The 71863-nt window shown below is 43.7% G+C and overlaps 2 protein-coding genes and 4 pseudogenes across 4 annotated transcripts in view; 4 read left to right on the forward strand and 2 right to left on the reverse strand.

Annotated features, from left to right (window-relative positions):
- The window catches only part of CIR1 (corepressor interacting with RBPJ, CIR1), a 46751-nt gene extending 46457 nt beyond the window's left edge, over positions 1-294 (forward strand). The window contains exon 10 of the mRNA XM_032292916.1: positions 1-294. This exon is cut by the window's left edge and continues 703 nt beyond it. The gene's annotated coding sequence lies outside the window, so the exon portion shown is untranslated.
- Positions 295-9564: 9270 nt separating this feature from the next.
- Positions 9565-23413, reverse strand: SP9 (Sp9 transcription factor). Of its 2 annotated transcripts, XM_032292919.1 has the most exons (3): positions 20751-23413; positions 19365-20400; positions 9565-12189 (listed from the first exon to the last, which is right to left on the reverse strand). In XM_032292919.1, the coding sequence occupies exon 3, from the start codon at positions 12154-12156 to the stop codon at positions 10765-10767; it is 1392 nt and encodes a 463-aa protein (XP_032148810.1). In that variant the 5' UTR covers positions 12157-12189; positions 19365-20400; positions 20751-23413; the 3' UTR covers positions 9565-10764. The 2 variants fall into 2 exon arrangements, with proteins under 2 accessions (XP_032148810.1, XP_032148809.1); XM_032292918.1 differs by lacking the exons at positions 19365-20400; positions 20751-23413 and adding an exon at positions 13161-13328.
- Positions 23414-42890: 19477 nt separating this feature from the next.
- LOC116561144 lies at positions 42891-44348 on the forward strand (annotated as a pseudogene). The gene has a single exon (XR_004273308.1). The product of XR_004273308.1 is annotated as a myeloid leukemia factor 2 pseudogene (transcript).
- A 9274-nt stretch (positions 44349-53622) lies between these two features.
- On the forward strand, positions 53623-54348 carry LOC116561145 (annotated as a pseudogene).
- A 2411-nt stretch (positions 54349-56759) lies between these two features.
- Positions 56760-58655, forward strand: LOC116561238 (annotated as a pseudogene).
- Positions 58656-70796: 12141 nt separating this feature from the next.
- The window catches only part of LOC116561143, a 1235-nt pseudogene continuing 168 nt past the window's right edge, over positions 70797-71863 (reverse strand).

The following is a 71863-nucleotide window of genomic DNA, read 5'->3' on the forward strand; positions in this document are numbered from 1 at the left end:
CACATTTTTATTGAATACCTTTAGCAAGGGCTAAATTATGTACTATTGTCTTTCTAATAAAAAAAACCTCAATTTTAATTTTTCATCTCTGTAAACTGTCAATTCAAGTACAAAACTACATGAGTACCATAAGAACAAATTTTGCAAATATTTGTAAGTAAGCTATTTTGGGACTGTAGAAATATTTTCTGTTGGTAACTGTTTCTTGTGCCATATACCAGATAAAAACTGCATCTAACTCTGTGACATTTTCTTTGTTCTGAAACATCATTAAAAGAATGACAGTACATTGAATGGGTATAATTTAATTTTTTTCAATTCACATGTGTTATTCTAGGATTTGAATTTGCTTGAAGCAAAGTGTAAAAATCATTCAAATTCACTAGTATGAATTACACAACGGATTAATCTTTAAAACTTTTAAGCCGCCTTTTGGTGTTTTTTCTATAGAATAAACTATTTACATTTGGATATTAGTTTTCTATGCTGGCATACAGATTACCTGAAACTTAAAACAGTCCAACTGAGCCAGGCGCGGTGGCTCACACCTGTAATCCCAGCCTGGCTAAAATGGTGAAACACCAACTCTACTAAAAATACAAAAAAATTAGCTGGGTGTGGTGGCATCTGCCGGCAGTCTCAGCTACTTGGGAGGCTGAGGGAGGAGAATCACTTGAACCCAGGAGGTGGAGGCGGAAGCTGCGGTGAGCCAAGGTCGCGCCACTGCACTCCAGTGTGAGCAACTGAGCAAGACTCCATATCAGAAAAAGAAAAGTCCAACTGTATTAATAGTTCTAGAGGTCTAGAGACATGGGTCTCACTGGGCTAAAGTCAAGGTGTTAGTAGAATTGTTTCTTCTGGAAGCTTAAGGGGAAAGTATGTTTGCTAGCCTGTTACAGCTTCTAGATGCTGCCTGCATTTCTTGGCATCTGACCCCCTTGCTCCATTTTCAAAGCTAACAAGAGTCAAGTCCCTCTCACATCTAATCATTCTGACACTTGACATTCGGCATCCTTCTTCCAATTTTAAGGACCCTTGTGATTACATCAGGCCCCCTGAATATCATGCAATAATGTCCCAATTTTAAGATCAATGTTAATTCTATCTGCAATTTTAATTCCCCTTTTCTGTGTAATGTAACATTCACAGGTTCCAGGGGTCAGGACATGTACATCTATGAGGGACTGTTCTGCTTTCCACAAATGGCCCTTCTATTACTGGCATACAACTATTAAAGATTTTACTTCATACCTGGTTGATTCTGCCAGTGAGGGGTGATGGGGGGAGATTTTACTTCAAATGAAACAATGCAAATGATTTTTATATATTTCACCAGTATAGGTATATAAGGCATATTTAAATTTAGCTGCAAGTTTTCCCTTGTGTTTCAAAGGATATGGTAAGGGAAAACTACAGAAAGAACTGGTGTAAGTCATAAGTAACATGCAGCTCCAAAAAAACATAGTTCACATCTTGGACACAAGTATTTTTGTTATCAGTGTTCTTTCTTTTTTTTCTTTTTTTTTTTTTTTTTTAAAACATCTGCTATTTAATACAAAACAAATATTAGATGGTTTTAATCACTGGCAGTCACAATTTCATAAATTCTGTAAGAGAGCAAATAACTCCTATTTGAAAGAAGTAAACCACTCCACATAGTCTGATGTATACGTCTTTGCCTTGTCCATGCACACACACAAAACAAATGTCCTCTAATAGAAAGTGAAGGGGTAAGCAACCCTTTATTAGATTTTTAAGGTGGAGAGGGGAGGAACTTGAATCCCTTCCACAGTATTGTTGACTAACTTACAGTGCACCTCAAAGATCCCTTTCACTTAAAAAGCATGCATTTGAAATTGATAGACTGCTAATTTACACCTTGAGTTCATCAGTGTTGCAGTGATTATTTTCTACCTTATGCCTTTTTAGACTTTATAATTTTTTTATAATGTCAAAACCTATGCAATACTTACTGCCTTAAAGGGTTTCCGAGGCAATAGTGTTCATGAAGAGAAATGCTGAAATGCATCCTGTAATTTAAAATGAATTAAATGTTATTTCTTATTTCATTTGACTCACAAAACGTGGTGCACTTTTTTTTTTTTTTTTTTTTTTTTTTTTTCCTTAAACCACAGATGAGCTCTTGCTACGTTGCTCAGGCTGGTCTTGAACTCCTGAGCTCAAGCAATTCACCTGCCTCAGCCTCCCAAATTGCTGGGATCATAGGCATGAGCCACCATGCTTGGCCAATGTAGTCCACTGTTAACTTTATAAAGTGGCTGGGAGAATTTTTTTAGTCTCTGATTTAATTATCCTTATTGTTAGGATTGAGAAACTATACAGTACTGCCAAAAGCCCCAATATTTTTACCCATCTAATTCTGAGGAAAAAAATAATTCCATGTAGTTATGGAAGATGTTGATTTTGTTTGGCGTTCAGCCTTGGTTACCCAAGGCTGCTCAACACCCCTAATGAACTAGCATTCTAACTTTGTAAACTTAGAGGCATTTTTCACACAAAATCATACCATGATAAACAGGTTTAAAGAGGCTTATCAGCTAATGTGTTCCACCTACCCTAATGATGGAGAAAATAATTGGAAGTTATTTTTTAAATAAAAATATTAGGCAATTCTAGTTTTGCTTTTGAAATGTAAGCTAAAAACCAAGGAGATGAACCTTCTAAGATGAACCTCATAATAAAAAGGACGTCTAGTATGTGTAGAGATTCCTCTAAGTACCTAAAGCTCAAGAAGAATCCTCCAGATTTAATGAATCTATGATTTACGAACCCAAACAGAAGTCCTCACCGGGGACATTTTTTAGAAAACCAGTCTGGTGAAATTTGTCATTCTTACACTTCATAGAGAAGTTCCTTTAAAGAAATCTTGGTACACCTACACATTTCTTACTTATCCATGAACCTGGAACTGCACGGGGCATAGGACACATTTTGCGGGCATTTCTCCCCCTGGGAAGTCTCCTAACATTTAACATAACACTAGCAAATTAATTCCTGTAGGAGGTGCTGTCGATTTATAAATAACCAGGAAAGATCAAGTTGCTAGGTTGGAACTTGTTTATCTGAACGTCTCCGTAGTAAATTAGTCCTAATTCATTTTAATAAAAGCCAAAATGGGCAGAGGTTTCTGCAGCGTAATGGCAGGTCTACTTACCTTACATTGTAAAATGGAGATCTTGTTTTGAACCAGAGAGCTGTAGTCGTAAGAAAGCTTTTCATCTGAAAGGCTTGGAGAGACCTTTCTTGCTGTTCTTCCATGATACTGCTTGCTGGTGGTGAATCAAATCATTCCACACTGCTGGAAGCAGGCGTTTCCCAGTTTTAATCACTGAACATTTCGTATGCTTTGGCATTGAAGCTCAAAGAGTTCAAAATCCACCTGAGCCATTTCACTCTTCTCCTTACCTAATGACGACTGGGCCAAGAGGCAGGTGGAGGCTGCTCCGGAGGACCGCAGCTCCACACCCCGGACTAAGACCAGGAAGAAAGCAGCGTTTTTAAGGCCTGAAGCAGCTGAAAGATATTTTTAAAATATTCAGCAGCTGAAGGATATTTAAAAATCTTATTTAGCTTTTCTGAAAAAGAAAACCTCTACTATACTTATCATTTCTTGAAAAGAGATAAAAACATGCAATACCTGGAGGCCTTGGGGGCATTCTCTGATCAAAAAGGAGAAAGGCCTTTAAAAAGTTGTGAGAACAAGTTAGACCGGGGAAAGTCTAAGGCTTGGGAAAGCGGGGGCCCCTGAGAGCTCTCCTACCTGATTGAGGCTCCTAAAACCCGGTTCCTGCTGACGGGAAAAGAGGTAACTCCTCAGCACTTTCCCCCTTTCTCCTCCCTTCACGCCACACTTCACATCACCCCCAGAATGCCCAGAATGTGACAGTAATGATGAAGATGCGCGGGATGAACGCGGAGAGCTGTCTGCAGTGGAAAGAAACGCACCCTCCGGCTCGACCTGCCCCGGAGCCGCGTTTCCCCAGGCCCTCCGGCTTGAAGGGCTTCGCGAGGGGGTGGACAGAAGTGGAGGTCCGAGGGCTCCGGGGCTCACAGAGCGGGGCTTCCTTCCTCTTACAGCAGGAGGACGTCGCCCTAAACCTAAAGGAAGCCGGAAGGGGGTGGAGTAGGGTGACGGGATGAATTCTGGCTGGAGTCGCCCCTTCCCATCCGAGGCGACGCCCCCCTTGCGTGCTCTGGTGCTTTCCTTCTGGATGCGCGTCTGGTAACCTTGCGAACACACCCCAAACCCAAATGGGGAGGCCGAAGATGAGGGGGCGCACACCCTTCCTAGCAGAGGCGCCTCCCCGCCCGCCAGGAGGCCGCCTGACACCCGACCCACAAGGTGCGGCGGGGAAGGGTAGGGGCCAGCCCTCTGCGCGGCTCCCCCGGCCCCCATTGGCCCAAGCCACCCCCATGAAGCAATTCCCAGGCCTTTCCGCCGGGGGCTCGCCCACCGAGGGCTCGCCCACCGAGGGCCTTGCCAGTCACCGCCTAAGCTTGCCGGGCCTCTGGCGCGGTTCCCCCGCGCGGGTCGGGAGGCGGATTCGCCTCCAGCAGTTAGCAATGAGAGCGAATTGTTCTAGCAGCTCCGGCTCCACAGGTGAAGAGGGCGCTTTATGAAGCTCCTGGGACAAACAGGAAGATAACTTTTGTCAGCAATCCGCAAGCAGAGTACGGACTGGGGGAGACACCCTCCCACTTTGCATTTCCTTTATAAATAAACAAATTACCCAGGAATGGTTATTTGCCTGAAAAAAAAAATGCAAAATCCCCGATATGGATTTCTAAAGGAAGACAGTGTAGGGGTCTTGGAAAATCTAGAACTTTTAGGGGCTGTGGTTTTCCGGGTCCTCGACAGCGGTCCCTGGAGGGACGTGTCCCCAGAGACATTCTGAAACCTTTTCCTTAACTGGAGTTGCAAACACACAGTCTATATTTATATCAACAATATATGGAGGAGGCATGTCTGTATGTATTTACCTCATACATATTTCTATACACTCCAGCGTCTGGGAAGGGTGGGGGGTAAATAACACTGAACGGTTAAAATTATGGAGAAGGGATAATAACTGATTACTAATTTGAAAATAAACAAACAGGTGACTTTTTCAGATCAAATTCCTCCTTGTATCGTTACAATAAATATCTCTGAAGGAAGCTCTCTATTTATGTTGTCATTGATTAATTCTTCACTACCTCATTTGATTTCGATTTAGAACGATTTGATTCTAATTTAATTAGCATGTAATTTGGATGTACATAATTACTGTAATTATGACATTCAGGTAAGGCAGCTTTAGGCTGAAAGGCAATTTCAAATTTTCTAGCAACCTACTTTGTACTGGGAAATGGACAAGGACTTTGCGCCCTGCTATCCAAGTAGTAATTAGCACATCTTTGAAACAGGCAGTGCGGCGGGGTTTGTATTAAAACAGCAAATACAAACCCAGCCGAGTTACCCGCCGCAAAGGTGGCTGCGAGTCCCCAGAAACGCACTGCGTCTCCCCCGCGCGAGTTCAGGGATCCCGGCGCCCAGGCGCCTTGGCTGGGCTCTCCCTGCTGCGGGCTACGGCGCCTCCGCCGCCTCTGGCGCAGGGTTTGAAGGTGTCGCTTTTTAAATTAAAATACAATAAATACGCGCTGGGGGGTGGAGGACACAAAAAAGGAGAAGGAAGTCACTCCAAGCAGTCTGAGGACCGGCTGGGGTGTGGGAGGTAGTGGACTGCGAAGAGGGGGGAAAGGAGTGGCGGGGGGAGGGCAATGCACTCAGATGAGAGAAAATTGGCCAACACCCCCAACGGTTACCCGATCTCATATTTGGGTTTCAAAGGGAAATGGTGAGGACAAAAGGGGTTGGTTTGCTCTGGGATGGTGTGCCCACCCTTCGGGGAGGCCTGGGGAGGAGGGCTTGGGGGCTTCTCGCCGCCCTTGGAGGCCCTGTTAGCCTGGCCGGGCTCCTGCCTGCCTAGCCGCCCCCGCACCCCCCTCGGGCTGGGGTGGCGGCGGGAGGACGAAGGCGAGGCAGAAGGCTACTCCGGCCCGCCTCGGGTTCCGGCTGCGAAAGCCACGGGTCCCTTGCCTTCCCTGATTGTACAAGGGTGGTGGAGTGGGATGGTTTGGGGGCCTGTTGGCGGGGGCCTGTTGGCATCGGCCTGGTTCCAGCCGGTCCTGGATGGTCCACGCGGGCCTTGCGGGACTGGAGCCGCGGATGCAGGGTCATGGGGGTCTGAGTCTACAGCTGGGTCCCCACATCCTGGGGTCCACGTTGCCGCCGACAGCGCTCAGGGTTCTCAACTCTAAGTTGGAAGCCCCTGAAGTTGCCTCGAAAAGGATGTTAAATGCGACAATTCTAAGACCAGGGCCAAGCGGTCGTTATTTTGTTTTGTTCCGATTGTCAGCACGTTCCAGAAATGACCCTCTTGCCCAGAAGCCACTGCTAAGCAGCGTTCCCCACCCTCAAGAACAGGGCTCGTTCCCCGCCGGAACGCAAACCCTGGCGTTTCTTCGCAGGATCCGCTGGGTTGCTGCTGCTGGAGGCAAAAAGCTGGTCTCCCCGCGCTGACAGCCGCGAGCCGGGCAGGCGGCTGCCTTTCCGCCTGGGAGCTCTAGATGGCGCCAGCGAGCCGCACTCGCCAAGCTCCTCTTATGGGAATCAAGAGCTACTGTCAAACATAAAAGCAAATCAGAGTTTTCAGTTTTTTTAATGTGTTAAGAATGTTATTCCTTAAGAAAATTTGTAGCTAAATTATTCTCACTTAAAATAAACACTTAGTATACCAATTACACAAATGGGCGGGATTTATGTGAGATTTACTTCATCTGCATTTTTGTAGTGGAAGAGAGCCTTGGTGAATACAGATAATAGATGCAAATAAGATTAGAGTTAAAATAAATAAAGTTTCCATCTGAATAAAAAGAAATTCAATTTTACACGACTTGTAACGATTTGACGAAGGTCCAGACGCGCCATTCAGGTGCACAGTCTAATCTCGTCAAAATAATGTTGTTTCCCCCTCGAAGAAAGAAAATCTCTCTTTTCTTTTTCTTTTTCCTCATCAGGTAGAATCCAATTCAGTCCACGGGGAGAAAACTGGCGTCAGAAAAGGAAACGCCAGAGGATGGTGCGGATCGTGGCTGGGTGGGCGCTGGGCCGAGGAAAATTTGGTTTTCGTTTCTCTGATGCGCTGGAAGCTACGGGACAGGAAACACCGGGGAAACCCGGGAACTCGAAATCGCACTGCTCTCACTCTGGCCTGGGCGGGACTCTGCACCCCCAGGCCGCGGCCCCCACCCCACCGACCTCCAGGCCGCTGCCCACCTCTGCCCTTGGGTCCCTGGCCGCCACCTCCGGCTCCTCCTGGCCCCTGAGCCGGGGAGGCCCAGGCCGCCGGGGCCCCGAGGTGGCCCTGGGGAGGCGGGATCCCACCGCAGTTGGGAACCGAACTTGTGTTCTAGTTCGGGGGCTCTCTCCTCCCACGCGCGCTGTCTCCAATTTGGTTATCCCCGGCCGGCCGGTCGCCACCCTTTCAGGTCAAGGTTCCCCGCGCCCCCAGGGGCGCCTAGGGCTGGGGGGAGGGCGGGCAGGAGGCCTGGGCCCTGTTTTCGCCGGTTGGCTTCAGCCGGGCCACCGGGGCCCCACTCCCTCCGAGCTCAGGTTCTGCGCACTGCTGTCTCCCGGCTGGACGCTCTGGCCGGGGCTACCGCCCGCCACTCCCAGGAGCCTGGGTGATGGACGTCCGCTGACCCGCAGGGCAGAGGCAGAGCGCACAGGCCTTGATCACTGGCCTGCGGAGGGAGCCGCGCGGCCAGCGGGACCTGCACGGCCGGGCCCTTTGATCTGCCTTTATTATCAACAAGAAACAAAGCTGCCTGAGCCCGACGCCCCGGCGCCCGCGTTCCTCGGGAGACCCACCACACCCTCTACTCCGCGCCGCCAGCCCGCGGCCCCCAAACGCGCCAGGCACCCTCTGGGCTCCAGCGCCCCGGCCCGAAGCCCCTCCAGAAAACGCGCCGCTGCCAGCCGGTTCTCCAGAAGACCATCCCCCAACCAGAGGCGCGTGGGGAGTGGGGGGCTCCTGGTTATGAACAGCATGAGCCAGTAGAGAAAATGGCTAAAGTGAAAAACTCGAGGAAGACAAGCGGGGCAGCCTGGCTGCACCGTGCGCAAGGAGGAGGAAGAGACCCTCGAATGTCATGCTGCAAACTCCCTGCTGGGGACCTTCGTTCTGTTTTATCGCTACTTTGCGACTTGGTGTTTCAGAACAGCTTCCGAGAAAACACTTTGCTGATTGTTAATAACAAGAATTTATTTTTTCTTTCCTAAAAATCAAAACTTTCGTTCAAATTCCCAAGGCGGACAGTCATTAAAAATGGAAAAAAAATAATGTTGGTGCTGACTTCGCTCGTATTTCCTCTTGTGTGGGAAGTCTTTTAGAAATATTTTTATTCTGTAAATATGTACTTTATTTTCTAAATTAACATTTTTTTTGAATTGCGAAATTATCTCATTTACCAATTTTCTTTTTGTCTCTCCCTCTTTTAAACTGGGGCTGTTAAGTTGGTGGTCAGAAGACAAAGAGAGTGAAAATAATTTTCATTTCAATAATTGCCTTCTGGTCAATTTAACTGTGCCTTATTTTGAAAGAGACTGTCTAAATGAGATTCCTGTCCCAAATGTGTTCCCAGGCCTGATCCCAGCCTTTAATTATTCCTGAGTTTTTTTCTTCAGAATAAGACGCCGCACTGAGTAATCACAAAGAAGTCAGAGAGCATCCTTGAACCTTTTCAGAAGCAGCGCCACTGATATTCAAATAACCTGCGAGGGCCATTTGACGGCGCGGGGACCTAGGCATTTCCAATTCACTATTTGCATAGATCAGCCGTCTTTGAAAAGGAAAGGAGCAGTTGTCTTCCATAACATTAAAAAGCCTAGTTATCAAATCAAGTGCTTAGTTTGGGGGCTTTTAAAACGTTTACATTTTATCTCAGGTTGCCCTTTACCGTTTGACATGCAAATTTGGTGCAGTTAATTTAGACAATTAAAAAGATCTTCAAGGGAGCTTTGTCACAGAGAATATTTGGAGTTTTCCCCGCGGACCAGCTGAGATAAAGTTGGCCAGAACAAATGATGTCTAGGAGATTAATTAGATATTTGATAAGACATGAATCCCTAATAAGGGAATACAAGGCACAGGGGGCTGCTGTGTGCTCTAAGTCAAAATTAATAACATTTAACAAGATTTTCATTTAGGCATGAAATGTCTTTTCCGGGGTATTGACTCTAGCGATTTATTCCCTTGAGTTGCTTCCCAACATACAGGGCCTTGGGAACTAAAAGACTTCTTCTTAAAAAGCGTTTTCCTTTCACAGATTGTTTTTAAATCACTTTTTAAAAACAAGCAAAACCACCAGTTTTCTCTGACCCCTCCCAGAGATTTAGGCACCTCCCCAGTTAAAGCTGCCAAGGACCTTTGCATTTAGGCGATCCAGAATTTTAAAATGTCACCTTTTGAGAGCCTTCACATCAAGTAATAGAACTACACGTCCTTATAACCCAATTTAATTTACACTGTTGATATACAAATAAATAATTTTGACTTCTCAAAAACGTATATGAAGTATGGCTTTTGCAACCACATAAACTTTACATTACCTACAACTAACATTAAGGAAATTTTTTCCCAACCAAAAAACAAAAACAAAAACCAAAAAAAATCGACCCACGAAAAGGTTATTGAGGGGGAAACAGGATTTTAAAAAAAGGAACTGTATTGTGCAGAGTCCTTTAATAATACCAAAATGAAAATATGATGTCAAGATTTTCTTCATACAGATAAACGCATTTAATTTCTTTAGATGACCTTAACTTACGTATTTGTGAGTGAAATGATAACTCAACATTTTAAATATCTTTTACATATATACTGACTTTCACAAAGTGCATCAGAAAATTAAAAAAAAAACTCCCTGAATTTCAGGGATTCACCAAAAAAAAAAAAAAAACTATTCGAATGAACATTTACAAGAAAATAAAAGAGAACACAATCTTTGAACCCTATTTATACAGATGTTATGAAATACAGAGAAACTGTCGCTAGACTTCCAGTTTAATTTCTCACCTTAAGCCTTTTGATGCTTCCTTTTTTAGGAAAAAAAAAGTCTCGTAAGTAGATATCAAGCAGAACTTGGAGCATTTTATATATAATATAATCCACACAAAGGGTTTTTTTTTTTTTTATCGGTCCCGTTTGTTTTCAAATGTTCTGACAGTCCTTTGCTGGGTGGTGGCTTGTTTTTGAGAAAAGGAAAGAGAAGGGTGTTGGAGAGACATGGATAGTGGGGAAAGAGGGAGCCTTTCTGTGTATTGCTGCTGTTCGCTCGAGAAGTTTGGGCGAGTGGTGTGTGTGCGCGCGCGAGTGTGCGTGCTTGTGGTTGAGGGTCTCCGGTGTATGTATATGTCTGGGTGTACAGTTTTTAAAGTGTTTGTGTCGGAGGATGGTTCGCTTTTGTTTCCGGACCACGCGTTCGATTCTCATCTGGGCGCGAAGGCGGAGGAGAGCTCCTGGTACGGCGGGCGAACCGCAGCCCCAGAGCCCCGCGCAGCTCCACCTCGCGCCCACCCCGGGCCCCGGGGGCATCACTGGAGCCCCATGCCCTCCCGTCCCCCGCTCGCTCGCCCTCCGAACCTCTCGTTCGTTCTCGGTGTCTCTACTCGCTCGCGTGCTCACGCCTCTCGCCCGGCCTCTAAGAGTCGTTGGGGCCAGACGCTGCTTCCTTGCCTCCCGCGGAGGCCGCCGCCGCCGCCGCCGCCGCTGCCGCTGCCGCCGCTCGGGCTGCACTGACGCCGGAGTCATGCAGGATGAGGTCGGGGGATTCGGAACGGGGCGTCTCCAGGTTGCTGGCGTCCGTGTCACTGTCGCTGCCCTTTTTGCCCCCGCCGCCCCCGTTGTGCGTCTTAATGTGTTTGCTCAGGTGGTCGCTGCGCATGAAGCGCTTGTTGCACACCGGACAAGCGAAGCGCTTCTCGCCCGTGTGAGTCCGCAGGTGCCGCTGTAGCTCGTCCGAGCGCGTGAAGCGCTTGCCGCAGAAGAGCCAGTTGCACACGAAGGGCCGCTCGCCCGTGTGCCAGCGCAGGTGCGCCTTCAGGTGCGACGTCTTCCCGTACACCTTGCCGCAGCCCGGGATATGGCAGCTGTGCAGCCCCTTGCGCCGCAGGCTCGCCCCGGCCGGGCCCAGCCGCTCTGCCTCCTGGCAGTTGGGGCAGTCGCAGGTGGCGCGGCCTGAGTAGCGGCGGGCAGAGCGTGCGGAGCTCCCCCCGGCGGCGGCGGCCGCGGCGCCCGAGATCATGGCGCTGGCAGCGGCGGCTGCCACGGCGGCGCTGGAGTCCGAATAGGAGGGCAGCACCGGCTTGAAGCCGTCCTGGGCCAGCAGGTGCTGGCTGGTGGAGAGCAGGTGCGAGGCGGCGGCGGCGGAGGAGCCGAGGCCGGTGGAGCTGAAGGCCGAGTGCGTGAGCGAGCTGAAGTCGGGGTTGTAGGTGCCCAGCTGCGAATGCAGCGAGGCCTGGGGGGCGCCCGAGTGCAGCGAGCTCTGGAGCCCCCCAGCGGGGTTCTGCACTTCCAGCCACGAGCCTGGGCTGCCGTGCACGTCCCACCACGACGACGCCGCGCCGTTGGTCACCTCGCCGGCCGCCAGCGTCGAGTGGAAGCCCGACTTGTACCACGACTCGTACGGGTGCGCCATGCCCACGCGAGGGTACAGGCCGTCGGCCGCCGTCGTGTGCACCTTGGAGATGAAGGCCGACTGGCCACCCGCCTCCTGCGGGGACACCCCGGCCGCCGCAGCCGCGGCCGCCGCCGAGTTAGAGAAGAGGCCGCCGTAGTCGCTGCTGAAGGCGGACGACGTGGGCGACGTGGAGGCCAGGCAGAAGGCGCTGTTGGCTGCGCCCGAACCGCCCGCCAGGCCGCCGGAGCCACGGCCCCCGGTGGCCACGGCGAAACCCGAGAGGCTGGAGCCGAGGTTGCAGCTGGACGAGGAGCGCTTCCAGGGGTGAAAGCCGCCTTTGGCGAAGGCGCTCGACTCCGGCAGCGTTGTCAGCGGGCTCGTGTTGCCGATCTTGTTGCAGGTCGCCGCCAGCATGGCCAACGGGGTCGTTCCAAAGCGCGGCTCTTCCTAGAGTGGGTGGGATGGGGGAGGGAGCAAGGAGGAGGAGGGCAGGAGGAAGTGGGGAAGAAACAAAGTGCACCCGTGAGCAACCTAGTCCCCTGCGGCGGCTCCCGGGGGAGCCGTGGCTCCCCGGCTCGCGCCTCCTCCCCACTCGCTCGCAGAGAAGTCGCCGTGGCCCGCGCGGGGCAGGGGCGATCACAGGGACGAAGGTCCGGGCGCCGGAAAGTTGCTCTTCGCTGAGCCTATAAATCAAAGATGCCTCCGGTTCCCCGCCTCAGTCGCTGCAACCCTGCCTACAGCCGGACTTTGGTTGTCGCCGTAAACCGGCTCCTCTCCCAGAAGACCCCAAGTCGCCCTTCGGGGTGAAGCACGAAGGTAAACAGAGAAAACAAACACCAGGTGAGGGCGGAGGCGGCCGAAAGAGCTGCCAGGGACGGGCGAAACTTGCAGCACTCCAGGGTGGCTACGACTTGACTTGTTTAATAGAAAACGTTTGCTTTTAAAGTTTACGCACACACACAAACACAGCGATTATGAAAACAACAATCCGAGGATAAGCGGCCAGCAACGTATTTCAAAGTCATGGGTGAATTGGGGAGCCGCGGAAATGTAAATGTTTATTAGCCTGACTAGATGGACTGCAAAACGATTAAGACTGTTTTCTGGAAACACCTCTGTCGCGTAATAAGCAAGGCCGGGGGTGGGGTATAAATCACCAGGGGAAGAAAAGAACCCTCTAGCTTTTCTTTGAAACAAAATAAAAAAGGACTTGCTTAAGAAGGCCTTTTCTTGCAAAGGCATCTGCTGGGTTCCAAAAACTTGGGAAAAAATCAGTCCCAGAATTGTGGAAAGTGCTAATAGAAGCTGAAGCTGCAGTCCAGCAGCAACAGTTTCTCGGGAGCCGCAGACCCCAGAAGCCATAACGAAAAATTACTCCGGTTAAAACAAGCAAATGCGTTGCCGCGCTTGCGACTTACCCCGAGTATAGACGTGGCCATAGCAGGTCTCTGGCTGCGCAGCGAGGCTGGGAGCGGGGCTGAGCCTGGCGGCTGCTCGGAAAAATTGGTTGGGTCCCGCGCGGCTCCCGCGTCCCCGCGCTCGCGCCGAGCGGACTCCGGGCTCCCGCCGGCTAAACTCAGCCTAAGTGCGAGGAGCACCCGCTTTGAAGTGCCGCTGGCTGTGCCTCTCGCCCAATGAGGGCGCAGGCAGAGCAGACGGGAGCTGCCCCGCAGCCAATCAGACGCGCCGAGGGGCCCGAGCCCGGGCTCCCGGCGCGTGCCAGTCAAGTCCGCAAGCTAGGACTGCGGGTGGGGGTGGGCAGGGGGGCATGCTGGGGGGGGGGGGGGGGGCTGGGGACTGAAGAAATTACAGTGCAATTAAAAATTTACACACACGCACCAAGACAGGTTTAAGTACCAATGAAACCCAACCACAGGCACCCCCCCCAACACACACACACAAGCCACCCCGAGATTTTGCAAGTTAGAGTTGACAGTCCTACTCGACTCCCCACTTGTAGGAAAGGAGGCAGGAGGGGAGGAGACATCGAGGCAGAGGCCGCACCAGCAAGGCTCAAGTGGTAACAGAAATGTCAGCGCTCACTTTGTGTGTCCAGGCTCTTGCCTACAGAGCACAACTTCAGCTTTTATCTATCAATCTTGCTTGTGATTTTTATTTTCGTGTGTCTTCTACCCAATTCTTTATTCTACTGGATTCAGTGTTACTCTCACAGTTACACTGGGGAGGGGCGCGAAGAGAGAGCTCCTCCGAGAGAAGCGAAATAGGCCTCTATATACAGGTTTACACCCACAGATTTGTTGGGAAGTCCTGGAGCTTGCTGCATCCCGCCATTTCCCCCCAGCGGTGTAAGTGTCTTCCTAATTGTCGCTCTGGCCTCTGACCCGGGGGGTAATACAAGTGCCACTCACTCTAGAGGCTTCTGGTGGTAATTGAGGGCACCCTTTGTACGGTTTCGCCAGCGTGCTTAGATACCAGGTTAACCCAGTTGTCAAATATGACTAAACAGTGGGATGTGCTGATTATCTGCCGGGTTTTGCTGGGGGCTGGTGTGGGGGTGGGAGGCATCAGCCCATACAACACGCTGCACGAAGCCGCTTATTTTCACATTGTAACAACTTTGGAAACAGAGACCGGCGCGAGCGGCGTCCGCCCCCACCTCCACCTCCGCTGAAGCTGCAGCTTGCTCGGCTGTTTGTTTAACCCGGTGAAGATTTGCATGTCGCGTTTCATCCTAGAGTGGAGTTTTCTTGTCCCAGCTCCAATCCACTCCCACTCCAGACCGCCAGGGCCTAGAAGCTCGTCTGCAGGGCAAGTGCGCCGCGTTAAGAGGTGGGCTCCCCCTTAGTGTCCTGCTTTCACGGACGTGCCTGAGAAACCTTTCCAGGACTGTCACCCGGGAGGGTGGAGGACCAGGCCACACATGGACGCCTCCACATTTTGCAGGCTGGAAGCATCCTGAAGTCCTCCTTGGACCTTGTCAGTGTGAAAAGAGGTGTCCTCAAACAGAGCAAGGTGAAGCTTCGAGTCCCCCAGCAACCGCTGAACTGCTTGTTTTTCTCTTTCTTGGCCCCGCTTTCTCTTTCTTCTCCAGGGTAGCCAGAAGCTGTTTTTGAACCAGAAATACCAGCGCGCCCTCGGACAGACCTGGGCACTGGTTTTAATGTAGCACATTCCCCACTAAACCCACACCCTGCTTCTTAGGGAAAAAAAAAAAAAAAAAAAAAAAACAACTTCAACTATCAACCCCAAATGCTCGGGTGCAAACGACAAGTTGCCTTGGAGCGGGTGCAAGTGACAAGGACGTGGAACTGTGCCTCCGTGTTTTCTCTCGTCTTTTGCAAGATCTCTTGACCCAACCGTACGACCAGCGTGGCGTTGCTCTCGGCCCTGTGATGGAGCCTGGGTGCATCTTGGCGCGCTCCGTGGGTGGGGACTATGTGGGTCGCTTTCTTGGATTCCTGTTAAAATACTTTTGCTCGGAATGGTTTGTCTTTTTTTATTTTTTATTTCTCTTTTTTAAGGTGGCGAAAGCACAGAGGAAGAGAAGGGACAGAAGAGAACGAGAAGGCTCTTGCGGCTGTCAATGAAGTGCTGTGCCCTGGGAGACTGAGGTGGAAATAAGGGTGGGGAGGTGTGAAAAGTCTCTGGGGGACGCGGGGTGGAGGGTGGAGGAGAAATCGGGCCGCCTGGAAGAGCTGGAAAGCCCAGCAGGGGGACCCGGGAGCCGTTCCCAACAGGTGACTTCTGCCCTGGAAGAAGACACTGGCCCTCGGCTTCCCATAGAGTCTCCGCGTGGATTTACTAATAGAGGGATTGTTAAGTGGCAGCGAGGCGTTTCCGACTCACCCTGTGCAGCCTGGGGAGGAGAAGCGCCGAGGTTTCCCCTGTCCACCTCCTCCCCCACCCCCAACACACCCTCTCCTTAAGGAAACCTGACAAAGTAATAAATAAGACAATCCGAAAAGCCACTTAGCACTAGTGACATTTTCAAGCCAACCATTTAAAACAGTTCTTGCAAGCACCTCGGGCTCCCGGCGCCCTGCTCGCCTTCCTCTTCTCCTCCTCCCCTTGGCTTCTCTCCCCTCCCCCTCCCGCCGTTTCCCCGTAGTTCCAGCTGTCAGACTCTAGACGTGGGCACTCGCATATTCCTTTAGATAACACGCGTCTGCATCACAATAAAAGTTAGGGAAATCTTCCAAACGAATGCAGGCAAACACCCGGGCCACTTCAACTCTAAATTGGGGCCCCAAGGAAATCTTTCGGAGGAAGTCCAGATTTTTTTCATCTGACAGATTTTTTTTTTTTTTATCCTCTAAAAAATCTAGTTTTTAAACAAAGATCAATGTGTTATGCTAAAGTGTTGAGCTGACTGTTAAAACATTTGGGGAAATAATGACAATGTAACAAAGGCCTGGTTTGGAGTGAATCATCACCCTTTTAAAAGTTAAAGCAATTTTCAGGAGAATAGCTTTCAGCAAACGCTTTACATTATTCAAAACGGCCAAATAATGCTCTATTATAGCGCCTGAATGCTGCCAGTCAGCCCCTAAGTGCAATTTGTGCAAAGGCCCCGGTGCCTTATCTCCACTTCTTTATAAAGAGGTGAATATAAAACAATTTCTTCCAAACCCAGACAGAGAGCACGAAAATTGCTTCCCTTTCTGCAATCAGGGCAATTTAACTGGAGTGCAATTAGCACTATTAAATGTCGATTCTGCATAAACAAATCTGACTGAGCAGCGAAAGTGGGGTGAGAACCTCATATACACTGAAACTGATTTTTTAAAATTATGTATCCGGGTCCTTTACAATTGATCTGTGACGTTTTCATCTTGGAATATATTTACATCATAAATACACTATGGTTAAATCAACATAATTTTTTTGCAAAAAATTTCAATACGAATCCTAATAAGGAAGAATAGGGTAATTAAAGGGAAGAGTTCACTTCCTTTGAACAAATATTGTTTCTCCCATCTTGCCTCTCCCGAAAGCTTTGATCTGAGCAACTGCTCAAGTTGCTGTGTTTAGAAGGCAAAGCCAGGGAAACAATTCAGTCATTAGCTCTGATCGTAAGGATTGGACCTCCTAAGCCACATATAAATGCGTCTCCCTCATGTGCAGGAAGCAGAGTGGCAACTGGGAGGACCAGTTATTTTCTGAATAACTCGATATACTAGCTGGTTAAATATTAGGTGGCTACCCAGTCTCCCTGGCACTTTAACCTGGCAGAATTTAGCAGCAGATATTCGCCACTGGGATGGGGTGAGGTGGGGTAGGGGGAGGTGAGGTGGAGTTGGAGGACTCCAGAATACCACTGAAGGGGAGGCGTTGGGGGAGGAGGAACGGAAAATGTTCGCCTTGGCCAGACTGGCTACAGCCAGTCAAAGTCTGGACCACCAGGACCAGGAGGCCTGCGGGGTGGGGGGTGATGGGAGCCCAGCCTATAAAAATCTGACCTGTCCTCTCAACTGCCTTTATTTATTTCCTAAGCCACAGCGCTCCTTTTTAAATCATTTGTGCAATTAATTATGCTTTTCATTTGCATGATCTTCACTAGAGCAGTGATTATCAGGTCAGCACCGTGTGGCAGTTGGGGAGATACATTAATAACTTGAGTTAAAAAAAAAAAAAAAGAAAAAGCTGCCCTTGTGTACCCACGTTGCCTGCCATGAGCAAGGAAGAAGGAAGCCCAGGAAGGTCCATAGTGCCTGTTGAGTCGGGTGAATCCTTCCCACAGTTGGAGTCTTGTCAGTGGGTGAAAATGAAATACAGCCTTTGATTAGAAGGAAATCTTTTATAGTTAACAAATATTTATATTTTTTTAAAGCACCAGTTGTTGAGATCAAATGGATGGAGAAAATTAATTGAAAATTAAGAAACTCTCCCACAGTTTCTGTTGAGCTTTCATTTCGTATTTGCTTTATAATGTCCTAATTCCAGCCCAGCCCTTGCAAATGAAATAGCCAGGAAGAATCAATAGGCCAATGGGACTTTCATCTTTTTTTCTGTATCTCAGAGGCGTCACTGCCATTTAGCAGTGGTAGAAGATGCAAATCTTTCTTGCCTCTGTAGGGTCTGCTGAAGAAATTGAAAACCCCTAGTCTATTAAGAACAGTCCAAACGTTTGTTACATAACTAATTTTCTGCTGCTAGATGTATCTGGGCCATATATTTTAAGCTTGCCCCGATCTGTTTATCTGAGCCAAAAATGCATTAACAATTAAGGGAAAGGCTGGTGTGTCAAAGGAAGGAAGGTGACTGTAGACTGTGTGATGATTTTAATGACTGCAATTATTGGAAGATTATTCAACAAGCATCATAGATTTGTTTACTGCATCACTTGGAAACTATGGGGGGCCTATTCAGCTTGGGGTTTTACTTTCCTCCCTCCCTCACCAACTACCACAGAAGGGTCTTAGACCTAAGCAAATGCAGCATTCTGTAGTGCCTTTCTTTTTTTTAAGAGCATCTCTACCAAAATGATGCACATGTATTGTCTCAGCCAACTCTAATGGAACTTTGGAGATGTTAAAGCAATCTTTTCACATAGACTCTAATATCAAGAAAAGCCAGAGGCCAGAGGATTCTGATCATTAGTCAGCTTCTCCTAGCCAGGGTACCAGTTTCCTCAGTTTTAGCCTTTCATAGGCAGGTTTGAGGAGGCTTCCAACTCTTTCCTTCTCCCTCCAGGGCTTGGAAAAGGCATTTTTTAAAAAGATGTTAAACAGGAGAGTAGGCATACCTCCAGGACTCTCTTGGATAGTCTGGCTTTTCCTTCCTTGCTGTTAGCACACCCCTCCCCCATAGTTATTTCCTATCACAACTCCTGGTGTTGCTCTGTTAAAAATAAGTAAAAAAAAGTATGGCTAAAAGCATATCAGTTTGTAACTAAGGAAGTTTTTACTGTAAATACAAACACAGGGGATGCAAGTAAGGAAAGTTTCTTCTCTGATGTTAACAGAATGATCCTCAGTCCACAATAGTCTATAAATCGCCACATGGGCTTTGCTCATTCATCAGTGACTGATTTAGAAGGGAGATTGGGGAAAAAATGAACAGCAAATAGCCCCACTAACACCCCCTTTCTTCCCTCCCCTGTGGAACTGAGACTGGAGTAACCGCGCCATCTAGACTTTCTTCCTGGGATCTGTAATCGCCCAACCTCAAGCCTTAAGGTGGACTTGGCTGGAACCTTCCCTGTTCAAATGTGAGCCTGCAGGATTCTGCAAGTGGCAATTAAGAGCCTACTACAAGCCATTAGATTGATCAATGTACCTTAAACAATGTGAATGATTTGTATCACTGATTTATACCGGAAGAAAAAGAAAGCGGGGGACGATTTCATCTTTACATCCACAGGCTGTTCCGGAGAACAGGGCCCAGCCTCTGGTTCATCACAGCTTAGAACCACCCAAGCGATTTATCTAGAAAACTTTTCAAGCAAAGACAAGGTCCTCTCAGCTTGTCCGGTGGGTGGCGAGGTGCACGTTCTCTGCCCCTCTCTCTGCTTTCTAAGGAAGAGCTTAGAAAGACCAAGGCTCCGAGGGGCAGCCGAAGGTCACAGAGGCGCCACTCTCCTAGCCAAGGACACCACCCCGAGCGGGCCCAGCTGCCTCCTTCCCTAGAGTCTGTCCACAGAGAGGGGGAGGACGACTTACATATTTGTTTAACGGAGTGTTGGAGAGCTGCGTGGCCTCCTAATTACGTCAGGAACACAGAAGTTTCCAGCGAGACTTCAGGAGGAGCGGCGACCCGACTCCGGGCGCGAGATGACGCGGGGGGTAGGGAGGGAGGGGACTCCACAGAACAGAACTCCATGCTAGGGCTGGCGGTTCCAGCTAATCTATCTGGCGAAGACAAAATTACAACAGAGCTGGAGCGATCAAAGCTGCCCCCCGCCCCCACCCCCGCCCGCCCGCCTTCACAGCCCAAAGTCTGTTTGTAGTTGTCTTCTCGGCTGCAGACATTCGTCCATCTTCTCACAACAAGGAAATTCCTGCCAGTTTTTCCAGAGCCTACAAGGAGAGGACAGACGCACTTCACCCGTCCCAGAGGAGGAAGATTCCCTTTGTTTAACCACCTTCTTCCACAGTCGGCCTTCAGCTCTGAAATGGGGGAGGGGGACAGGGGATGGAAAGACTCTGGGCGTGGAGGGGCGGTTATAACAGAACCCCGGGTCCAACTCTGCCCTGCTGGTCCCTCCTTTTCCTCCTCCCTCTTCTCTTTCCAAGCTTCTTCCTCCCTCCCTCCCTCTCTTCCTGCCGCCCTCCTTCCGATCTTCTAGATCCTCTTCCCACCCAAGTCCTCTCCCGAGCTCGCAAGCCCAGAGCCTGGGCAGGCTGTGTTTATTTCCCGGCCTTCGTAGTTTGGCGGGAAAGGGCTTCGTCCCGGCTTGTTCGTGAGTGTCTGGGACAAATCCTTTTGTTTGCGTCTAAATGTGGAATGGGAAGCCTTCCAGGTTGATAATGGGGCGCAGAGAGAAGAGGGAAAGAGCAGAGAAGCAACCTGCGTGTGTCTTTTGTAGCCAGTATGCGATGGCAGCCAAGGGCTTGGAACCCCTTCCAAATGGATCATGATTTCACACACACACCCGGGTGTGCTCATCTGTCTTTTATTATCCATGTTCCACTCCTGGGTTCTTTTCTAAGTTAGTTCCTTTCAGTTCTCTCCTTCCTAGAACCTCTTTTCAGAACCCTACAGTTCAGTGAGAAGGGGAGAAAAAAAAGATAGGTTCTAAGACTCCTCTCGAGGACCAAGGCACCCCCGTGACATATCCGGAAACAGGCCAGCTCTGGGCCCACGCGTTCATGCTTTCTTGATTTCCGCCACCGTAGAGCGCAACCCTGACAGTGGGACTTCCCTGTTACACCCACGCCCTTCCAGAGTCCGGACCGATACCCTCCGCCCTGACCCGCTTCCTGGAACGTTGACTGGAGGGTATACGTAGGGGTAGAGGAAGCTCTGCGCACTTTAGACACGTGCGCCTCCCCCTCGCCCCGCTGCCACATGCAGAATGTACACTTATGACAAACAGACACACTTACCCAGGCACATGCCAGCGGCGTCCATCCTCCTTCCCAGGCAGGCATCATCAGCAAGCGAGACGGCCTTGAGGCAGGTGCCATCGCTGCAGGGAGGTTGGTTCCGAGCTCCAGATGTCTCCCTGGGAGTCGGGACATTCAGGTCCCCCAAAGCCAGATTCCAGCCTCCCGGGCCGGGTGGCTGAAGACCTTAACGAGGCTAGGCATCCCCCTCCGCCTCCCGCTGTGCTCCCGCGCCGCTTCCTGCTCTGCACGACCTCCGCCGCCGCAACTGCCGGAGCGCCCCTCTCCGAGAAGCCCTCTGCCCGCCGCACGCAGCCCATAGGCTCCGCTACATCTGGGATGCATTGCCCCTTAATTGTCAACCCTATTATTGTGATCAAGTGAACGTTACTAATCTCTACATTTATTATTTAGGTAAATAGAGGCTGCATTTAATCAATATGCAGGGCCCCAGCTCTCGCAGCGCCAAGTAACTTAAGTCAACGGTGAAGATTTCAGTGTGTGCGTAATTACAGAGCTCGCGGAATCTTCGCTCCAGCTCAATTCCACGTCTCTTCGCCGACCCGCGGGAGAGGGAGGAGGGAATGCGAGGAATCTCCACCCTCCAATGGGTCGAGGGCCGGCTCCTTCAGGGCAAGCAAATGACTTCGTGGCGTTGACACCGCGCGCCAGGCCCGCGCCCTCAACTGAGCGCGCTGCGAACGCGGGGGCCTGAGGCGGAGCTGGGAATTGCCCCCGACTGACTTCCGAGCGGCAGAATCTGACGCTCTGCACCCCCACTCTACCGCTTCTGGACCCCTCCCCTCCCAAATCTGCCTCAGGGAGGTGGGTGGTTCCCCATTTGGCATTCCCCGGCAGGCGGGAAAGCGGGGGCGGGGCCCTGGAGGTGGGTTGCCCCGAGTTCCCAACGCCCCGGCCCCAGCACGCAGGCTCCCTCTTCTCCACCCCAGCTGAGGGGAGCAACAGAGTTCCTTGCCCGCGGGGAGCTCCCTAGAATGCCACACTTGGGCGTGCAGAGCGCGGGTTATTTTGCGCTTCTTTTTAAATAGCTATAGTTCCCTAATTTAAGGGGACCTTCGCCAGGCAAGAACCTCAGGGATTCACAGCAGGGGGTGGGCGGGTCTGGGGAGGTGGTCGGTTCGCTCCGGCTAGTCAGTTCCTGAATGTAGCTTGGCACTGGGAGTGGTCACAGAGTGAGGGCCTCTCGGTCTCGGCGGGGAAAGGGTTAGCTGAGAATCTTCCGGGCGGCGGCAGAAAGAACCGGACCCCCCCACACAAACCCTGGAGTGGGGCCCAAGAAGCTGATCCTCAAGTTTGAGATGCCAACACTTCTCTTTCGGCAACTCCGTGGTCGCAAGTTTCTCTTTCTCCTGGTGCCTCTTTCTCCGCTCCATTCCTGCACAAGTCCGCCATAAACAATCAATAACTTCATTTGTAACCAGATACCCGCCTTGCATGGAATTGTCCGGCTTTACATAAGCAGGATTCCAAGGTCAACTCATCATTTGCAAGTTTAAAGTGCCATTGCAACCTCCCAACTAAATTACAGCTGAAGTTTGAAAAAAGGATCCACGGTATTTGATGGCAGCTGGCTGTTTTTAATTTTCGGAATTGAATAGTTTTCGTATAAGGTACCTCTCCCTGCTTTCTTCTTCCCTTAAGTTGAATAGCATTTGGAACAAGAGGGAAATGAAACACAAATGTCAGCGCAATCCCGAAAACCTTTGTGTTTCTATTACTACATTCAGAGCCTCCCCTCTGCCGGGCCCAAGCTACTCCCAAGCCTGTAACCCTCCTCATCAGCTAGGCAGACCTCTTTACCACTCCGCGCAAACCAGTGCGGCCTCTGCCTTTACAGGACAGATGAATATGGTGTCAGACTCTTTTAACTGGGAATGTCAACTTAAACTTTTCTGGGTGGCAGTTGTTTTTAAGCTAGGATAAGGAAAAGAAAGGCAAGAGAGCTGATAGCCAGAGTTCCTGGGTAAGCACCAGCCCTTTGGAGGTCTCAGGAGCTGGGTGTGAATTGAGACCCACTCCTAACAGTGCTGTGACCTTCGGCGGGCCTTGAAACTTGTGTTTCCTCCTCTCTAAAATGAAGCTAATAATTTCAACTTTGAAGGATTGTTATGAAGGTTAAATAAAACTATATAGGGAAATTCCTAACAATGTGCTCAATACTTATTAATAGTTGAGCTAAAAAAGTTCTTGCCTTCCATTTTCCACTGAAATAGCATTCCCAGCTAAAACTTACTGTGAAACTAAACACAAAGCCAACAGCCGCTATCAAACAGAATTTTAGTGTGTGTGTGGGAAGCACAGGGACTAGTACAGGAGCAAGGTTGGATGAGGATGCAGGCAATGACAGCTTGCAGCTGTCTGATTTGGAAGGAGTAAGGTTAGCTGCTCCAGTCAGCAACACATTTCATGGTCTGGCTTTCAGAGTTCTGCAGGAGAGGAAGAGGAGGCCTTGTCTCTAAAAGTAGTAATAGCTAGTATTTATTGATCATTTATTATATACAAGGCATTCTGCCAAGTGCTTTACACACAGCATCTCATTTAATCCACACAATAATCTTACCAGGTATTGCTGATACCTTTTAAAAACTTTTATTGTAGAAAGTATCTGCTGGGCACCGTGGCTCAAGCCTATAATCCCAGCACTTTGGGAGGCCAAGGCAGAGCATATCCCTTGAGCCCAGGATTCGAGACCAGCCTGGCAACATGGAAAAACCCTGTCTCTACAAAAAATACAAAAATTAGCTGAGCATGGTTGTGTGTGTCTATGGTCCCAGCTACTAAGGAGGCTGACATGGGAGGATCAATTGAGCCTGAGAGGTCAAAGCTGCAGTGAACCATGATTGCACCACTTCACTCCAGACTGGGTGACAGAGCAAGATCCTGTCTGAAAATTGAAAAAAAAAAAAAAAAAATCAAATACTTATTTAGAAGTAGAGGTAATATTTTAATGAGCCCCTCTATTTCCATCACCCAGTACCAACATTTGTCAGCTTACGGCCAAACCTGTTTCATCTCTATCCCATCCATTTCCCTCTTCCTTATTTTGAGGCAAATCTCAGATATTATATTATTTTATTTGTAAATATTACGGTATGTATCAAAATGTCAAAAAATAACACCAAAAATCCTCCAAAACAATGTTATTCTGTAATTATACCTAAACACATTTGAAATAATTCTTTAATATTATTAGATATCTAATCAACATTCAAGTCTCTCCAATTGTCTCATAAATGATTTTTAAAATTTTTTTCAAATCAGATTTAAACATACACATATAACATTTAGTTAATATGCCTCCCAGTGTCTTTTAATCTATAGGTTCCTCTCTCTCTTTTCCTTTCCTTGCAATTTATTTGTTGAGGTAAGTCAGTCATTTGTTTTGATATCCCCCTCCCCTACCCCCACCCTGTTTTTTTTTTAAGAGACAGGGTCTGACTATGTTTTCCAAGCCAGGCTCCAGTTGCTATTCATGGGTGGGATCATAACTTACTATAGGCTCAAACTCCTGGCCCCAAGGGATCCTCCTACCTCAGCCTCCCCAGTAGTGGGAACTACAGATGCACACCACAGCCCTTGGCTGATATTCTTTTCATATTTAAAGTATTTATTTATTTAGAAACATGGTCTCACTCTGTGGCTCAGGCTGGAGAACAGTGGTGCAGTCACGGCTCACCGCAGCCTTGACCTTCTGGACTCAGTGGATCCTCCCATCTCAGCCTCCCAGGTGGCTGGTACTACAGGCACATGCCACCATGCCCAGCAATTTATTTATTTGTTTGCTTTTAGTAGAGACAGGGTTTCACCATGTTGTTCAGCTGGTCTTAAACTCCTGGGCTCAAGCAATCCTCCCACCTCAGCATCTCATAATGTTGAGTTTACAGGCGTAAGCCACTTTGCCTGGCCTTAATCTCTTTATAAATAAAGAAACTCAGAGAGGTGAAAAAAATTTAGTAGGGGATAGAAAAGGAATTTAGTCCAAGATATGACCAATTCCAGATCCAAGCACTTAATGGCTTTATTATATTCACTTTAAATCAAGTGATGAAAACCAAGACAGAAAAAATACAATCACTCATAAAAGATTTCAGAACATGCATGACTCCCCCAAGTAACCAGTTCCTTTACCAAGTACTCATGGAAAACTGTTCACTTAAAACCCAGGCAAGGCTTGAAATGCGGGAAGAGAAATTGAAAACAGAATAACCCACTGTCCACCTTATGTTTTGAATCTGACTAAATAAATCCTGCATATAAATGTATCCATAACTTAAAAGAATTTTTACTTCCAACAAATATTTAGCAAGGCAAAAACATTTCTTAAACAAATCTATCAGTTTTTTTTCTCCCTTTTCCTTCTTTTCTGCCTGTTCTTCCTTTCCCTCTGTTCTCCATAGCTAAGATAAGGAGGAAACATCTCTTTCAAGCAGTTATTTTAAAATACCAGTCAAATTAACAATTTGGTAGTTTGATATGTGATATCTGGGCTTTTGTTATGGTAGTTTTGAAACCACAGTTTCCCTAGCAACTGAATACATTTTTTCTTTAAGAAAATTTTTAGCTGTCTGAAGGAGAAAAAAAAAAAGAAAGAAAAAGAAAACTTCTTGCCAGAATTTTCCCATAATAGCTTCCATTAACTGCAGTGACTTCTATTGGAGAGGCCAGCACTGCTGTCTCCTGCTGTCACCAGTCATTCACTGATCTAGCAGATGTTTTGTTTGATAAGGCCAATTTGAGCTTTATAAAACATTTATTTTTTTCACCTCCAAGGAGCAAATACCAGTAAGGATAGATTTCAACATTGATCACTGGATACCATACCAGGGCCTCAACCTGCCAGTGGAGCTTGTAGGTGAGAAGAAAAACTTAGTAAGAGGCCAGGCACAGTGGCTCATGCCTGTAATCCCAGCACTTTGGGAGACCAAGGTGGGCAGATCACCTGAGGTCAGGAGTTCGAAACCAACCTGGCTAACATGGTGAAACCCCATCTCTACTAAAAATACAAAAATTAGCCAGGCATGGTGGCACATGCCTGTAATCCCAGCTACTGGAGAGCCTGAGGTGGGAGAATTGCTTGAACCCGGGAGGCAGAAGTTGCACTGAGCTGAGATTGCACCACTGCACTCCAGCCTGGGCAACAGAGCAAGGCTCCATCTCAAATAACAAACAAACAAACAATAAACAAACAAAACTTAGCAAGAGGAAAGAGTGAACAGAAGAGCCAATAGTCTATTTTAGAATCTTTCTGGTAATACCTGGTAACTGTGCAGTTGCCAAAGAGGGCAATGATGCTAGTTAATGAGAAAAAGGAAGAAAAAAAGGAGTGATGGACATTGCATTGAGTTTTGTAGGTTTTATAAACCACGGGTTGGCAGTTTTGAGATGGAGTCTTGCTCTGTTGCCCAGGCTGGAGTGTAATGGTGCAATGTTGGCTCATTGCAACCTCTGCCTCCCAGGTTCAAGAGATTATCCAGTCTCAGCCTCCTGAGTAGCTGGGATTACATGCATGTGCCACCACGCCTGGCTAATTTTTATATTTTTAGTAAAGACAGGGTTTCACCATGTTGGTCAGGATAGTCTTGAACTCCTGACCTTGTGATCCACCCACCTCAGCCTCCCTAAGTACTGGGATTACAGGTGTGAGCCACTGTGCCGGGCCCATGGGTTGGCATTTTAAGGAGGTGAAGTAGACAAGACTCAGCAAGGAAAAAAAGATGTACATTAGGACTTCTTGAAGCACCTAGACTCAGTGTTGGCGCAAATATTCACTTGCTTCTGAACGAAATCCCTTTCACAGTCATGCTTGTAATATAGACAGCTCTATGTTCCTTTTCTTAAAAACACACACAAACTGATTTTACAAAAATATCCATATCCTTTCTCTTGAATAGGTTTTAAGACCTGGGGCTGTGGTGTGGGTAAATCAAGAAATGGCAAAAGAAGCACAGGGTAGTTCTGCCTTTGTTAGTAAGATACTGCTTTTTGTAGGCCTCCTGGGGCTCATTTATTTAGTCATTGTGCAGAGGACCGAAAGAAGCCAAAATCCAAAACAGGAGGCTATCCTTTGCAATATAACGGCTCAACAAAGTTTGAAAGAATGAAGATTCTCATTCTTGGGATTTTATTTTAGATTGCCCTACCTACCTAAGTATACTATTTTGACTTGAGGAATTATATTTTAAGCCAAGGTAAGAACAAAAAAAAAGAAAGAAAGAAGACCAACTATTTTTGCAGAAAGTATAATTTTTCTACAGTAAACTCACCCCACACTAACTCTCTGTCTCCTTGTCTCTCTCTGTATATGTGTGTGTATACATATATATGTAAAGTTCTAATGAGCACATTTCTCTCTAAGGCAAAATAGAAAAAGAGAGCAAAACCAACAAGATTGGTTAGGCCTTTTTCTTTCCTTTTTTTTTTTTTTGGCTCACTGCAACCTTCGCCTCCCGGATTCAAGCGATTCTCCTGCCTCAGCCTCCCGTGTACCTAGGACTACAGGCGCACACCACCACACCCGGCTAATTTTTTGTATTTTTAGTAGAGTCAGGGTTTCACCGTGTTAGGATGGTCTCGATCTCCTGACCTGGTGATCCGCCTGCCTTGGCCTACCAAAGTGCTGGGATTACAGGCATGAGCTACCATGCCTGGCCAGGACTTTTTCTTAACGACTTAAACTATTAAAGGAACTTGCTACTTCTTTATTGACCATCTGCAAGATGTTATACCTGGGTTACATTTTCATTCTTGAATCCCACTCCTATGTAAGATCTAAAACTGGAGAATGGCTCTCCAAAGGAAAATCTTGACACTGTTAGCATCAGAAGGGGGACTGGGAAGAGAAAAGTAAAAATGTTAACTACAGATGGCAAAAAAGAAAGACAAAATCATATTGATTAATTAGAAGAACTGAGGAAATCTGGCATGAAGGATTGCTCTGAAGTATATTTAAGCAACAGTAACAACAGACATCACTACCAGAATTAGAGGACTGTGCAGTAAATTCAGCTCGCTTCTAGTCCTTATCCCAGCTCTTTTCTGTTCCAACATGCTCCTTATTTTGAAATATAATTTGAAGCTCACAGAAAAGTTGCTAGAATCTTAAAAAGAAACATTTCTGTTTATCTTGTAGCACATTCACCAGGTTTTAACATTTTGCCTCATTTCCTTTGTTACTCTCTCAGAAGATTCCGATTTTCAAAGAAGAAATGGGTTTGGTTTGAGACCAACTTAAGTTTGAGAGAATGATAGAATGTCTATGCAGAAAAGCTCGGCCAGGCACGGTGGCTCATGCCTATAATTACAGCACTTTGGGAGGCTGAGGCGGGTGGATCACTTGAGGTCAGGAGTTCGAGACCAGCCTGGCCAACATGGAGAAACCCCGGCTATACTAAAAATACAAAAATTGGCTGGGCATGTTGGCTCATGCCTGTAATCCCAGCACTTTAGGAGGCCAAGGCAGGTGAATCACAAGGTCAGGAGTTTGAGACCAGCCTCGACAATATGGTGAAATCCATCTCTACTAAAAATATAAAAATCAGCGGGGCACGGTGGCATGTGCATGTAGTCCCAGCTACTCAGGAGGCTGAAGTGGGATAATTGCTTGAACCTGGGAGGCAGAGGCTGCAGTGAGCCGAGATCATACCACTGCACTCCAGCCTGGGTGACAGAGTGAGACTCCATCTCAAAAAGAGAAAAGCCTAGCAGACTGAGAGTCAAGGATCTGGAACTCAAGAAAAAGACTACTCAGAAAGATAAAAATATGAAGAAAAAACTAAGTGGAACTAATTTGTTTGAGGACGTGGTTTTTGAGGAAAAGCCTAATTCTGAAAGACAAAGGGTCTCGTTCTGGCCAATGAAAAGGCATGGGAAACTATTAATATATCAGTTGTAACTTTTTCATATCTTGGTCCACTTTAGGGTCATCTGCTATTATTCTTATTTTACATTTGAAGACTACTTTGAAAATACATGAGGCTAATTGTATGGTTTTATTCAGAAATTTATAAGAAATTGGAAGTCTTGTCATTAATATAGCTTTTAGGTAACATATGTTCCAGTTACCATTGTTGTGTAACAAATTACCCTAAAACTTAGTGGCATAAAATGACCATTCTATTATGTTCCCAGATTCTCTGGGTCAGGAATTCAGATTGGGTACAGTGGGTTTGAATGGTTGTCTTCACTCCATCATATCTGAAGCATCAGCCAGATAGACTCAAAGGCCAAAGGTAACCCAACAACTGGGGACTGAAATCATTTGGCTATGACTTCACTCACTTATCTGGCAGAGGATGTTGGCTATTTTTTTTGAGATGGAATTTTGCTCTTGTTGCCAAAGCTGGAGTACGATCTTGGCTCCCTGCAACCTCTGCCTCCTGGGTTCAAGAGATTCTCCTGCCTCAGCCTTCCAAGTAGCTGGGATTACAGGCGTGGGCCACCACACCTGGCTAATATTTAAGATTTTTAGTAGAAACAACATTTCACCATGTTAGTCAGACTGGTGTGATCTGCCCACCTTGGCCTCCCAAAGTGCTGGTATTACAGGCGTGAGCCACTATGCCTGGCCCAAATGCTGGCTTTTAACCAGAACACCTACCATGTAGCTCTGCATAGGCCAGCGCAGGCTTCCTTACAGCATGCAGCTGAATCCCTGTATTGAGGGTCCCAAGACAGCAAGATGAAACACTTGGCATTTTTGTGATCTCGCCTCAAAATTTACATAGCATCACTCTCCAGTGTATTTTTTTTAATTGAGACAGTTGCAAATGTTTGCCCAAAGTTAAGGGGAAAAGACATAAACTCCACTTTTCCATAAGATAAATGTTAAGGTCACATTATAAGAAGAGCACTTGGAAAAACAGATTCTGTTTCAGCCACTTCCGGAAAATACAATCTGCAATAAAACATATATGAACACAAAAAGAGAGCATCTAACAGAGTGCAAAGAATACACATCTGAGAGGTATTTTTTACTCTCTATGGTAGTTGAAATTTAAAATATTTCCTCAAAGACTAAGATATAAGGAATAATTTTACATATACCCTATGCCTTCTTTATTAGGAATTATTTTCCATAAATGTCTTGAAAAAGTAAGATTGGCAGAGGTATTTATTTATTTATTTAGAGACAAAGTCTCACTCCATTACCCAGGGTGGAGTGCAGTGGCTTGATCTTGCCTCACTGCGACCTCCAACTCCCAGGTTAAGCAATTCTCATGCCTTAGCCTCTCGAGTAGCTGGGATTACAGGTACGCACCACCACACCAGGCTAATTTTTGTATATTTATTAGAGACAGGGTTTCATCATGTTGGCCAGGCTGGTGTCAATCTCCTGACCTCAAGTGATCTACCCGCCTTGGCCTCCCAAAGTGCTGAGGTTACAGGCATGAGCTACCACATCTGGCCGCAGTGTTTTGATTAACACTTTGCTGTTACATGTACAACTTAGTGGATTACAATTCTTTAAACATCTCATGAGCAGATGAACAGCAGCTCATGAGATGTCCAGAATTACAAAATCTATAGGAGTTTTCCATTTGGCTCAAAATTGAGGTGCTGATCTAATAACTTGATCACTCATATCTCTTTAAAATAAAATCTGATCGATGGCTTTGAGAATTATTCATAATAGAAAAAATATTCAATCTGTCAGGTGTGCATTCTTTTTTATTAGCTCCCATTTCATTATATAATCCAAAGGTCTGGAATACTGGAAATCAGCCTGCATCTTTGAAAGAAACCTTAATACTTTACTTTGTCACTGTAAGTATTTTTTTCTTTTCCTTTTTTTTAAAATATGAAAAGAGACTGAGGAAATGTCTTAATGTTTGGTTAACAAATAAAAAACCCATGTTTAAGTGCTTTAATATTCTAGCCCTATTTCACCGTGTCATCAAGGGGTTGATTTACCAGCTGTAAAATTACATAAGAAACCTTTTAAATGTAGACCTGTTAACAATATTTGAATCTCTGTGCATATACTGTGATCTTCTGATAATGACTACATCAACTGTGACAGCTCATTGTAGCTTACCAGCACTAGCTCTGCATTCGCTGATGTATTTTCAGAGATAGAGAAGGTAACAAGGCTGGGCTTGTTCCAGTATTCAGTGCTTGTTATTCATTCAATATTTCAAGTCTTTTCCAGCCTTCGCCAAATCCTTTTTGCAAACCATATGAACAAAACAGTCCTTTTTTTTTGAGACAGGGTCTCATTCTGTCACTCAGGCTGGAGTGTAGTGGCATGATCACAGCTCACTGGAGGCTCAACCTCCCCAGGCTCAACTGATCCTCCCACCTCAGCTTCCCAAGTAGCTGGGACTATAGGCACATACCACCATGCCCAGCTAATTTTTGTAATTTCTTTTTTTTTTTTTTGAGACGGAGTTTCACTCTTGTTGCCCAGACTGGAGTACAATGGTGCAATCTCGGCTCACTGCAACCTCTGCTTTCCAGGTTCAAGTGGTTCTCCTGCCTCAGCCTCCCAAGTAACTGGGACTACAGGCATGTATCACCATGCCTGGCTAATTTCCTTTTTTTTTTGAGACAGAGTCTCACTCTGTCGCCAGGTGCTAGGCTAGAGTGCAGTGGCACAATCTCGGCTCACTGCAACCTCCGCCTCCCGGGTTCAAGCAATTCTCCTGCCTCAGCCTCCCGAGTCGCTGGGACTACAGGTGCACGCCACCACGCCCAGCTAATTTTTGTATATTTAGTAGAGACAGGGTTTCACCTTGTTGGCCAGGATGGTCTTGATCTCTTGACCTCGTGATCCGCCCGCCTTGGCCTCCCAAAGTGCTGGGATTACAGGCTTGAGCCACCACGCCTAGCCTAATTTTCTATTTTTAGTAGAGATGGAGTTTCTCCATGTTGGCCAGGCTGGTCTCGAACTCCCGATCTCAGGTGATCTGCCTGCCTTGGCATCCCTAAGTGGTGGGATTACAGGCATGAGCCACTGTGCTTGCCCCAATTTTTGTAATTGTTTTCAGAGTTGGAGTTTTGCCATGTTGCCCAGGCTGCTCTTGAACTCCTGGGCTGAAGTGATCAGCCTTGGCCGTCTAAAGTGCTAGGATTACAGGCGTGAGCTACAGCATCTGGCCAGAACACTACTTTTAAGAACCAAGAAACTGATATATTTGAGTAGCCAATCAATTATGAAGGCAGAAGAGATGTGTTGACTGTATAGCAAGGGCAGACCAAGGGAAAGGAGTTTTGAAAGGTGAACATTTTCATCTTAAAACATTAAGTTTGGTTGGGTGCTATGGCTCATCTCTGTAATTCTAGCAAATTACAAGAGAATCACTTGAGGCCAGGAGTTCCAGACCAGCTTGGGCTATGTAGTGAGATCCCATCTCTACCAAAAAAAAAAAAATATGTTTTTTAAAATTAGGGTGATGTGGTGGTGTGCAACTGTAGTCCCAGCTACTCAGGAGGCTGAGGTGGGAGGACTGCTTGAGCCCAGGAGTTTGAGACTACAGTGAGCTGTGATAGCCTCACTATACTCCAGCCGGGGTGACAGAGCAAGACCCTGTCTCTAAAACAAAACCAAAAACCGAAAAACATTAAGTTTAATGGAACATCTCAGTTAATAGTTACGTTACAAGAGGAGGCCTTAGCTCAGAGCAAAGCCAGTTTTCTGTGTGTCTAGTTCTACCATAATTGAGCGATGAGGAAAGAAGTATACAGCAATGTATGTAAGTCAGGGTTTGTTTGGCTACAGGTATGAAAGTAATCAGAAACCAAAATACAGAACATTGGCTTGAAGTGCAGAAAGAAGTTTACTTCCAAACTGATATGGTGGCTCCATGGATCATCAGGGATCTGAGTGTCTTTTCTCTCCCCTTTTTTCCCTGTTTGTCTATGTCATCTATGATTTTTTTTAAATTATTTTTTATTTCAATAGGTTTTGGCGGAACAGGTGGTGTTTGGTTACATGGATAAGTTCTTTAGTGGCGATTTCTGAGATTTTGGTGCACCCATCACCCAAGCAGTGTACACTGTACCCAACATGTAGAGTTTTATTTCTCACCCCCTTCCCACCCTTTCCCCTGAGTCTCCAAAGTACATTGTATTATTCTTATGCCTTAGCATCCTCATTGAGTGCTTCTCTTTTAATATCTCACCTATTTTTCTTCGTACACAGCCTCATAGATCAAGATGCTTCAGGTCCAGCGACTGTTTCTCTGTTCTAGTGAGTAAGAACGAGAAAGGGCAAAGAAAACATGCCCTCTACCCTTACAAACACTTCCCAGAAACTCAGCTCAACAATTCAGTTAACAGCTCGTGGACTAGAATTTACTCACAGCCACATCTAGCTGCGAGGAAGGCTGGGAAATACAGTTTTTATTTTTTATTTTATTTGCTTCTAGCTAAAAATTCTATAACCAAACACTATGGTTTGAATGTTTTTGTTCCCTCCAAATTTATGTGCTGGAAGCTTAATCCTCATTGCGACAATGTTGAGAGGTGGGGCTGAATGGGAGGTGTTTCAGCCATGAGGGCTCTACCCTTGTAAGTGGATTGATGCTGCTGTTTAAAAGGAGTTTGCAGGAGTGGGCTCCCTCTCCTCTGCTCTTCTGCTATGTGAGGAACACTGTTCCTCTTCCTCTGGAGGAGGCAGAGTTCAAGGCACTATCTTGGGGGCAGAGACTGGCCCCTCATCAGATGCTAAAAAGGCTGGTGCTTTGATCTCAGACTTCTCAGCCTCCAGAAGTGTGAACAATAAGTATCTGTTTTTTATAAGTTCCCCAGCCTCAGGTGTTCTGTTACAGCAACACAAATAGACTAAGGCACTAAGGTGAAATGGGAGCTAACAGACAGTATTCCCTGACACAAAATAAGTCTTTTGGGAAAGGAGGGATGATCTAGGAACCAATAAACTGTTGTGGTGAAAAAAATTTATATGATGCTTGGCTAGTCAGTGTGTGACCAAATAGCAAAATGATTTTAAACTTTATTCTACCCAAATGAACATCAAGAATTCAAGAATTCGATTTAAATGAGACAAATAATCATTCTTGATGTTATTAGTGTGAAAGTGGCATTGTAGTGGTGATGTTAGGAAAATGCCCTTACTTTTTAAAGATTTATATTGAGGATGAAGGGGTGAAATGACATGATTTTTGGCATTTACTTAAAATACATCTACAGGCCAAGTGCAATGGCTCATGCCTGTAATCCAGAACTTTGGGAGGCTGAGGCAGGAAGATCACTTCAGCCCTGGAATTCGAGACCAGCCTGAGCAACACAGTGGGACATTGTCTCTACAAAAAAATAACTAAAAATTAGCCAGGCATGGTGGCACACCTGTAGTCAGTCCAAGCTACTGGGGAGGCTGAGTAGGAGGATTGCTTGAGCCCAGGAGGTCGAGACTGCTGTGGGCTGTGTTCAAGCCACTGTGCTCCAGCCTGAGTGACAGAGGAAGACTTTGTCTCAAAAAACTAAACAAAAACAAAAAAACTTCTACAAAGAAAAAAAGGGGGAAGATGAAAAATATATAGTCAAAATCTTGATCATTGTTAATTTGGGGTTGGGAGTGGTGGCTCACACCCGTAATCCCAGCACTTTCAGAGGCCGAGATGGGCAGATCCCTTGAGTCCAGGAGTTCAAGACCAACGTGGGCAACATGGCAAACAGCCTATCTCTACAAAAAATACAAAAATTGGCTGGGCATGGCTGTGCATCCTGGCTATTTGAGAGGCTGGGGTGGGAGGATCATCTGAGCCTGGGAGGTCAAGGCTTCAGTGAGCTGTGATATCATGCCACTGTACCCCAGCCTGGGTGACAGAATGAGACCTTGTCTCAAAAAAAAACTTTTGTTTTTAATTTTAATGAGTACATGTAATTTATTGTGCTTTTTAAAAGTACGCTTGAAATGTTTCATTAAACAAACTTTTTTGTAAATAATCAGGATCAAAATTTCTAAATCTTAGTTCAGAATATCACTACCATGTATCCTTGGCCAATTTAATGTTTCTGTGTTTGGGCTTTTTCATATGTCAAATGCAAATAATAATACCTGGCCTAACTCGTTAACAGTACTATACTGAAGGCCAAATATAAAAATGCCCGTGAAAGAGTTTCTTTTTTTTTGAGACGGAGTTTCACTCTTGTTACCCAGGCTGGAGTGCAATGGCGCGATCTCGGCTCACCGCAACCTCCGCCTCCTGGGTTCAGGCAATTCTCCTGCCTCAACCTCCTGAGTAGCTGGGATTACAGGCACACGCTACCATGCCCAGCTAATGTTTTTTTTTTGTATTTTTAGTAGAGACGGGGTTTCACCATGTTGACCAGGATGGTCTCGATCTCTTGACCTCGTGATCCACCCGCCTCGGCCTCCCAAAGTGCTGGGATTACAGGCTTGAGCCACCGCACCCGGCTAGAGTTTCAGAACCTATAATGTAATATGATATTAGATATTATTGATAATATGCTTGCTGTCATTTTTATTCATGTGAGACCAGAGTCCATGTCCCATTATTCACTGCCATATCTCTAGTGACTGGTAAAATGCCTGGCATATAATATATGTAAAATAAATGTTCGATAAGTGAGAACAAAAATTAAGAAAAAAAATTGTAAATGAAATTGACATGAACTCGTAAGGATAGAAGAGACCTGGGAAGTCATTCAATAACCTCACATTACATATGAAGAAACTGAGCCCAGAGCAATTAAAGGACCCACCTAACATGACACAGGTGGCAGAGCCGCAGTACAGTCAAGCAGATAAAGGCACAGTCATCCTTAAAATCACAAGGAAAACACCAGAAACTCCAGGAGAATGTTGCTCCGTTTTTAGCTACTTCAAGAAAATCATGCCATCATATCATCACATCACTTCTTGTTGCAGTCGCAAGGAACAGTGTATTCTCTTGCAGCACTCAGACTTTGTTCCATTAACAACTGTTACCAAACAGGAGGCAGTACAGACTCAAAAATCCTTGTCACATTTTGGTTCTAATGTTTCCAATGATAAGAATTGGTCCTGTGGATGGAACAACTACTTATAATCTTTTATTTAAAGGTTCTTGTAGGCTAGGCACGGTGGCTCACACCTGTAATCCCAGCACTTTGGGAGGTTGAGACAGGCAGATCAACTGAGGTCAGGAGTTCAAGACCAGCCTGGCCAACATGGTGAAACCCTGTCTTTACTAAAAATGCAAAAATTAGCTGGGTGTGGTGGTGGGCACCTGTAATATCAGCTACTTGAGGGGCTGAGGCAGGGGAATCACTTGAACTCAGGAGGCGGAGGTTGCAGTGAGCCAAGATTGCGCCATTACACTCCAGCCTGAGTGACAAAAGTGAAACTTGTCTCAAAAAATAAAAAAGTTCGCATAATACTGTTAAACAGTCTTTGTGGCCAACAGCTATGAATTCTGAGCAAATATTTCATGGAAATCTTTTCCTTGAGTATGCATCTGGATCGACTGTGTCATCCATGTCTTGACATAACAGGGCTGAGTCAGGATGGTATTTTTCAGAAGAGCACTCTACTTTGATGTGCGGGATATGTGCTCAACAATTCCCAACTGAATAGCACCAGACAGCAATCATTTAATAGCCAAGTTTCAAGGATAGAAATTATCCAACATTTATTTATTTATTTTGGCATATATGTATGTGTGTGTGTGTGTGTGTATATATATATATATATATATATGTATTTTGAGATGAAGTTTCTCTCTTGTTGCCCCAGGCTGGAGAGCAGTGGCACAATCTTGTCTCACTACAACCTCCACTTCCTGGGTTTCAGCAATTCTCCAGCCTCAGCCTCCGAAGTGACTGGGATTACAGGCACATGACACCATGCCTGGCTAATTTTTTTGTATCTTTTAGTAGAGACAGGATTTCACCATGCTGGTCAGGCTGGTCTTGAACTTGTAATCTCAGATGATCCACCCGCCTCGGCCTCCCAAAGTGCTGGGATTACAGGTGTGAGCCACCACACCCTGCCAAAAATATTTATTTTTGCTCATGAGTCTATGGATTTGCTAGGCAGTTTTGCTGTTGAGCTAGTCTTGATTGATTTCAGCTGGGTTCACTGGTATCCATGATCAGCTGGCAGGCCAGCTGGGGGCTAATTGGACTAGCATGGCTATGGCTGTTATGACTCATCTCTGCGCTTTCAGGTTTCCTACCGTGGTGGAGGAAAGGTTCCAAACGAGCAAGCAGAAGACACACAAGTCTTCTTTCTCAAGGCCTCAGTTCAGAACTGGCATATTCACTTATGCTTCATCCTATTGGTTAAGCGATTAACCAGGCCAGTAGAGATTCAAGGGAAGGGAAAATGGACTTCATATTTAGATGAGGGAAGCTGCAAAGTCACATCATAAGGGGCATAGATACTGGGAAGAGAAGAACTGGGGCCATTTTTGCACTCGTTTTATCACAATAAGGATGAAATGTTGCTAGGTATACTTCAGTGAACTTTCTCCTTGGAGTATTCTCAGCCAACCAAACACATAGCACATAGCCTTTACCTCTTGAGTGGGGAGAAGAGGAGCACTTTATTGAAATAGTGGTGATAAGTTTGAAGTCAGGCATGCTGGCAACAGATACAGACTTTACAAAACCAGGCATGGATGTTATTTCTTTTGGTTCTTTCCAAAGTTTGTCCATGCCCAATAACAACATGGATTTCTATGTTCTGGGTATTACACCTTTTACGTATAGCGGTTCAATTAATCCTCACAACCACCAAATTAAATATAATTAATCCATATTTGATAGACAAGTTAACTGAGGCTTAGGAAAGTTAAACAGTCTAGTCAAGGAGAGTATAGATTCACACCCAACTCACTCTAACTTCAAGGGCTGTAGGAGACGCCACACACTATCTCTCAAAATGCAGAAGCTCCCTCTACCCCTGTAAATTTCACTGCATATCCATTTGGAGGTAAAGAAAAACCCAATAATTTCCATTTTAATTTTTATTTTCAGTTAATATAGTAAAGCAGGTTGGTGTCATATCTTAACAAAGGTGTCTATAAACTTTTTTTTAAAAAGCCAGATAGTAAATATTTTAGGCCTATGGGTCATATAGTCTTTGTTGCAACTCTTGGCTTTTTTTTTTTTTTTTTAGAACAAAAGCAGCCAGAGACAATATGTAAATGAATGGGTTTGGCTGTGTGCCAATAAATTTTATTTATAGAAATAGGTGACCAGCCAGATTTGTCATAGAGGATTTGATAAGAAGCCAGGACATAGCTAAAATGTACTCTGTTCCAAAGCCCAGTTTGAAGTGTTCTCCAACTCCTCTCAAACATTATAATAATGATGTACATTATAATTCATATATGCTACTAATAAAATGTTATTTTAAAAATAGGGCAAAAGTGTGACTGTCATACAAATATTTTAAAAAGTTAAAGATTTTGCCAGGTGTGGTAGTTCATGCCTATATTCCCAACACTTTGGGAGGCTGAGGCAGGTGGATCACTTAAGGTCAGGAGTTCAAGACCAACCTGGCCAACAGGGTGAAAGCTTGTCTCTACTAAAAATACAAAAATTAGCTGGACATGGGTGGTGCAACTGTAGTCCTAGCTACTCAGGAGGCTGAGGCAAGTGAATTCTTGAACCCCGGAAGCAGAGGTTGCAGTGAGCCAACATCCCACCACTGCACTCCAGCCTGGATGACAGAGTGAGACTTTGTCTCAAAAATAAAATAAAATAAAAATAAAAATAAAAAAGTCAAAGATTTTATTTAACACATTCACTAATAAAGAAAACACTAATAAATTAAAACCAGTTGAAAGGGCATTTAAAGAACAAACACATATAGAAGCAATCAGGAATGCCAAAATGAATTTGTCAATAGATGAAAACTGATCGATATTTATAATAAATAGAATAATGCTTGGAATCATCTTTTCCACAAAGTGGTCATCAGTTGCATCTTCACCAAACACAATTTATTGCCAGGTCTATGGAAAAGATTCATTTGCATTACTGTAGGGTTTTTTTCAAGACAGGGCCTTGCTCTGTCATCCAGGCTGTAATGCAGTGGTGCCATCTTGGCTCACAGCAACCTCTGCCTCCTGGGTTCAAGTGATTCTCATGCCTCAGCCTTTCGAATAGCTGGGATTACAAGCATGTACCACCATGCCTGTTTAATTTTTGTTATTTTAGTAGAGCAGGGTTTTACTATGTTAGCCAGGGTGGTCTGAACTCCTGGCCTCAAGGGATCCACGTGCCTTGGCCTCTCAAAGTGCTGGGATTACAGGCATGAGCTACCACTCCCGGCTTGATTTTTTTTTTTTTTTTTTGCACCCATGCTGTTGATTGCTAAATGTAATAGTCTGATTGTAATGCTGAATAAATGTCTTTTTTTTTTTTAATGTGCTGTGTAAAGTTAGTCTACGCTGAAGCCATCTTGGTAAATTTCCCCCAACAGTGTGAAGTTAGAATTCTCTCAGGGTGATGCCAGGTTCTATTTGAAATTTATATGCAACCTGCTTGGGTGGAGAAGCCATTGTTTTCAGAAACTTTGGTGTAGTTGAACTGATAGTTACTGTTGCAACCTGAAGTTCACCATTAAAAGAGATTACCCAAGCAAAATCATGAAATTATTGGTTATAAAAATGATTGTTAGCACATCCCATGCAATATATCTAAATTGAATAATGGTACCAGATAAAATTATAGATGAGAATGAAGCTTGTGTATCATCCATTATCATGTGTAATCAATAAATGATTAAATTATCTTAGAAGAAAAAGCAAGAATCAAACAAATATCAGATTTCCTATCAACATTAGATGCTCAAAAACAGAAAAAATACCTTTGAAGTTTAGAGTAAAAGTTATTTTAAGTGTAGAATTTTATTTCCATTCAAACTTTTCGATCGAGAGTGAGAGCAAAGCATGGTTATGGTCAGAAATTTAATAACTAAGAAGATTTAATAGCCATATAAATTCCAGATAAATTAAAAACTTAAATGTGGTACAGATTTGTTTCCAGCCCAGATGGAGTCACAGAGATCAGATTTACCCTTCTGCCTGAAATCACTAAAAAAAATCAGACGAAATCTATGAAACAATGGTTTTTAAGGCACTGGACATGAGACAATGAAGAGTGATCCCTGAGAGATGGGAAGCTAGTCAAGTGAGCCCAGTGATTGTCAGAGCTTAGTGCCTAAGGAGAGTTTCCAGGCTGCAGGGCACGAGCATTAAAGGGGGAACCCAAGCAAGATGCAGTGACCTTCCGGACCTAAGGAAAAGACCTGAAAGTTGAAGAGATGAAGGTGGGAAAGACCAAAAAGACCAAAGCTGTTGGAGTTTGCAGAATAAAATACTGGAGAGGAGAAAGGTTCTCAGAGAAAGAGAGAATCACCAAAATGTCCAGAGGTTCTCCCTCACATACTCAGCTGAGTACTTTCCAGCACATGCACGGGGAAAAACGACACACGAAATGAACTCATAAGAAGCTCATGCGGGGCCAAGAATAGTGCCGATTCTCCCCACCCAGACTTGAAAACCTCATAAATAATGGGGTTTTGGGTAGAGTACTCAGAAGGGTTTTGCCTCCATAGTGGGAGAAATTTAGCCCTAGATTAAATGTTATTCTGATCTCACCTTATGAGGCTTAAAAGCAAGAACCGAAAGGATCAAACTTTTTCCAGGTAACATAGTTGCATCTCAGAATAAAGCTCAAGGATGTTTATAGGTATATGAGAATATCCAGCACCCAACAAAGTAAAATTTACAATGTCTGACACACAATTTAAAAAAGACAACTCTAAGGCATGCAAAGAAGCAGAAAAAGTATAAGGAGAAAAAATCAATCAATCAAAACTGCATAAAATGGACATAGCTGATAGCATTAGTAGACATGGGCCAGGCATGGTGGTTCACGCCTATAACCCTAGTACTTTGGGAGGGCAAAGCAGGCAGATCCCTCGAGCCCAGGAGTTTGAGACCAGCCTGGGCAACATGACGAAACCCCGTCTCTACAAAAAATGCAAAAATGAGCCAAGTATGATGGCACACGCCTATAGTCCCAGCTACTTGGGAGGCTGAGGTGAGAGAATCACTGGGGAGGCTGAGGCTACAGTAAGCTGAGATCACACCACTATATTCCATCATAGATAAGACCCTGTCTCAAAAAAAAAAAAAAAGTACATAAGGACATTAAAACAGCAATTATAACTGTATTCCTTGTATCTCAAAATCTAGAGTAATAGTTTTCAGTAGAGGCATATTCCCCATCCCTGGTGACATTTGGCAATGTCTGGAGATAGTTTGGTTGTCATAACTTGGGGGTAGTGGTGCCAACGGCATGATGTAGATAGAATCCAGGGATGTTGCTAAACATTCTTTATGCACCAAATAGTCCCCCAAGACAAAAAAATTATCTAGCCCAAATTGTCAGGAGTGCTGAGGTTGAGAAACTCTGATCTAGAGGAAGGGTTGAATATGTTAACTAAAGACATAGGAAATATGAAAAAGATACAAATTGAACTTTTGAAGATAAAAACAATGACTAAGATTTAAAATACACTGGACAGGATCAATGACAGGTTAGACACTGCAGAAAAAAATGAGTGAACTTTAAAACATGGCAATATAAGCCATGCAAAATGAAACTCACAATATAAGACTGGGGTATAAGAAAAAAGGAACCGATCATCAGTAAGCTGTGGGACAATGTCAAGTTAATACAAAAATTAGCTGGGTGTGATGGTAGGCACCTGTACTCCCAGTTACTCAGGAGGCTGAGGCAGGAGAATCACTTGAACCCAGGAGGCAGGGGTTGCAATAAGCCAAGATGGCGCCACTGCACTCCAGCCTGGGCAACAGAGTGAGGCTCCATCTAAAAAAAAAAAAAAAAAAAAAAGCCAGAGGAGAAAGAACGTATAATATTTACAGAAGAAAGGAGATAAAGATGACAGAACATTTCTTGTCTGGTGGCCTAATATATATCTTGTTGGAGTCCTGAAGGAAAGGGGTGATAGAAAAAAAAAGTCTAGGAAGAAATAAAAGCCATGACATTTCCAAATTTGATAAAAGCTATAAACCAACAGATACAAGAAGCTCAACAAACCAGAAGCACAAGAAATGTGAAAAAAAAAAAAAAAACTACACCAAGGCAAAATCATAATCAAGTCACTTAAAATAAATTATAAAGAAAAAATATTAAAAGCAGCCAGAGGGCCGGCTCGGTACAGTGGCTCACACCTATAATCCCAGCACTTTGGGAGGCTGAGCTGGGTGGATGACCTGAGGTAAGGAGTTCAATACTAACCTTGCCAACATGCTGAAACCCCATCTCTACTAAAAATACAAAAATTAGCCAGGTGTGATGGTGGGTGCCTGTAATCTCAGCTACTTGGGGGATTGAGGCAGGAGAATTGCTTGAACCCAGGAGGCGGAGGTTGCAGTGAGCTGAGATCATGCCACTGCACTCCAGCCTGGGTGACAGAGTGAGACTCCATCTCAAAAAAAAAAAAAAAAAAAAAAAAAAGCAGCCAGGGGAGAAAGCAGATATTATATGTACAGAAGAAAGGAGATAATCATGATAAACATTTCTTGCAGAGACAAGGTAAACAAAAGAAAACAGTGGAACAACAGCTTTAAAATACTTAAAAAGAAAAAGCTGTCAACCTAAAATTGTGTATTAAGATATCTTTTAAGCCAGCACATGGTGGTGCATGTCTGTAATCCCAGCTATTCAGGAGGCTGAGGTGGGAGGATCACTTGAGCCCAGGAGTTTGAGTTCAGCCTGGGCAACATAGTTAGATTCCATCTCTAAATAAATAAATATATCTTAAAAAATAAGGCCGGGCGCGGTGGCTCAAGCCTGTAATCCCAGCACTTTGGGAGGCCGAGGCGGGTGGATCATGAGGTCAAGAGATCGAGACCATCCTGGTCAACATGGTGAAACCCCGTCTCTGCTAAAAATACAAAAACTTAGCTGGGCATGGTGGCACGTGCCTGTAATCCCAGCTACTCAGGAGGCTGAGGCAGGAGAATTGCCTGAACCCAGGAGGCGGAGGTTGTGGTGAGCCGAGATCGTGCCATTGCACTCCAGCCTGGGTAACATGAGTGAAACTCCGTCTCAAAAAAAAAAAAAAAAAAAAAAAAAGACAAAATAGGTACAGAGGTGGCAGCTGTGGGAGGAGGCGGCGCGGGAGGCCGCGGAGCTTGAGCTCGGACCAATCCCTGCGTCCCGGGCCGAGACCCTGACCCTGCAGCGCACCGGGAAGCGAAACCGGCCAGATGGGCCGCTGAGCCCAAATCGGGCACTGTGTGGAGACCCCTGGAGCTGAGATCAGGATGTTCCGCTTCATGAGGGATGTGGAGCCTGAGGATCCCATGTTCCTGATGGACCCCTTTGCTATTCACCGTCAGCATATCAGGCGTATGTTGCCAGGTGGCTTTGGATATAGCCCCTTCCTCAGCATCACAGATGGCAACATGCCAGGGACCAGGCCTGCCAGCAGCAGGATGCAGCAGACTGGAGCTGTCTCCCCCTTTGTGATGCTGGGAATGTCGGGTGGCTTCATGGACATGTTTGGGATGATGAACGACATGATTGGTAACATGGAACACATGACAGCTGGAGGCAACTGCCAGACCTTCTCATTTTCTACTGTCTCCTATTCCAATACCGGCGATGGTGCCCCCAACGTTTACCAAGAGACATCAGAGATGCGCTCGGCACCAGGCGGGATCCGGGAGACACGGAGGATTGTTCGGGATTCAGACAGTGGACTGGAACAGATGTCCATCGGGCATCACATCCGGGACAGGGCTCACATCCTCCAGCGCTCCCGAAACCATCGCACAGGTGACCAGGAGGAGCGGCAGGACTATATCAACCTGGATGACGGAGAGGCCGCAGCTTTTGATGACTAGTGGCGGCAGGAGACGTCCCGATTCCGGCAGCAGCGCCCCCTGGAGTTTCGGCGGCTTGAGTCCTCAGGGGCGGGGGGACGAAGGGCAGAGGGACCTCCCCACCTGGCCATCCAGGGACCTGAGGACTCCCCTTCCCTACAGTCCCGCCGCTATGGTGAGGGCCCTGGGCCCTCAGCCTCTCTTGTACAGGCTAAGAGGCTGAGAAATCATCCCCTGAAATAACTTTTTCCTCTCTGAATCCCATCCCCAATTTAATAGTAAATTAACAGGCAAGCCGGCCCCCACCTCTCCCTGGGGGTCTCAGGGAGAACTTTTCACTGCACCCTTTCCCTGCTTTTTTCCTTTCCTTCTTTAATCCCCTTACCATGATGACTCCTCCTCTGCATCTACTAACTTGATTTTTCATTCTGCCACTCCGTCTTCAAATCAAACGCCCTCAGCTTTCCCATTCTATTCCTGCCATGCATTGAAGGGTCTTTTGGGGTGAGCTCTGGGTTTAGGGGCCTCCTCCATCCCTCAGCTACCCTGGATCTTTGCCCACCTCTTCCTCAGAGCCCCCATTGAGGGGCCGTAGCCCTGTCCAGGGCTGTGAAAGGAGCAGACTGGTTCCCAACTCTTTCTCCCTCCTGCCCACACACATCACAAGACTCTTCCCTACACCCTTATTTTTTGATTTGTGCAACTTATAACTAGGTGTTTATGGAATAAAGGAGACTGGAAAAAAGAAAAAAAATAATAAGACAAAATAAAGACCTTTTAGATATTAAAAAGCTGAAAGGACTTATGACCAGCATATCCACATTACGGAAAATATTAAAGGAAATATTTTAGGCAGAAAGAACAGTTGGAAATACAAACCTACATAAAGGAATAACGAGCACTGGAAACAGAAACTATGTAGGTAAATATATAAAATTTTTATCTTATTATGTCAATATTTTAAAAAGATAATTGCCTAGCTAGAGCAATTAGGCAAGAGAAATAAAGGGCATCCAAGTTGGGAAGGAGAAAGTCAAATTGTCCCTGTTTGCAAATAATATGATCTTATATATAGAAAACCCTAAAAGTGCCACCAAAAACTCTTAGAACTGAAAAAAAAGCTTAGTAAAGTTGCAGGATACAAAAACCACATACAAAAATCAGTAGCATTTTTATACATTAACAAGGAACTGGCAGAATAAGGAATCAAGAAAGCAATCCAATTTACAATAGCTACTCCCAAAAAATTCCTAGGAATAAATTTAACAAAGAAGGTGAAAGCTAAAGATGTTTCTCTATAAACTATAGAAAAACTATAAAACACTGATGAAAGAAATTGAAGACGACGCATTCAAAAATGGAAAGATATTCCATGTTCATGTTTCTAATATTCTTGGAAGAATATTGTGAAAATGACCATATTACTAAAAGTGATCTACAGATTCAATACTATCCCTATAAAAAATATATAAAAAAAAAGAAAAAAGATCTTAAAATTCCTGTGTAACCACAAAAAGCCCCGAATAGCCAAAGCAATCGTGAGCAAAAAGAACAAAATTAGAGGCATCACACTATTGGACTTCAAAATATACTACAGAGCTATAGTAACAAAACAAGATGGCACTAGCACAAAAACAGGCAAACAGATGAATGGGACAGAATGGAGAGCCCAAAAGTAAATCCACATATTACAGTTAACTTATTTTCAACAAAGATGTGAAGAACATTTATTGGGGAAGGCACAGTCTTTTCAATAAATGGTGATGGAAAACTGAATATTTGTATGTAAAAAAAATGAAACTAGACTCCTGTCTCTCACCGTATTTTAAAAAAAAAGAAAAAAAAGGAGGGGATCCAAGATGGCCAAGTAGGAGCAGCTCTGGATTGCAGCTCCCAGCAAGAGTGCAGAGGGTGAATGGTCACCACATTTCCAGATGGATTTTTATTGCCCACAGACCAGGAGATTCCCGGACGAAGGAGTGCTATAGGTCTCCAGTGTGGTTATTTCAGCCGGAGCAGCAGGTCTCCCATAAAAACTCACACAGGTCCGGGTGACCTCTCAGCTGGCAACTGGAGCGCCTGGGGGACAGAGTTACCCATTCAACTGATAAAAAGGTAACTGAAATAGGGAGCCAGGCCAGGAGATTCCCAGACGGAAAAGTGCCATGAATCTCCAGCTCGGCTGTTTCAGTCGGCGCAGCGGGTCTCCCCACAAAATCTCACACAAATCCAGGCGCCTTTTCAACTGGCAACTGGAATGCCTGGGAGACAGAGTCACCCATTCAATTGAAAAAAAAAGGGGACTGAGGCAGGGAGCCAGGTGATCAGGCTCGGCTGGTCCCACCTCCCCACAAAGACCAGCATCTGAAATGATCTGGATTGAGTTTCACAGCAAGCACAGCTGAACCCGGGATGGTCCAGCTCTGTGGGGGAGGGGCATCCGTCATTGCCAAGGCAGTCTGCCATTACTGAGGCAGCCTGCCACTGCCAAGGCAGTCCGCCATTACAGAGAGAGTCCTCCATTACAGAGGTGGGCTGCCATTGCTGAGGCAGTTCTAACTATTCCCCTATAAACAGGACTGCAGGGAAGTTCACATGGCAGCTGGGAGAAGCCCACTGCAGCTCAGCAACACCTCTGCTGGCAGACTGTGACTAGGCTGCCTCCTCACTGGGCAGGGCATCCCTGAAAAAAGGCAGCAGCATGACAGAAACTTATAAATAAAGCCCTACCTTCCTGGGACAGAGCACCTGCAGAAAAAAAGGTGGCTATGAGTTCTGCTGCAGCAGACTTAAATACACCTGCCCAGCAACTCTAAACAGAACAATGGAGCTCACAACTCAGTACCTGAGCTCCTATAAAGAACAGATTGTCTCCTCAAGCAGCTCCCTGACCCCCATATATCCAGAGTCACCTCATAAAGGAGAGCTCAGACTGACATCTGGTGGGTATCCTGCTGGGACAAAGATAGCAGAAGAAGAAAATGGCAGCAACCCTTACTGTTGTGCAGCCACTGCAGGTGATCCCCAGGCAAGAAGGGTCTGGAGTGGGCCTCCAGCAGTCCTACAGCAGAGGGGCCTGACTGTTAGAAGGAAAACTAAGAAACAGAAGGAAATAAGTTCATCATCAACAAACAGGACATCCACTCAGACCCCATCTGAAAGTCACCAACTACAAAGACCACAGGTAAATAAATCCACAAAGATGGGAAGAAACCAGTGCAAAAAGGATGAAAACACCCAACACCAAAATGCCTCTCCTCCTCCAAGGGATCACAACTCCTCATCAGCAAGGGAACAAGGCTGGATGGAGAACAAGTCTAATGAATTGACAGAAACAGGCTTCAGAAGGTAGGTAAAAAGAAACGTCTCTGAGCTAAAAGAACATGTTCTAACCCAATGCATAGAAACTAAGAACCTTGAAAAAGGTTTGATGAAATGCTAACGAGAATAAACAGCTTAGAAAGGAATATAAATGAATTGATGAAAAACACAACACAAGAACTTCGTGAAGCATACACAAATTTCAAAAGCCGAATTGACCAAGCAGAAGAAAGGATATCAGAGGGTGAAGACCAACTCAATGAAATAAAACGAGAAGGCAAGATTAGAGAAAAAATAGTAAAAAGAAACAAACAAAGCCTCCAAGAAATACGGGATTATGTGAAAAGACCTAATCTACATTTGATAGGTGTACCTGAATGTGACGGAGAGAATGAATCCAAGCTGGAAAACACTCTTCAGGATATTATCCAGGAAAACTTCCCCAACCTAGCAAGGCAGGCCAATATTCAAGTCCAGGAAATACAGAAAACACCACAAAGATATTCGTCAAGAAGAGCAGCCCCAAGGCACATAATCATCAGATTCACCAGGGTTGAAATAAAGGAGAAAATGCTAAGGGCAGCCAGAGAGAAAGATTGGATTACCCACAAAAGGAAGCCCATCAGACTCACAGCGGATCTCTCAGCAGAAACCCTGCAAGCCAGAAGAGAGTGGGGACCAATATTCAACATCCTTAAAGAAAAGAACTTTCAACCTAGAATTTCATATCCAGCCAAACTCAGTTTCATAAGCGAAGGAGAAATAAAATCCTTTTCGAACAAGCGATTACTCAGAGATTTCATCACCATGAGGCCTGCTTCACAAGAGCTCCTGAAAGAAGCACTAAACATAGAAAGGAACAATCAGTACCAGCCACTCCAAAACACACCAAATGGTAAATAGTACCAACATAATGAAGAAACTGCATCAACTAGCATAACAACATTAACCCTAAATGTAAACGGGCTAAATGCCCCGATCAAAAGACACAGACTGGCAAATTGGATAAAAAGTAAAAACCCATCCGTGTGCTGTATCCAGGAAACCCATCTCACATGCAAAGATACACATAGGCTCAAAATAAAGGGATGGAGGCAGATTTATCAAGCAAATGGAGAGCAAAAATAAAATAAAATAAAATAAAAAGCAGGAGTTGCAATCCTAGTCTCTGATAAAATAGGCTTCAAACCAACAAAGATCAAAAGAGACAAAGAAGGACATTACATAATGGTAAAAGGATCAATGCAACATGAAGTGCTAATGATCCTAAATATATATGCAGCCAATACAGGAGCACCCAGATACATAAAGCAAGTTCTTAATGACTTACAAAGAGACTTAGACCCTCACACAATAATAGTGGGACACTTTAACACCCCACTGTCAATATTAGACAGATCAATGAGACAGAAAATTAAAAAGGATATCCAGGACTTGAACTCAGACATGAACCAAGCAAACCTAACAGACATTTACAGAACTCTCCACCCGAAATTCACAGAATATACATTCTTCTCAGCACCACATCATACCTACTCTAAAACTGACCACACAATTGGAAGTAAATCACTCCTCAGCAAATGCAAAAGAACGGAAATCATAACAAACAGTCTCTCAGACCACAGTGCAATCAAGTTAGAATTCAGAATTCAGAAACTAACTCAGAACCACACAGCTTCATGGAAACTGAACAACTAGCTCTTGAATGTTGACTGGATAAACAATGAAATGAAGGCAGAAATAAAGATGTTCTTCAAAACCAATGAGAATGGAGATACAACATACCAGAATCTCTGGGACACATTTAAAGCAGTGTCTGGAGGAAAACATATAGCAATAAATGCCCACATGAGAAGTAAGGAAATATATAAAATTGACACCCTATCATCAAAATTGAAAAAGCTAGAGGCACAAGATCAAAAAAACTCAAAACCTGGCAGAAGACAAGAAATAACTAAGATCAGAGCCGAACTGAAGGAGACAGAGACACAAAAAACCCTTCAAAAATCAATAAATCCAGGAGCTGTTTTTTTTTAAAAGATCAACAAAATAGACCACTAGCCAGATTAATAAAAAAGAAAAGAGAGAATAATCAAATAGATGCAATAAAAAATGATAAAGGGGATATCACCACAGATTCCACAGAAATACAAAAAAACCATCAGAGATTACTACAAACAACTCTATGCACATAAACCAGAAGAAATGGATAAATTCCCAGACACATGCATCCTCCCAAGCCTAAACCACAAAGAAGTCAAAACCCTAAATAGACCAATAACAAGGGCTGAAGTTGAGGGAGCAATGAATAGCCTACCAACCAAAAAAAAGGCCAGGTCCAGATGGGTTCATAGCTAAATTCTACCAGACATACAAAGAGGAGCTGGTACCACTCCTTCTGAAACTATTCCAAACAATCCAAAAAGAGGGAATCCTTCCCAAGTAGTTTTATGAGATCAACATCATCTTGATACCAAAACCCGGCAGACACTCAACAAGAAAAGAAAACTTCAGGCCAATATCCATGATGAACATAGATGCAAGAATCTTCAATAAAATACTGGCAAACCAACTGCAACAGCACATCAAAAAGCTTATCCATCACGATCAAGTAGGATTCATCCCAGGGATGCAAGGCTGGTTCAACATATGCAAGTCTATAAATGTAATTCACCACATAAACAGGACCAAAGACAAAAACCACATTATTATCTCAATATATTCAGAGAAGTCCTTCGACAAAATTCAACAGCCTTTATGCTAAAAACTCTGAATAAACTAGGTATTGATGGAACATATCTCAAAATAAAAGTTATTTATGACAAACCCACAGCCAATATCATACTGAATGGGCAAAAACTGGAAGCATTCCCTTTGAAATCTGGCACTAGATAAGGATGTCCTCTCTCACCACTCCTACTCAATAGAGTACTGGAAGTTCTAGCCAGAGCAATCAGGCAAGAAAAAGAAATAAACAGTATTTAATTAGGAAAGGAGGAAGTCAAATTGTCTCTATTTGCAGACGACATGATTGTATATTTAGAAGATCCCATCGTCTCAGCCCCAAATCTCCTGAAACTGATAAGCAACTTCAGCAAAGTCTCAGGATACAAAATCAATGTGCAAAAATCACAAGCATTCCTATACAACAATAACAGACTTAAAGAGAGTCAAATCAAGAATGAACTGCCATTCATAATTGCTACAACGAGAATAAAATACCTAGGAATACAAGTAAGAAAGAATGTAAAGGAACTCTTCAAGGAAAACTACAAACCACTGCTCAGTGAAATAAGAGAGGACACAAACAGATGGAGAAACATTCCATGCTCATGGTTAGGAAGAATCAATATCATGAAAATGGCCATACTGCCCAAGGTAATTTGTAGATTCGACACTATCCCCATCAAGCTACCAATGGCCTTCTTCACAGAACTGGAAAAAACCACCTTAAACTTCATATGGAACCAAAAGGCAGCCTGTATAGCCAAGTCAATTCTAAGCAAAAAGAACAAAGTGGGAGACATCACACTATCTGACTTCAAACCATACTACAAGGCTACAGTAATCAAAACAGCATGGTACTGGTACCAAAACAAAGATATAGACCAATGGACCAGAACAGAGGCCTTGAAGGCAACGCTACACATCTACAACCATCTGATCTTTGATAAACCTCACAAAAACAAGCAATGGGGAAAGGAGTCCCTGTTTAATAAATGGTGTTGGGAAAGCTGGCTAACCATGTGCAGAAAGCAGAAACTGGACCCCTTCCTGACACCTTACACTAAAATTAACTCCAGATGGATTAAAGACTTAAACATAAGACCTAACACCATAAAAACCCTAGAAGAAAATCTAGGCAAAACCATTCAGGACATAGGCATAGGCGAGGACTTCATGACTAAAACACCAAAAGCATTGGCAACAAAAGCCAAAATAGACAAATGGGACCTAATTAAATTCCAGAGTTTCTGCACAGCAAAAGAAACAATCATTAGAGTGAACTGGCAACCAACAGAACGGGAAAAAAAATTTTGCAATCTACCCATCTGACAAAGGGCTAATATCCAGAATCTACAAAGAACTAAAACAGATTTACAAGAAAAAAACAAATAAGCCCATTCAAAAGTCGACGAAGGATATGAACAGACACTTTACAAAAGAGGACATACATGAGTCCAACAAACATATAAAAAAATGCTCATCATCACTGGTCATTAGAGAAAGGCAAATCAAAACTACATTGAGATACCATCTCATGCCAGTTAGAATGGCGATCATTAAAAAATCTGGAGACAACAGATGCCAGAGAGGATGTGGAGAAATAGGAACACTTTTACACTGTTGGTGGGAGTGTAATTAGTTCAACCATTGTGGAAGACAGTGTGGCAATTCCTCAAGGACCTAGAAATAGAAATTCCATTTGACCCAGCAATCCCATTATTGGGTATATATCCAAAGGATTATAAGTCGTTCTTTTATAAGGATACACACACACGAATGTTCACTGCAGCACTGTTTACAATAGCAAAGACTTGGAACCAACCCAAATGCCCATTGATGATAGACTGGACAGGGAAAATTTGGCACATATACACCATGGAATACTATGCAGCCATAAAAAACGATGAGTTCGTGTCCTTTGTAGGGACACGGATGAAACTGGAAACCATCATTCTCAGCAAACTGACACAAGAACAGAAAATCAAACATCGCATGTTCTCACTCATAGGTGTGGGTATTGAACAATGAGAACACATGGACACAGAGAGGGGAGCATCACATACTGAGGTCTGTCGGTGGGAACTAGGGGAGGGATGACGGGGTATGGGGTGTTGGGGAGGAATAATATGGGGAGAAGCACCAGATATAGGTGATGGGGAGGAAGGCAGCAAACCACATTGCCATGTATGTACCTATGCAACAATCCTGCATGTTCTTCACATGTACCCCAAAACCTAAAACACAAAATGTATGTATATATATACATATATATATATATGTATATATATATATATATAAATATAAAAGAAGAAAAAACTCAAAATGGATTAAAGATTTAAATGTAAGACCCAAAACTGGTGGGGCATGGCAGCTCATGCATATAATCCCAGCACTTTGGGAGGCTGAGGTGGGTGAATCTCAAAGTCAGGAGATTGAGACCATCCTGGCTAACATGGTGAAACCCTGTCTCTACTAAAAATTAAAAAAAAATTAGCCAGGCATTGTGGTACATGCCTGTAGTTCCAGATACTCAGGAAGCTGAGGCAGGAGAATCGTTTGAACTCAGGAGGTAGAAGTTGCAGTGAGCCGAGATTGTGTCACTGCACTCCAGCCTGGGTGGCAGAGTGAGACTCCATCTTAAAAAAAAAAAAAAAAGAACCAAAACTATGAAGACAGGAGAAATGCTTCAGCACATTGCTCTGCTCTAAGATTTTTATGGAAAAGATCTCATAAGCCTAGGCAGTAAAGGCAAAAACAGACAAGTGGAATTCTATCAAACTAAAAAACTTCTGCACAGCAAAGAAAATTATCAACAGAGTGAAGAGTTGATTTACAGAATGGCAGAAACTATTTGCAAGCTATTTATCCAACTAGGGATTAATATCAAGAATACATAATGAACTTAAACAGCTCAACAGCCAAAAAAAAAAAAAAAAGGAAAGAAAGAAAAGAATGGACATGAAAAAAATATTAAAAATGGGAAAATGAGTCGAGTTGATATCTCCTCTCATACAGGAAGATATACATATGGCCCAGAGGTATATGAAAAAATGTTTAACACCACCAATCATCAGCGAAAGGTAAATCAAAACCACAATGAGTTCTCTCACCCCAGTTGGAAAGGCTATTATTAAAAACAAAAAACAAAACTAAAAAAAATACCCCACAAATGCTAGTAAGGAGTTGGAGAAAGCAGAACTCTTATGCCCTCTTGGTGGCCATACAAATTAGCAGTCATTACGGAAAACAGTATAGAGGTTCCTCAAAACACTAAAAATAGGCCCGGCACAGTGGCTCATGCCTGTAATCCTAGCACTTTGGGAGGCCAAGGCAGTTGGATCACTTGAGGTCAGGAGTTCCAGACCAGCCTGGCCAACATGGGGAAACCCCATCTATACTCAAAATACAAAAATTACCCAGGTTTAGTGGCATGTGCCTGGGATTCCAGCTACTCAGGAGGTTGAGGCAGGAGAATCTCTTAAACTCGCAGAGGTTGCAGCAAGCCAAGATCGTGCCACTGTAGTCTAGCCTGGGCCACAAGAGCGAGACTTTGTCTCAAGACAAAACAAAACAAAACAAAACAAAAAAAACCCTAAAAATAAAACTACCAGATGATCCAGCAATCCCACCTCTAGGTATATATCCAAAGGAAAGGAAATCGGTATGTCAGAGAGATATCCGCACTCTCATGTTTATTGCGGCACTATTTACAACAGTTAAGACATGGAATCTACCTAGATATCCATCAACAGATGAATGGAAAAGAAAGCATGGTGGCAGAGGGAAGGGAGGTTGGCAAGATGGGGCCTGGCGAGTGATTCTCCTCGGATCCCTCCAGCTGGTGCGGACATACCGGGGTGGGCGGGGGTCCTGCCACCACTCCCTCCCTTCCTCCTCTCCTCTGCCCGCAAAGCCTTCCTTCTTCCCTTCCCCGCTCCACCTCGTGGGGCGGCCCTGGTTCTTGGGACACCATGTTGGACTCTGAGGAGGAGAGCCAGGACTGGCAACTGAAAATCGTCATGCTGGACACAGCGCCTCTGGGAAGACCTCCTTAGCTACGGGTTTTGCTCAAGAAACTTTTGGGAAACAGTACAAACAAACTACAGGACTGAATTTCCTTTTGAGAAGGATAACACTGCCAGGAAACTTGATTGTTACCCTTCAAATTTGGGATATAGGAGGGCAGACAATAGGAGGCAAAATGTTGGAAAAATATATCTATGGAGCACAGGGAATCCTCTTGGTATTTGATATTACAAATTATCAAAGCTTTGAGAATTTAGAAGATTGTTATACCGTGGTGAAAAAAGTGCGCAAGGAGTCAGAAACTCAGCCACTGGTTGCCTTGGTAAGCAATAAAATTGATTTGGAGCACATGCGAACAGTAAAACCTGAAAAACACTTACGGTTTTGCCAGGAAAATGGTTTAAGTAGCCACGTTGTCTCAGCCAAGACAGGAGACTCTTGGTACTTTGAAATGGTTTGTTCGTATGAAATTACTTTAAGACTTGTAATCATCTCCAGCTCCAGGTCTCCTTGTGCTTTCAGAAAGTTGTTGCTGAAATCCTTGGGATCAAAACACAGCAGAAGTAGAACAGTCACAGAGAGTACTGAAGGCAGATATTGTAAACTACAACCAGGAGCCTATGCCAAGAACTGTGAACCCTCCTAGAAGCTCTATGCGTGCAGTTCAGTGAGTGCATTTTCCTTTTGTGTTGATAGTTTTGGCTGCCTTTCACCTCTGGGTGAGCCAGAGGACTTCTAGGAACTTGTTTTAACAGTGACCATCTCTGTAGTTCAGTTAACACTTTCCTCCCAACTTGCTTCATCATTGCTGTTGCCTCACAGTGGCAGGAAGCTCCTGGATTTGAAAGAATTCAACTTTGGGACCAGGCATTTGAATTCAAAATGGAAAACCCATTCCCTGGAATTAGACTGCTTTGTTGAGAAAGAATGATGTTGCTTCTTTGTATGTCCTTGATTCTTTCTTCAGTAATGTAAATTTTTTTAACTTAATATGAAAACTATCCAAGTCTTTATCATCAGCCAGGATTTTGTCATTGCACAGTTTCATTCTCTTATCTGAATTGGCATGTGTCAAAGTATACTTCAGAGTGCAAACATTAGGCAAGTAATATATTTTACCTACAGATACGAAGACATTGTTTTGCCATCTATTGTTAGTAAATATATATAAAGATGTATCTAACTGGAAATGCTTGAAATAAGGCTGTAAGAGAAATATTTTTTCATTTTTGAAAATGGGGTCATGGCTGGGCGTGGTGGGTCATGCTTGTAATCCCAGCACGTTAGGAGGCTGAGGCATGCGAATCACCTGAGATAGGGAGTTCGAGACCAATCTTACCAACATGGAGAAACCCCGTCTCTACTAAAGATACAAAATTAGCTGGGCATGGTGCTGCCTGTAATCCTGGCTACTAGAGAGGCTAAGGCAGGAGAGCTGCTTGAACCTAGGAGGTGGGGGTTGCGATGAGCCGAGATCGCACCACTGCACTCTAGCCTGGGCAAAAAGAGTAAAACTCCATCTCAAAAAAAAAAGTGCCTAAAGTGTTTATATTGTAGTTTGTAACTCACAAAATAGTGAGTATTTGATATTGTATTTTTATTACTGTATCATTGTCATTATGTATTATGTAATACTCAGGTTTGATGGCTTTATGAATTTTGATAAATGTTCAGCTGATGCTTCACATGGTATTTCTCTTACAAACTGCATAAGAGTACTCCCAAGAATGAGTTATGACATTGTGGATAAGACTTATGTCCAGATGTTTTTTTTCACAAATAAATTTATTTAAATTAAAAAAAGAAAGCATGGTATATAGCACAATAGAATACTGCCATAACAAATTTTAAAATTCTGTCATGCACAGCAACCTGAATAAACTTGGAGGATGTTAGGGTGAGTGAAATAATCCAGACACAGAAAGATAAATACCGTGTGTTCTTCCTTAAATGTGGAAGCTACAAAGATAAATACCGTGTGTTCTTCTTTATATGTGGAAGCTACAAAGTTGATCTTTTAGAGGTAAAAAGTAGTAGAGTGGTTATTAGAGGAAGAGAGGGTTGGTGGGGAGGGGAAGAGAGGCAAAAGTTGACAGAAATAAAAGAACAACTAGGTAGGAGGAATAATTCCTATTGTTCTATAACACTACTGGGAGGCTATAATTAACGACAATTTATTGTATATTTTCAAATAGCTAGAAAAGCAGATTTTGAATGTTCTCAAAACCATGAAACGATAGGTGTTTGAGGTGATGGATATGCTTATTACCCAGACTTGGTCATTACACATTTTATGTGTAATTAGATACATTTATATGTATCTAAACATCACATTGTACCTCAAAAATATGTACAATTACTATGTATCCATTTAAAATAATAATAAAAGCAAAAAAAAAAAAAAAAACCACCCCAAGTAAAAAAGATTGATTGTTTAAACAAAAAATAATAGAGTATGGAGTTTACAGCATATGTAGAAGTAAAATGTGTGACAATGGGACAAAGCATTGGTTTGTTTGGAAGGGATACTAAAGGGGGGTCAGCAAGGCCCAGGAGCTCTGTCTGTGGCTGAATGGTATGCTAAACTCAGTAGGAGTATTATAACACCTGTCTGGCCTAGAGGCCAAGCCAGTTTTCCAATTTGTTAGGTATGAAACGAAGCCATTATTTTTTTTTCCTAAAGAAAACAAAAAGAGCCAGGCACGGTGGTTCATGCCTATAATCCCAGTGCTTTGGGAGGCCGAGGTGGGAGGATCACTTGCGGGCAGGAGTCGGAGACTCGCTTTGTGGCAACATTGCACCAAACTACTGAATTGCCTAATATTTTCATTGATTTGACTAATTGTTTTGATATCGTACAGATGCAGGATTTAAAATAAATTCTTTCTTTAAAAATTGAGGCAGCTGGGTGCAGTGGCTCACACCTGTAATCCCCATGCTTTGCAAGGCCAAGGCAGGAGGATCAATGAGATCAGGAGTCTGAGACTGCAGTGAACTATGATTGTGCCACTGCACTCAAGCCTAGGTGACAGAGCAAGACCCTGTCTCTAAAAAAGAAAGACGAGAGGAGGGAACGGAGGCCCCCAGTCTGGTGATGTAGGTATTGGCTGGGCTGAAGTCAGCCCAGAACTCCAGGGTGACAGCCTTTTAGCCACAAAAAATCCCTTCTCACCCAAGGACCAGAACCCACCAAAAAGATCTGCATTCCCCACAGGTAATTTCATGCTCCCAAAATGGGACATAAAGTGATCATATTTGACATTTCTTTTGTCAGAGCCTTGTGGGAAACTCATGTCAAGAGCACAAGTTTGGCAGAAGCAGGAGGCACAAAGTCTTGAGAAGAGTACATTGGAAAAGACAAAGGAGGAGTGGAACCTCGAGGCCAAGCACAGGACGAAAGGCATGCCCCCGGCAGTGTACTGCAAGAATAGCTTCATAGACACCAGCATGTGGCTTCTTGAAGAGATAGAAAGGAACGCTCTCACAAGGCAGCGTTCACTTCCTAAGGACGGAGGCAAATGGAGCAGTGCATTTGTGTTTGGACTTTCTGGGGAGCACTGGACGGAGCTGCCAGATTTGTTGAAGGAGCAGATGCACCTGGGAGAATGGCAAATATACGACACGCTGATTCAAATCACTCCTACATATTATATTGAGCTGTTTCATTCGATGAGAATTCAGGATCTGCCAAAGAAACAAATCTCACATCTTCCAGCTGAAATTAATTGTTTGAAGAACCTGAAATAACTCAATGTGAGTTTCAACTATCTGAAGAGCATTTCTCCAGAACTGGGAGATGGTGAAATCTAGAGAGACCGGATTGTTCTGGAAATCTAGAATTCATAGAGCTGCCTTTTGAATTAAGTAATTGGAAACCAGTTGCATTTGTAGATATCTCCACAAACAAGTTTTCCACTGTCCCAATCTGTGTACTGAGGATGTCTATTTGCAGTGGTTGGATATCAGCAATAATAACCTGACTGATGTGACACGAGATAGAGACAGGTTGGGAGAGCTGCAGGGCTTTCTCTTATATAAAATCAAGTTGACCTACCTGCCTTATCCCATGCTTAACCTAAAGTAGCACACCTTATTAGTTGTCAGTGGGGACCACTTGGTCACAAAGGGCTTTCAACTACCCTTTGTGACTCCTCCACATGTTTAAAATTTGTAAGCCTTATGAACCATCCCTGCCCCTGCTTTGTTTTTTGATAGAGGCTTGCTCTGTCACCCAGGCTTGAGTTCAGTGGCGCGATCTCAGCTCACTGCAACCTCCACCTCCTGGATTCAAGCGATTCTTTCACCTCAGCCTCCTGAATAATTGGGACCACAGGTGTGCATCACCACATCCAGTGAATTTTTGTATATTTAGTAGAGATGGGGTTTTGCCATATTGGCCAGGCTAGTCTCGAACTCCTGGGCTCAAATGATCTGCTCACCTCAGCCTCCCAAAGTGTTGGAATTACAGGTGTGAGCCTTGATAAAGAATTTATGAGGCTGGGTGCATTGGCTCACGCCTGTAATCTCAGCACTTTGGGAGGCCAAGGTTGTTTGATCAGTTGAGGTCAGGAGTTGGAGACCAGCTTGGCTAACATGGTGAGACCCCATCTCTACTAAAAATACAAAAATTAGCCAGGCATGGTGGTATGCGCCTGTAATCCCAGCTACTCTGGAGGCTGAGGTAGGAGAATCACTTGAGCCCAGAAGGTGGGGGTTGCAGTGAACCTAGATTGTGCCACTGGACTCTAGTCTGGGTGACAGAGTGAGGCTGTGTCTCAAACAAACAAACAAACAAACAAACAAAGAATTTATGAAAGCCTATATTGAAGATCTTAAGGAAAAAGAATCTGTCCCAAGCTATACCACCAAAGTGTCCTTTAGCCCTCAACTTTGATAACATCCATCAGAAGACAGCAAAGTCTCACTCTTCTGTGGAGCTTTAAGTTTTTGTGTTGTGGGTCACGTCATGTAGGAAGAATGGCTTGCGCTTAAGGACAAAGTCTAGAAAACTTTCTTATCATAGTTGTTAAGAAAAGTGATTTTCAAATATCAAATATGTGAATACCTCCCTCCAAAAAATTAAAAAAATAAAAATAAAGAAAAAATAAGGCTACGATATTTGGCCTTAAAAGATATCAAGCCTACAAAATGTAAAAATTTCTTAGGTTCTTAGGATAAAATACTGAGGGAGGAACTAATTATGGTCTGGAGTTTCATTGGCTGTTAAAACTTATTGAATGTTGTCTGGCTTCTAGTGCTTTTGTGTTATATTCTAATGTATGATTTTGCTTTTGAAACTGTTAGAAAGGTTGAAGGTCAACTGAATTGCCTATTCAAAGTTGTAAATGCAAATTGTTTTCTCACCTCTGGAATTAGGAATCTTTAAATGAAAGTGAGGATTTCCTTAAAAGTTAGCAGAAAAAGGTTTTTTGTTGTTTTTGTTTGAGAGGAGTCTTGCTCTGTTGCCCAGGCTGCAGTGCAATGGCATAATCTCCTCTCACTGCAACCTCCACCTCCAGGGTTCAAGCAGGATTCTCCTGCCTCAGCCTCCCGAGTAGCTGGGATTACAGGTGTTTGCTACCACACCAGGCTAATTTTGTGTATTTTTAGTAGAGATGGAGTTTCACCATGTTGGTCAGGCTGGTTTTGAACTTCTGACCTCTTGATCTGCCTACCTTGGCCTCCCAAAGTTCTGGGATTACAGGAGTGAGCCACCAGGCTCAGCCCGTTAGTTTTTGTTTGGAGACACATTAGATTAATAACAGTCTTAATTTGATGGAGTACAATGGAGGTCTTTTAATGAACATGAAGAAGCTGGAAATATTATACTCTATAACCTGTTATCAACCAGATAGGTGAAAAAGTCCTAGGTAGAAAATTAAGATTAATATCAATTACGCTTCTTTGTGAGGCATGTTTTTATCTTAGCTATTTGGACTCTAGCACTTCATCTGGAATATGTATATTGCCTACCTGATAACTACTGTCAATAGATAGCTCCTGTGCTAATTTGTAAGATTATTGTATTAATAAGCTTTTATGTGGCAATAAGAAACACCCCTAAATCTCAATGGTTTATGACAACAGAGGTTTATTTCTCCCTCTTGGTATACGTCAGCTGCAGCTTAGTTCAATGGGTATTCATTTCAGAATCCAGGTTGAAGGAGTAACATGAATTAAAGACATTCATTACTGTAATAGAGGGAAGAGTGCAATGGCTAAGCCATGCAATGTCTCTTCAACTTTCGTTTTAATGGTACACATGGCTTATGCCTCCCATTTCATTGGCTGAAGCAAATCACATGGTTAAACCTACTGTTAATAGAGTGGGGAAGTCTGCACCTATAGGAAGGCACTGCAAGTCACATGGAAATGTGTAGGATAGCAAATTCTCTTATGGGAAGTGTGGGGAATAATTGAGAATAAAAATGGAATCTTCCACAGTTATTAAAAGAGATACATCTAATGAAGAAACAATTCAACAGACTGTTCTTATCTCAGCATTCAAATAAGACCAACCTGGTGGTCTATGAAATATTCTTTCAGGTTTTATCACTGCACTTTCAATTTAAGAGTCATGCAACTTACAGTGAAATACAAACCTTGCTACTCAGTGCTATGGTGTTTTTGAGGTAGAAAGATAAAGGAGAAAAACCTCCTTAATAGGACCAATCACTGGTTCTGCCAAAGAAATGACCATTCTCTATAAAGCAATGCCCAAAGCATTTCTTCCCACATATGGCTTACATGTTCTTTTTAAAATGTATAGTAGTCACCACCCTTCACAGTCCTTATTACTATTTGTAACTCTGTCTCTTAAAATTTATCCTCTACTCGAAATCTCTTCTCAGGAATCACTGTCACTGATGTTTTTCCAGTATTCTATGGAGATGCCACATTGAAGCAGAATGTCAGTGTATATCCTTACAGCAATTCTTCTGGCTATAATCATCCCACACCCCCACTTTAGCTTATCAGACAGGGCTAGCTGTTCCATTGATGCCACACACATATCATGTCTTGGGCAGGAAACTGTTTTTTGTTTGTCACCTGGAAATGTGTAGGATATAAAATTCTATAACCCAGGCTGGTTGTCTTTTTTTTCTTTTTTTTTTGAGAAGCGTTTTGCTCTGTTGCCCAGGCTGGTGTGCTGTGGTGCGATCTCAACTCACAGCAGCCTCTGCATCCTAGGTTCAAGTGATTTCCTGTGCCTCAGTCTCCCCAGTAGCTGGAACTACAGGTGTGCATCGCCACACCTGGCTAATTTTTATTTATTTATTTTTTGGTATTTTTAGTAGAGATGGGATTTTACCATGTTGGCCAGGCTGGTCTCAAACTCCTGATCTCAAGTGATTCACCCACCTTGGCCTCCCAAAGTGCTGGGATTATAGGCTTGAGCCTGCTGGGATTATAGGGTTGAGCCACCTCGGTCAGCTGTTTGGTTGTCTTTTTTGAGATGGAGTCTCACTCTGTTGCCCAGGCTGGAGTGTGGAATGCAGTGGTGTGATCTCAGCTCACTGCATTCTCTGCCTCTCAGGTTCAGGTGATTCTCTTGCCTCAGCCTCCTGAGTAGCTGGGATAACAGGTCCATGCCACCATGCCTAGCTAATTTTTGTATTTTTAGTAGAAAAGGGGTTTCACCATGTTGGCCAGGCTGGTCTTGAGCTCATGACCTCAAGTGATCTGCCCACCTTGGCTGCCCAAAGTGCTGGGATTACAGGTGTGAGCCACTGCACCCAGTCACCACACAGATTGTCTAAGTCTTCATTTGTGCTTCAAGAATCTTGGTATGACACCAGATTTTCTATTTTTTTGAAAGAGATTGAGCACCACCATAGTTTTAAGGACCTAATTTTCATCTGTTACTTAATGCAACCCTATTTTTCAGTTTCCATTATGATATGATGAACTTTCTGATACTGTTGCTTAATTTTGTTTTTTAGTGCATATGGGAGACTCATTCCCCAAACTCTCATGTTACCTTTAGAGAGAAAAGTGTCGATCATTATTATTGAGTGAGATGAGTCATCAAAGAGATTCTGGGTAATAGGTAGACCTCATACAGTAGGTAAAAGTGAGATTGTTCTTTGGGCTTAAAAACTTGCCTCTGATCTTTCCCAGGCACATAAGTGAAAAGTTTGAGGTTTCCGAGAGATAAAAATGAGCATCTGAGTGGTTGATCCAACAGAGAGGCACAAACTTTGAACTTGAAGGGTCATAAATTCTTCTGCTTGCCCTGGTGGGATGCTGACATAAGATGGAACACTCACTATGGAAACCTGAATCAATGACATTGCTGAGGAAGCAAATGTTCCTTAAAAGCTTTCACAATACACCAGCAAAAGAGCTTCAGAAACCCCAAAAGGGACAGAGAAAGAGGGTCAAGTGACAAAAGTACAACCCATCTTCATCATTGTGAAAGGACTGACTAGCCAGTCAATACAGGATTCTTCCAAGGAATTTTAAAAAATCACTTTATGGAGGTATGATTGAGATACAAAAACTGTACATATTCAATGGATATGACAAATAATTTGGAAATATGTATACACTCATGAGACCATCATTACAATCCAGGCCATCAACATATCTATCACCTCCAAAAGTTTTCTTCCTCTCCCTTTGTTTATTTATTATTATTGTTTGTGCTAAGAACAGTTAACGTAAAGACCTACCCTCCTAGCAAATATCTAAGTATACTGTTAACTATAGGCGCTATACTGTATCGTAGATCTCCAGAGCTTATTCATGTTGTATAACTGAAAATTTGTACCCTTTGACCAACACCTTCACATTTCCCCCCTTTTTTTTTTTTTTTTTTTTTTTTTTGGAGAAGGAGTTTCACTCTTTTGCCCAGGCTGGAGTGCAATGGTGTCATCTCAGCTCACCGCAACCTCCGCCTCCCGCGTTCAAGCAATTCTCCTGCCTCAGCCTCCTGAGTAGCTGGGATTACAGGCATGTGCCCCCATACCCAGCTAATTTTTGTATTTTTAGTTGAGACGGGGTTTCTCCATGTTGGTCAGGCTGGTCTTGAACTCCTGATCTCAGGTGATCTACCCGCCTCAGCCTCCCAAAGTGCTGGGATTATAGGTGTGAGCCACTGTGCCTGGCCACATTTCCCCTTCTACTAGTTTCTGTGAACCATCATGCTGCTCTCTGCTCACATGAGTGTTATTACCAAGATTCCTCATATAAGTGGGATTAGGCAATTATTTGTTTTTCTTTGTTTGGCTTATTTCACTTAGCATAATATCCCCCCAGGGATATTATTGCAAATGGTAGGATTTCTTTATTTTTTAAGGCTGAATAATATCCTATTTTATGCATATACCATACTTTCTTCATCCATTTATCCCCTGATGGATATTCAGGTTACTTCCATGTATATTTTTTTGATATATAGCAATATATACATATTTGCAGATATTTTGACATACTGATTTCAATTCCTTTAGAAATATATACTCAGAAGTAGGATTGCTGGATCATATGGTAGTTTTCTTTTTAATTTTTTGAGGAGCTTCCATAGTATCTTCCATAGTGGCTGTACCAATTTACATTCCCACTAACAATGTACCAGGTTTGCGTTTCTCTCTATTTCACCAACACTTTTCTTTTTTTTTTTTTTTTTTTTTATAATGGTCATTCTAATGGGTGTGAGTAATATCCCATTGCGGTTTTGATTTGCATTTCTCTGATGGTTAGTTATGTTAAGCATCTTTTCATATGCCTGTTGGCCATTTGTATGTCTTCTTTGGAGAAATAGCTATTCAGATCTTTTGCCCATTTTAAAGATGGATTGTTTTTTGGTTTTGTTTTTGCTGTTGAGTTGTAGGTATTCCTTATATATTTTAAATATTAACCCCTCATCAGATATATGGTTTGAAAATTTTTTTTCTTTTTGCAGGTTGCCTTGTCATTTTGTTGATTGGTTCCTTGTCATGAAAAAGCTTCTTGGTTTGATGTGATTCCACTTGTCTGTTTTTGCATTTGTTGCCTGTGTTTTGTGTCATATCCAAGAAAACATTGCCAAGAACAACATAAAAAAGCTTTTTCCCTATGTTTTCTTCTAGAAGTGTTAGTGTTTTCAGATACCCACTCTCACCATAGTGGGAGAGTACTGGAATAGTACTGTTAATAGAAGAGTTAGGATTAAGGTTACTAGTACTAGAAATCATAGCAGTTAGGCAAGAAAAAGAAACAGAAATGAAAGGCATCCAAATTGGAAACGAAGAAGTAAAACAATTTCTGTTTGCAGATGACATGATCTTGTTAGACACTAAAGACCTAACGACCACAAAAATCTGTTAAAACTAATAAATGAATTTGAGAAAGTTACAAGATGCAAAATCAACATGCAAAAATCAGTTGTACTTCTATACACTAACAATGAACTATTCATAAAGGAAATTAAAAGAACAATCCAATTTACAATAGCATCAAAAGATAAAATACTTAGAAATAAACCTAGCTAAGGAGATGAAAACCTTGTACACCAAAAACTATAAGACAATGATGAAAGAAATTAAACACAAATAAATGAAAAGATATCTTGTGTTTATAGACTGAAATAATTAATGTTATTAAAATGTCAATGCTAGTCTAAGCAATCTATAAATTTATTGAAATCCCTATCAAAATTCCAATGGCAGCAGGGCATGGTGGCTCACGATTGTAATCCCAGCACTTTGGGAGGCTGAGGTGAGTAATCTAAGGTCAGGAGTTCAAGGCCAGTTTGGCCAACATGGTGAAACCCTGTCTCTACTGAAAATACAAAAATTAGCTGGTCATGGTGGCACATGCCTGTAATCCCAGCTACTTGGGAAGCTGAGGCACAACAATCACTTGAATCTGGGAGGTGGAGGTTGCAGTGAGCCAAGATAATGCCACTACACTCTGGCTGGGCAACAGAGTGAGAATCCATCTCAAAAAAAAAAAAAAAAATATATATATATATATATATATATATATATATATATATATCTCCTAATGGCATTTTTTTTTTACAGAAATAGGAAAAAAAATCTAAAATTTATATGGAACCACAAAAGACTCTGAACAGCCAAGCAATCTTGGGTGAGAAAAATAAAGCTAGAGGCCTCACATTTCTGATTTCAAAATATATTACAAAGCTACAGTAATCAAAACAGTATGGTACTGGCCTAAAATCAGACATAGACTAATGGAACAGAATAGAGAGTCAAGAAATAAATTCATACATATAAACTTTATAAATGTATATGTATTTCATACATATAATTTTTTTCAGTTCAACTTTATATGTATGATTTTTGACAAGAATGCCAAGGATACACAATGAGGAAAGGATAGTTTCTTCAATTCATGGTATTGAGAAAACTGGATGTCCATGTGCAAAATTATGAAATTGGATCCTTATCAAATGTCATACACAAAAATTAACTCAAAATGGATTAAAGACTTAAATGTAAAACACCAAGAAATTTTGAAACCAGAGAAGGAATCCTCTCCTTTTCTTTGCTAGAGGTTGATAAAAGGCACAACTCAAGAGACAAGGTAGCTGGTGAAACTGGCTAGGGCCTTGGGTCTACACCCTGTGATAAGAACCAGCAGGTAATTTCTGGAAGAGACAGAGAATTCTATCAGTTCTGGTATTGGTACCTGGCCAGATCTTGCTCTGGCTAGCTGTCTGAGCAGTTTCACCAACTGTCTAACTAAGACTGGGTGGGAGCAAAGCATGGAAGAAGGGCTGTGTCAGTTAAAGCCAATCTGGGCTGAAAGATAGTCTTTTTGATAAGGAATTTGTGGTTTATAAACTTTTTGTTTGTTTTGAGACAAGATCTCACTTTGTGACCCAGGCTAGAGTGCAGTGGTGGGATCTTGGTTCACTGCAACCTTTGCCTCCTGGGCTCAAATGATTCTCGTGTCTCAGCCTTCCAAGTAACTGGGATTACAGGCACGTGCCACCACGTATGGCTTTTTTTTTTTTTTTTTTTTTTTTAGGTAGAGATGGGGTTTGTTCGTGTTGGCTAGACTGGCCTCAAACTCCTGGCCTCAAGTGGTTACCCCACCTCAGCCTCCCACAGTGCTGGGATTACAGCTACGAGCCACTGCTCCTGGCCTGTGTTCTCTAAACTCTTAAAAGGGCAAGGGAAATCTTTTGCCCCTTTCTCCAGGGAGAAGGAGTTAATATTTTAGCCAAACTCAGAGAAACTTACTAGATCACAATATTTTTGTGGGCAGGTGTCACTGTGATTAAAGACATGAAATGTTTTCTCTTCCTTGCTTTTGTACCATGATGGGACCTTCTGCTCCAAATAGGCATTTTGCTTTTTGGGCGTACTTTCTCTTCACTGGTGCAGCAGAAGGGATAAATGAGCTCAGGTCTGCCTCCTTGGGGAAGGCTGGGTCATCTTTCTCTCTACCCTTTTTCATTAGATACTTTAGTTTCTAGGTTAAGTAGTCTTGCCTGGTTCAGGTAAAACTACTTATTATGTTTAAGTAGTTTTAAAAATCTTTCTTAGGGGAAGCAGTGGCACATGCCTGTAATCCTAGCACTTTGGGAGGCCAAAGCAGGTAGATCATCTGAGCTCAGGAATTCGAAACCATCCTGGGCAACATGGCAAAACCCCATCTCTACCAAAAATGAAAAAAAAAAAAAAAAAGTCACGTGTGGTGACATGCACCTGTGGTCCCAGCTACCAGAGAGGCTGAGGTGGGAGGATTGCTTGAGCCCGGGAGATGGAGGTTGTGGTAAGCCAAAATCATGTCACTGCACTCCAGCCTGGGTGACAGAATGAGACTCCATCTCAAAAAAAAAAAAAAAAAAAATTCTTGTGCCCTGGAAATTACTATGATGTAGGATACACCAACCTGAACCAGTTCCCAATCTGACTTCATCTATTGGTTGGGAAGAATAATTCACTGTCTCATAAGCAACATCAAAGAATAAAAGGCAATATTTTCAGAGCTACCAAATGTTTCCAGTGGTGGTCAGATTTCAGATCTACAGATGGTAGGCTTTCATATGTCATAAATGTTTGCTCAGGCTCATGATGGGATAAACAATACATTGGGTAGTGGATCTATAGTAAACATACTAGCTAATTCATGCTCTACAGGTGTTTTACATATAGAATTATTTATGTGTAAAACTGGGGAGAAAACAGCTGTTCCACAGCCCTTCCTATCCCAGCAGGCCTTTCCTTTTAAAGGATAATGAATATATATTGCTCCCTGTATATTCTCTATTTTTGCTGTTACAAAGATTATATGCAGGAGGCATGTGATTCTAGAAGATCCATTTGAAGATTGGTGAATATTATAAATTAATTTGGATGAATTTCTGGAAGTTACACCCAACTATCCTGCTTCCTTTGAAGTGCCACACAGGATTGCAATTTGTTTGCTGCTGGCCTTCTGCAGCCTATTTTGTGGTAGATGAAAGGATCAGCATCATGTAAATCACTTTACTGTTCAGACCCTCCCCATACATTTCACCCTTAAGAAGCAAATCTGCATTGGTAGGAAGGTGACCCGAAATGGTAAAAAAAAAAAAAAAAAAAAAAAGGGGTGGGGGGGATGGCAAGGCTAAGGGTACAGTACAGTATGAGACTCACTTTCAGGCCTTCAGACTTGGCAGTGGTCTATAGTAAGGGAGGGTGTCACTAAGGGGAGCTGTTAGGATCATTGGAGGCATCTCCATCAGGAATCTGTCACCTTGGGTCAAGAGCCAGGAGACCAGATGGTAGCCCTAGAATTCACCTGCTCACCAGAAATTGTTCTGCTAATTTGATGGCCTTGCCTGTTGGGAGTAAGAAGAAAGGAATGCAGTATAGAATTGAATACATTCCTGGGAACTTCAAAGGAGGACTGTGAACTGAGAGTATTCACCACTTTCTGATTCATTATGTCTGATTTATGACATAATTTAAGACTAAGAATTCTAAAAAAAAAATAAGTTATTAATATGCTTACTTCAAGTAAACATCTTTGTTCATATCTGATCATAATTTAGTAAATTTTTTGTTTTCTGAGTTTTATTAAGATATATTTCTTTTTTTCTTTTCTTTTTTTTTTTGGAGACAGAGTCTCACTCTGTTGCTCAGGCTGGAGTGCAATGGCGCAATCTTGGCTCACCGCAACCTCCGCCTCCCGGGTTTAAGTGATTCTCCTGCCAGCCTCCCAAGTAGCTGGGACTACAAGTGTATGCCACCATGCCCAGCTAATTTTTTGAATTTTTAGTAGAGACAGAGTTTCACCGCGTTAGCCAGGATGGTCTCAAACTCCTGACCTTGTGATCTGCCCGCCTCAGCTTCCCAAAGTGCTGGGATTATAGGCATGAGCCATCACACCCGACCCGAAATATATTTCAATGACCAATGTCATTATAGCACCATTATACTCTAGGTTCAAAAATGGCAATTTTTTTTTTCTTTTTTAGATAGAGTCTTTCTCTATGGCCCAGGCTGCAGTGAAGTGGCATGATCTCAACTCACTGCAACCTCTGCCTCCCAGGCTCAAGCAGTTCTCGTGCCTCTGGTGCCCCAGTAGCTGGGGCTACAGGCATGCACCACCACACCCAACTAATTTTTATATTTTTTGTAGGGACGAGGTTTTGTCATGTTGGCCAGGCTGGTCTCTAACTCCTGGCCTTAAGCAATCCGCCCACATTGGCCTCTCAAAGTGCTGGGATTACAGGCAGGAGCCACTGTGCCAGGCCCCTAAAATGGCAATTTTCTGCCCCAAAATTTCTTGCTTTGAGTGATCACTGGAGATCATTGTTATGCAGATGAGCCAATGACTACATCCACACTTATAACTCTACAAGTATTTATTGAATATATAATACTTGAAAAGTAGGTTCAAAGGTGAACCAAATCATGGATCCCATTGGGAAAGAGACTAAGATATGTATATCAAAATATCCAGAGGAAATGTCAAAAATGTAAGTCCACCATCCAGAGGTCTGGCATTTTTTTCCCAGAGTGTTATAGTCATGGGACAATGTAAATGTGGCCTACACATACTGGTTTGCACTCTGTGTCCAATTCTGTTTCTTCAGGCTTAAGCACTCACTTCTATTCTACATGTCAGTTAAAAATCCACATTATTAATATTAATAGAGTATTTCAGTCCTCATAATACTCTGCTTGAAAAAGACACTTTTTAGGCCACTGCCACTGCCTCCTCCTCCTTCTCCTTCTCTACCTTGTTCTTTGTTTTCTTCAAAATAAAATTACAAAAATTAGCTGGGCATGGTGGCAGGTGCCTGTAATTCCAGCTACTTGGGAGGCTGAGGCATGAGAATCACTTGAACCCAGGAAGCGGAGGTTGCAGTGAGCCAAGATCCTGCCACTGAACTCCAGCCTGAAGGATAGAGCGAGATTCTTTCTCCAAATAAATAAATAAAATAAAACAATAAGGAAGCCTAAAAGAAAATATAAAATTCACCCTTCTTTTTTTTTTTTTTTTTTTTTGAGATGGATTCTCACTCTGTTGCACAGGCTGGAGGGCAATGGGGTGATCTCGGTTCACAGCAAACTCCACCTCCCGGGTTCCAGCAACTCTCCTGCCTCAGCCTCCTGAGTAGCTGGGATTACAGGTGTCTGACACCATGCCTGGGCTAATTTTTGTATTTTTAGTAGAGACAAGATTTTACCATGTTGGCCAGGCTGGTCAACTCCTGACCTCAGGCAATCCACCCACCTCAGCTTCTCAAAATGCTGGGATTACAGGTGTGAGTCACTGCACCTGCCCTAAAAGTCACCCTTCTAAAGCTTATAATTCAGCAGTTTTTAGAATATTCACAATGTTGTGTGATCAGCACCACTATATAATTCTAGAACATTTTTATCACCCGGAAAAGAAACCCTGTACCTATTACCATTAGTAGTAATTTCCCAACTTTCCATCTGCTCAGCCCTTGGTGACCACTAATCTGCTTTCTGTCTCTCAAGATTTGCCTATTCAGGACATTTCATATAAATGGGATCATACGATTATGTGTCTGGCTTCTTTCACCTAGTATTTTCAAAGCTCATTAATGATTTAACACGAATAGGTACTTCATTCCTTTTTATGGCTGAATGATATTTGATTGTATGGATATACCACATTTTGTTTATCCATTCATCAGTTGATGGACATTTGAGTTTTTTCCACTTTTTAGCTATTATGACTAATGCTGCTATATGAACATTCATGGTACAAGTTCTTGTGTGAAGATATGTCTTAATTCTCTTAGGTATATACCTAAAAGTGAAATTGCTGGTTTATATGGTAGTTCTATGTTTAACTGTTTGAAATTGCCAGAGTAGTTGTATTATTTTACATTCCCACCATCAAAGTATGAAAGATCCAATTTCTTCACATCCTTGTCAGCGCCTGTTACTGTCCATTTTTTTTATTGTAGCCATCCTTGTAGTTGTGAAGTGGTGTCTCTTTGTGATTTTGATTTGAATTTCCCTAACAATTAATATTAAACATCATTTATGTGCTTTTTGGCCTTTTTTATATTTTCTTTGGAGAAATATTTATTGATTCCTCTGCCCATTTAAAAATTGGTCTGTCTTTTTATTATAGAGTCATGATACTTTTTTTTTTGTAAAGTTAAAAATTCCTTAATTTTTTTTTTGAGACAGAGTTTCACTCTTATTACCCAGGCTGGGGTGCAATGGTGCAATCTCGGCTCACTGCAACCTCTGCCTCCTGGGTTCAAGCAATTCTCCTGCCTAAGCCTCTCGAGAAGCTGGGACTACAGGCACGTGCCACCATGCCCAGCTAATTTTTTGTATTTTTAGTAGAGATGGGGTTTCACCATGTTGACCAGGATGATCTTGATCTCTTGACCTCGTGATCCACCCGCCTCAGCTTCCCAAAGTGCTAGGATTACAGGCATGAGCCACCACGTCGGCCTAATTTTTTATTCCTGGTACCACTACCACATTTACAGGGCAATATACCTGATGTAATGAAAAGAAAAAGAAAAAGCTACAATAGAAAAAAGAGCTCAGGAATGTATATCTAGTTGACACCAAATTGCATTAATCAATAGCTGCACTTTTTGCAAACTGTGGCTATGACAGTCCTGAACAAGAAGGGTTTCCTGTTTAAGCTGCAGTAACTTTTCTGACTATGGATCATCACTCCTTCTGTGGCAGATTTTTACAGTTCCTCTAATGCATTTGGGACGACTGTCTCAAAGTAACCTGCAGTTTTCCTGACAACTCCTCGCTCTCTCTCCTGCTAAGAACTGTAGCCCTTGTCTGCTGTTTTTAGAACCTTCTGCTACCATATCTACCATGTCCACCACCAGATTCATAACCACAATAGAGACTGCCCGAGCTTCTTCCACCAAAACTGCCCCCTTTCATGGGTCCATTATTTGATTGCTATTGTCCACTACAATTTCCAAAATCATTATAGTTCCCACCACCACTATAGTTACCACCGCCAAAATTTCCTCCTTCATTGTAACCATCATATCCTCCACCACCGCCACCATATCCACCACCTTGGTTTCCATATGCTGGTCCACCACCACCATAGCCCCCTCTACTACTATAACCAGGACCACCGCCATAGTTGCCACCATCACCTCCAAATCCATTATATCCACCAACACCTCCTCCATAACTACCTCTGCTACCACTACTTCCACCACCATAACCTCCTCTTTCATCAAAGTTTCCACCATGGCCAAAATTACCTCCACCACCTCCTAAGTTTCCTCCGAGACCCATAAAGTTGCCAGATCCACCTCCACAACCTCTCTGTGATCCAGCAGACTGCATCTCTTGTTTAGAAAGGGCCTTTTTCCCTTCACAATTATGCCCATTAATAGTGTGGTTATTTCTGAACAACAATTTTATCAACTGTATCATGATCATCAAAATTTACAAAAGCACTTTGTCTTCCAAAACTTCTATGATTTCAATCTTGCCATACTTTTCAAAGTAGTCTCTCAAATTATACTCTTCTGTATCTTCTTTAATACCACCAACAAAAATTTTCTTCACTGTTAGATGGGCACCAGGCTAAACAGAATCCTCTCTAGAAACAGCTCTCTTTGGTTTCACTACACGCCCATCAGCCTTGTGTGGTGGAGCACACATTGCTTCATCCACCTCTTCAACACAAGACTAAGTCACAAAACCAAAGTCCCTGGAATGTTTTGTTTGGGGATCTCTCATTACCACACAATCT

The sequence above is a fragment of the Sapajus apella genome, unplaced genomic scaffold, assembly GCF_009761245.1.
Source record: "Sapajus apella isolate SASKATOON/1434 unplaced genomic scaffold, GSC_monkey_1.0 scaffold28, whole genome shotgun sequence".
In the NCBI taxonomy this organism is placed as follows: domain Eukaryota; kingdom Metazoa; phylum Chordata; class Mammalia; order Primates; family Cebidae; genus Sapajus; species Sapajus apella.

Coding starts and splice junctions, on each gene's coding strand:
- SP9 (XM_032292918.1), bottom strand. CDS start 13,181: ATGGCCACGTCTATACTCGGG. Junction 12,190..13,160: donor TGGCCACGTCTATACTCGGG/GTAAGTCGCAAG, acceptor CACCCACTCTAG/GAAGAGCCGCGCTTTGGAAC.